We start from the raw sequence: 72,089 nt of genomic DNA, 5'->3' as shown, positions 1-72,089 counted from the left end.
TGAGGGCTACCATCACACCATCGATGTTGCTGCAGGCTACAAGATCACCGTCCATGACGATGAATGGGACAGGATCCTTTTGACAGTCACGGAACATGGAAACTCTAGCATCATCTTCCTGGAAATTGCACTGCTGTAGTCTGTAGCTCAAAACGTATGCCTTATTCTTGGATAGTTCCAACTCCCCGACAATGTTAAATAGTTCACCTCGTGTTATGAGTTATGTTCAGATGATAAGGATGGGAGAAAATATGGTTCATGTGACATTGTTGGTTCATGACTAGAAGTTCATCTTCTTCATCTTCCTCGTCCGACTCAAGTGAGAATTATTCAGTGCATCAGGAACCGGTAGTGGTTCTACATGGGGTACCGGGCGTATAAAAGGATGATTTGTTTAGATAAAACACAGTCCACTTCTTCTTCTTTGACACAACATTCCCAACTGGAGGCACCATACAGAAGTAACAGCTGCTGAAATGATATGTTGGTTCTCCCCACTTCATTGACACTGCAAAATGTATAGATTTCCTTTTCCTATTCCACCACTGGAGAATATGTGTTGCACATATATGTGGTGCTCGTCTCTTGCCTGATCTCCAATTTTACAGCCAAAATGAATGTAATAGCCTTTCTTAACCATAGTTATTATACTGTGCTTTTGTGATGCAAACGTCACTTCACCACAGGCATAACAGAAGTTGTCTGCATTGTTCACACAAGTACGAGGCATCTCTGCTCACTTTGGCTAAATATAAATGCGTCCCTTTGCAAAATCAAATACTGTCATGTAAGCAAGCACGACACTGTATGATTTCTAGAGCTGATATAGAGCAATTTGTTCAGTAGAGTGATGTAAGCTTAGTTCTGAATAACATGATGCAACTAATATCATGTATGACACATTACCAGATTCAGATTGCACCATTCACTGTGTTGCCTAAAAAGTAAGTACTGCCCAAGCCCAGTCATAGATTTACTCATAGATCCAGTCTAAGATGTATTTTAGTCATTTCTGGTTAAAATTGAGATCCCTTCCCTTTGTAACTCATTTATCATCCGCCATTCCCAAGCAAAGCGCATATATATTGACCCAGTAAAATAACTTCAAAACTAGAACAAATCAACAATTTTAAGCATCATTTTCGCTCTCAGTTACGCAGAATTAGCAACATTTGACTACATTTATTTTGGAAGCATTTTGACTGTTGACCAGTATTAGAAGCTTATATGTTTCTTTTGATTTATATGTAAATGTTACAACATTCACATGCGAAAATTGGACGGTTTTCAGACATTTCCAAGACGAATGTCATCCTTGCAGCGATTTATTTAGACTTGAAAGTGACACTGATGATTTAACCCTTGTACAAATTCACGTTGTTTTATAAAACTCAATGTAATATGTTTAAAACAAAACTAAAGAAGATATCTTATGAGTGTAGAGATAAATAGAGTATTACCGTTTAGTTTAAAATATCGACCACATGACAAAGAAATCCATACAACCCAGTTCAAGAAAGATATTGTTCCTGTGTCCTTATTTGAATGTCTAAGAGAGAATAATTTTTATTAAACTGAAGCGTCCTCAGCAACAGTAAAACGCATACAAAAATGACAATAAGTCATTATAACTGCTGGTAAGTGCGCCAAACATACTATATATTTGTGTTAAGGCATGATGGAATGGGGAGTGGAAGGTATATTATGTGTTTTAATTTTATATTAGTGTTTTGTCGGTATAAGTGTTTTATATTGTTTGATTGGTAAGAACAATGCGCTATAATGTTGATCCCCACATTTCAGTTTCTAATCACTCTCGCGATAAATTCCTTAATGCTTGAGGACACTGTCAGTTGCACATCATATGAAAGTCCGATACTAATTACCTATGAGGCATTCAAGATTCTTTAAGTAGTAGTCAGGTTTGAAATAAAATCTGACCTTTTAGAATGTCATTTGCATCCCATTTGTACATTTGTATTGCAAATTCACACAGATGTAATTACCACTGACTGGAGCACACGTCTGTTGAACGTAGGAAAATATGTGCTGCTGCTTCGGACAGCGGAGTACACAATCCCAAAGATATTGTTTGTAGAACTTTTTGATATTTTGATAGGGACTGGTTTATTTTAATGAAAATATGAAGACTACGAAAAGTCGACAACATGAGATGTTTAATGACATCAAGAAACAACTCGACAACGGTCTCTATACTCGATATGAAAGCGTTATTGCTACTCGTGTGAATGATTGAATGTGTCTGAGCTGCACTGACATAACAACAAAGATAAAGAGGGGCCCCGAGTGGCCGAGTGGTCTAAAGCGCTCTCCGTTACGGATCACTGCCATGTAACCACTGTCTGCCTGGGTTCGAGTCTCTGATTTGGCCAATGTGGGTATGTGAGAAAGCTTGCCAGTAGTTTCTCGAAGGTAGGTGGTTCTCTCCGGGGATTTCCCGGGTTCTTCCTCCACCATTTATACTGGCCGCCATGTATAGCCTATCGTGTGGTGAAAAATGGCGTTAAACCCAAAAATAACAACAACAACAACACATATTAAGAAATTGCAGACGACGATTTCAGCAATTAAATTTTTAGTCGAAGCTGGAAAAGGTTGAAACTGCTTTCGAATTGCAATGCGGTCACTGATTATTAGATAAAGCAACCAACTTACCTCATCGGGCTCGAGCTGAAATGTGTTAGTGACGATGGCAACGACGACAAGGACACATAATAATTTGTAACTGATTTACAGTACTTTTGTGACAAGTCGTTTACTGCGATGATATATTTCGGTTATCTTGATCTGATTTTTTGTATAGCATTAAAGTTCTCGATTTCGGTAACCAAGAGACATCATTCGTCCGTAGTGATGGGACTGTCATACAAACACGTCCAAATATAATTTAGTTGTCCTTAACAAACTGTTTTCCACGGCTGTGAAAGTTTTATGTTCGTTACTCCTTGTGTGGGTTCGCCTAGACAATAACTTACTACTAGCAATAATAGAACCGGCAACGTTCGAGACAGTACTGATAGATTTTATGACGCTGGTACTCATGTACGATATTGTTGCAGAAGTATTAATTTTAAAGGTAATCCATTTAAAAGCATTCCCCGCCAACAGGTTATGGCAAGATCTCTAAAGTCGCGGATAGCAGCAACGTGGCATTATCGGCAAGTTTAGGACAGGCAAAAATGGAATTTGCAAACCAATCAACTGTGACTTTGTCAATTACAGTTATTACTCAGATTGATTAAACGTGTTACGTGATGGTCATATTCAGTTCTGAGTGAAACAATTTGTACTTCCTTGCCCGTCGATGTATCTGTTCCCGGCTGTCATCATCACTGGTGAGGACACGTACTAGCACACTTATGTGGTTATTCGTGATCAGTCGATCCATCATTGCGTCGCAAGATATTACAATGAAACCTTTCAGTATATAATCCTGAAATCCCAATCGGGAGACACCTCAAAAACTATGAGTGTTCCACCCTTTTCAAGTTCCACAAGATTGTCCACATTAAAACACAACAACCATCCACTCAGGACCAAGCGTTTGACCAGATCTGTCCCTTTTATGTTGCCGGGTTTAGTTGGCAAAACTGATTCTCAAATCTTACAAGTTCATTTTGATTGAATCATGTGAGATCCATCAGTGAGATTATCAGATAGGTTAATCACTTAAGCACTTTAATGCCTCTTATCACGCATATAATAAAGGTGTTTGTTCCGCATTCAATATACGGTGTTGCAACAGCAACATACTTGAAAAATTCTCTCAGTGTAGGAAGCAAAATAAATGTTTCAGCTCCGTATTATCACGTATGCGACCACGTGGCACGTCAGATCGATCTAAGTAGTTGGTTCTGCGTATGGTTTTATGGCGATTAATTGAACGCGCATGACACCCGGCAGAAGTGCTTAATTTTTGTGCTTTTTTCTTAACGTTATCAAATTAAAGTTGGACAACAGCAACATAGTCTGCGTCCCGCTCACCTCCTGAGGATTAATCAAAACCCCGATTGTTTGTGCCATTTTGTGTCTGTCAACCTTGAGAAATATTGGTATCCCTGCGAATATTATTATCAATGGAATAATAAAATCGCCCTGCGGTATAAGTAACTTCGGCAGCCACTTGCCTTTTTCAGTGCCATTCCTGCGGCAGTTCCGACGGCACGCAACGCGACAGCTTTGTCAAGGCGGGTTATTTAGCCATCGTAGTAATTTCAACCCCTGATAACGCTATTGTGAGGCAACTTTTAACTTTCCATGGCAAAAGGAACAGGGGTATTTCTGCGGCCATCGACGGCAGTTTATGTGTCCCGCCCACGACTGAAACTCTGGACAAAGATACCAGTGTTTTGTTTTGAGGCGGATCTGAATTTTCCAAATTGAATATGAAACAGTATTAATTCGATGTCTGTATATAATTGTTGTTGAGTTTAATTATAGCGGCGTGCGCACAATTGTGCACGTGCCACGTTTATATATAACACGTTTTATTCGTCTACGGATGTGAATAACAAGTTATACGTGATCTGTTTCCTGTTTATCACGTAGCGTCAATGACCTTCACTGGTCCAATGACCCCCACGTTTATTAGTGTTTTGTCTCGGCAATACACGCCGAAAGAAACTCATGTTGGCTCAAAAACGAATAACCACAACTGGTTGTCTGAATAAATCTTGTGTTCCAAGGAAACGTGTATAGTGCTGCAAAGTATTGCTGAGAAATCTGTCTCCCCGTTTCAATAGTTTGATCTCATCGGTGTGTGATACGCCCGTACCACGTGTATTACCTGAAAATCGACGAAATCTTTTACGGATGGTTATTGAAGCTTGTTCAGTCGCAGTGTTTCTTCAGAGACATTTAAAGCAGTCAAAAGCCATTTGATTTCCTATCTGATTCTTCAACCGACAGTAAAAGGAACATTACTCCTAAGTGGACACTGATCTGCCATGTAAATAACCCTATCGCTACGCCATGAATCATGTAGGTTGTGACTGTAAGCCAAGTCAGTGTCGAGTGACCGACCGATGACATGAATGTTAGTAATCGTTTCTTCTTCAGATAGCGACGATATCAGAGTGGGTACCAACACCCACATCTACGTCAAGAAAGACAGCTGCGTTTTCAACTGAATTTAATCCTTCAGCATGCCAAATTGCTTCGTCGCAAGTGTCAATTCTAGTCAGAACAACTGCCGAAAATGAACTTTCTAATGACCCTGCATAATCCAAAGATATGAAACCGTGGACGTGGGGCAAAATCCAGGATGTAATTCGGACAAAATATCTCATAACCGAACTACGAGTGGCGTCTATAAGCCGGTCGTGATAGAAAACACTGGCAGAATTTCACATGTACATCTCGATATCATATTGACGATTGGTAGCATTATTTGTGGTATCCATTGCAAACTCCAATGACGGACATGCACTACGAGAATAATAATCGCTGTATTGTGCTATTCCGAGTAATGTTTTGGCCACACCAACCTTGTCCAGGCAGGCATCGACTTCTTTCCTATAGATGATATGTCTAGAGCTGTTGAAAGGGGCCCTTGATTATTCCGTTGTTGGTAAAGCCGTCTTTGACGATAGTCCCTTTGAACTTCAATACACGTATCTGCTTATGTCTGCAGTTCTATTCTCGCACGCTTGTTTGAAACGCAAGTTTAATACACGGGCTCATCCATGTCAAATGCAGGATAAAATTCGCTTTGCACATTTTTTTATTTACATTCGTGTACGCTTTCGTCTAATTCAGGAATGTCCGCTGCCGCAATCAGATTTGCAGTTATGTTATCGTACCGACATGTTAGAGTTGTCTGGATCATTTTTGCAATCTGCATATATTATGTAAATGACATCGGTGTTATTATCACGAGAAAGAACATTCGGGATGTATATTTCTTATTGTATGGTATCACATCGTCGTACAACACTTAGTTGTTCACGGATGTGTCTATGACATCAATGGTGGATTTGTCATTGATGCCACTGGTGAACTTTAGCGGGTGGGTGGTCTCTAGTGGCTGTTCATAGCCTTATTGAAGTCTTTCAACAAATTTTAACATTTATGATATTCTGCTGACAGTGTTATCAAATTATCAGACATTCTCTGTCGTGCAGCTGACACTTGAATTAGGTGCGATAAAGGATATCATCGGCTGAGAACGAATTGCTAGATTGATCATCGCCATGAAAGGCATAATTTTGGCTGGATTGTTGTTGCTGTTGAGTTTAATTAAAGTGGCGTGCGCACAATTGTGCATGTGCCACTTTTTCTGACTGCACCGCAGCCTGCTAGTTGTTCTTGGGGAAGGGGATGGTGCCACCTCCCCCAGGCTTTTATGGGTTCAAGGAGCCCTGCTAGTGTGACCTCAATCTGTGGGTTCATAAAGGTCCCTTACAGTTAAATGGTTGGCTGTCATTAGTGGGAAGGAGAGCTCGGGAACGGTCCTGGTTGCTTCACATCGATGGTTTCTTGTTGCATTTGCCTGGTGTTTCTTGCTTTTTTTTTTTTTTTTTTGCTGTTTTCATTTGTTGTTGTTGCTTTCTTCAAAATGTTCTAAAAAGGTGTGTGTGTTCTATGCTGCTTATAGAGGTTGTTAGTAGAAATCGTATATGAAGAGAGATTTTCAAGGTTATTATGGTAATACTAGTCGAGGGTGTGCTTCCTACGTTAAGGTATTTGTAAGTTTTTAGATATTGCCTCTTTAAGTTATTTATTTATTAATGTTTAAGAAACTGAATGTTATTTATACTTTATTTAGCATGAGACCGGGGTCCTAGCCGATTACACGGTTCGTTAAGGACATCTAGGACAGGAGTCCTAGCTGATTACTCGGTTCGTTAAGGACATCTATGACATCCGATTTTGCGGTTTCCTTAGTTTTTTATAGGGGCTTCGTAAGTGAATTATTTAGTAATATTTTTAGAAAGTTGAATGATATGTTATGGGTTTTTATGTGGGGGCTTCTAAATTTATTTAGCTAGTTACTGGGTCTTTTGGTTTTGTGGGGATAGTAATTATATTTTGTTCCTAAGTCCTGCTGAGTCTATGAATTTATTTATATTTTTATATGCTGATTGTATATTTTTATTAGAGTCCATAAGTAACTCTGGGTATGTGTGTGGTGATCCAATCTCTTTTTGGTTTTTGATAAATATTTTCCTAGCGGGCTAATATTTTGGGCATATATTGAATACGTGGTGTAGATCTTCGGTGGTGTGGCAGTTAAAGCAGTTAATGGTTGCTGGTTTGGGTCCTATAAACCTTCCAAAACTGCTTGCTAGTTTAGTTTTTCCATTTATTATCCTGTTTATGGTTTTCTGTTCTAAATAGGTACCCTTAGGTGGCTGCACGTTCCTATCTACGTTTTTTTGGGTTTCATGGTGATTTTTACCTTTTGTGGAGGAGTTCCAAAAATCTTGCCAGTTTTGGTCTATATATGTTTGTGCGAAGCTTAGTGCTTCTGTAGAGCTATAGTTAAGCTTGATAGAGTTTTGATCTCCTAGTTTGGTTTGTGCAACTTTGTCTGCTGTTTCGTTGCCAGAGATTCCTATCTGCGACGGTATTCACATGAGCTCGACTAATTGATGTGCTGTAGTAATATCGTCGATTAATTGGCATGCTCTGTCGAGGAATTGTTCCCTAGAGTGTGTATTGCGATTATGGATCGATTTGATAACGCTTAGGGAATCGCTTATAATGACTGCTTTAGGGATTTGGTTGTCTTTGATCCATTGTAGTGATTCGAGTATAGCCCAGAATTAAGTGGTGTAAATGGAGCAATAGTCAGGTAATCTGGATCCCGTTTGTATATTGAATTCACGGATGACTATTGCTGCTGCTCTTCTTGGTGGGTTGTTGTATTTTGATCCGTCGGTATATATTTTAACATAGTCAGGGTATTTTTGGTTGATTTCGTTTACCAGTACAGGTTTTAGTAAGTTTTCTTGTCCTTATTTATTGCCTAATTTGGTAGCTTCAGTGTTAATCCTTGCTGGTTTTTGTAACCATGGTGATTTGTTCTGGTCTTTATTGTTTGTTACCTGTTTTTTAGTAGAGGTTTCTTTTCTCTTAGTTCAAGGATTACTTTGCCACTTGGTGCGGTGGGTATGATTTAGAGTTTGAAGACAACTTTACACTTGTTTATAGCTATTTTAGTGGGATGGCTGTCTGGGTGGGTATCTAATCGAATGGAGTATCGGAGGAGCAGTTCTTGCCTACGTAATTTTAAGGGTAGTTCTCCTGTTTGTGTTTGTAGTTCTTCTAATGATGTTGAGGGGAGTGTTCCTGTGCATAATAGTAAGGCTTTTCTCTGGATAGTGTCAAGTTTTTGTAGTACAGGTTGCTTAGCCGAGTTATATGCTTGGCATCCGTAATCCAGTTTTGAACTAATTAGGCTTTTATATATCGTGAGAAGGGTTTCCTGGCTGGATCCCCAGTTAGTCTCTGTGATGTTCCTGAGTAAATTGAGAGCCTTGTTACAATTCTGGGTGAGTTGTTCAATGTGCTGTTTCCATGTGAGGTGGTTGTCAAAGAAGATTCCAAGAAATTTTACTACTGTTACGTATTTGATTAATTGATTTTGTATATAGAAGTTTGGATAGACTAGGTTGTTATTTCGTTTGGGGGTGAATATGATTGCTACAGTTTTTTCATGAGATATTTTGAAACCCCATTTGTCCGCCCATCTCCCTATGTTGTCTAGGCTCTGCTGGATTTCTTTAACTACTGTGTTATTGGCAGGATTTCCATTCCTCCATATGCCACTATCATCTGCAAATTGTGACAAGTTTATTTTTGTGGAGGCTGCATTGAGGTCAAGGTCGTTTACCTATAGGTTAAATAGTAGGGGACTTATTACACGCCTTGCGGTGTTCCATTTTCAAGTGAAAATTCTTCCGAATGGGTGTTGCCTATTCTTGTGGTAATTTTCCGGTATGTGAGAAAATCGCCAATCCAGTTGAAAAAGCGTCCATTTATTCCAAATTGGTTTAATTTGGCCATTAGTCCATTGGTCCATACTAGGTCGAACGCTTTTTCTAGATATAGAAAAAACGCTCTGAGGTTGCGATCGGTTTTCCTATGTGCGTTAAAAGCGAGTTTGATGTTTGTTTCCAATCTGAGAAGATGGTCAGTGGTGGACTGTTTGTTCCGTTTGGCTGCAGATTAATTGAAAAGAGCATGGTTATAAAACAACATGGAATATGTTTATTACAGCACAAATGGTTATTAGAACTAAGCGCAGCGATCAGGAAATTATCGAATGTGGCTCACGTCTAGAAATAAGTTGCTCGTAAGTGGCTAGAAGGACAAGTAGTATTGCAAATGTATTCGCTGGCACTAAATATAATCACACGATGATGGTTTAACGTTAGAATGCCAACAAAGTTCGTCAGGCTGAGAATTTATTTTCATCCAACGACATAGTCGATGCAATGAAGCAGAGCCGTGGACGCCCAGAGATTCAGCCAGTGATGTAGAAATCATTTGCGTGTATCTACGTTCGAGGACCTCTAAAGTGGTCACGGTTGTTGCAAGTGACTAGTTGCAGCAGCTCACCAAGGATTTGTAACCAAGCAACAGGAACCCAAACGTGTTTTCCCCCGTGACGAATTGCAGGTGAAAGAGGTAGAGGGTATAATCACGTTAAAACTGCAGCATCCCTGTCGCGATTGCATTCATGGCATGTTGACACGATGTTGCCGGGTTCATAGCCTGGTTGAACTGTCAATATTATCCAAGTTGAACTATTTAGACCTTTTTGTCACTTACTGGGCAACGATGGTGCAAGTACGTCCTAGGAGTCTACCAAAACCATCCTGCAAAGTCTGTATTCAACATGACAAGATGTGCCAAATAAGATGATCGATGATCTAAACGTGTTTTTGATACGAAATCGTTAGTCCTTGTGAACTGTGAACCGTTATGTCGTGACCGTGACAAAAGACGGCAGATTACAACGCCATTTCAGCTGCACTGTCGTTGATGTTCACCATGTTCCTTAACACGAGAATGTGGTTCACTGGTGACCCAGTCGTGTCACCGTCAGGTATTATTTACATGTACATTTTGCCGATCTCTATTGAGTTTATGATGCATCCAATAAAAGAACACGTTGCTCAATTTTACATGATGTAGTATGAACGATTCCTGCTCGAATATAAAACAAACCCATGAAAAACCGCGAATACACGCACTATCAAACACTGAAAATTGCACGCACAAATACATACGAGTGACCATATCTACTCTGGCTAAGAAAGACGGAGTCGACATAACTCATGATACCTATCTATCGGGGCCCCAAGTGAATTGTGGTCTAAAGCGCTCTCCGTTACGGATCGCTACCATCTCACCTCTGTCTGCGTGGGTTCAAGTCTCGGATTCCGCCAATGTGGGTATGTGAGAAAGCTTACCAGTAGCTTCTCAAGGGCTGGTGGTTCCTGGTTCCTTCCTGATCTATCTATGTATGTATGTATGTATATATATATATATATATATATATATATATATATATATATATATATATATATATATATATATATATATATATATATTGAGTACAACCAGGCTATGAAGAATTTCGCTAATAATGCATTAGAACCTTTTACGAAAAACATGTGATACGTTTTTAGGTTTTAGTTGAATTTGTTTATCCTGTTTCAAACCAGTATGATAGGTTTAGAACTGTTTCAGCAAGTCAGACGACACATGTTCTGCTTCGCTTGTATATTAATAGCTATTGTTAGCAGGTCAATCTTATTCGCAATCTTCTGTAATTTGATTGAGAAATGGGTGAAGTAAGGATCCATCATCTGCTAAAAGGATGCCAAATAGTCTTGAGGCTAAAGTGTTATGCAGTAGTAAAAACTAATTACAAAATATCCTCTAATAAAAGTGCACGCTTATCGTCATCTCGTTAGCATCTGTGGCAGAGTTTATGCTCGTAACAACTGTGTCCGTGATTGAAAGTTATGGAATGTAAGTTGTAAGCAAGATGTTTACCAGAATTTGAGTTCAGGGGCTAACCTTGTTATTGGAAATTTTGATTAGTTTTCCAGCACATTTTATTGCATCCAACGTCAAGCTTTAATGAATATAGACTGAACTTTAGCAAAACATAATTCATTCCTATATTAATATCAATTTCTAGAATCACTTTCTTATCAGAGATTGATGATGTATGCAGACATAGATCGAGAGGAATTATTTATTTAATCATCTATTGGAATTGCAAAGTATTCATTGTCCTGTAGATACACACACACACAATTTTGAAATTAGTGTGAATTCTTTCAAAGACATTCTTTGTAAAATCAGTTTGGTACATCAGGGCATTCAAAACTATTGGTACATAAGGTCAATCAAAACTATTGAACATTAAAGCCTTGGAACGTATTCGGAACATTCTAAACTTTTAAACTTGTGACGGAACATTTAAGACATTTTATCATTTAATTTAGAATGTTGTGTCTCTCAAATGTTTCCTTTGCAAACTTAGAGAAATAAATTCGTTTGTTGATCTTATTATATTTGTTGGTTTTTATTCATTCACTATAATGCACTTGCTTCTTAAATTTCCTTGTAACTTAGAGAAATAAATTATTTGTTGATTTTACTAAACATTTTGTTTCAGTTCTCTCTGTTGATTAATTTAAGACCTAGTGTCGTACCATATGATTTTGCTTAAATTAATAAGTTAAAGAAATAACATTTTAAGCGTAGTGGGTTATGGCCCGTGGCTTGCGAAGATGACGTATATGAAATAGTTTAATTGCACAAGAAAGGAAGGTTAATTAATTTCTTTAAAAACATTCTCATCATCCGCACGATCGATAAATCTTCCCGTCGTTTTCCATTATTTTACCTTGACTCAGAGCTGTGTTGATTTGTGTTACATTCTTTATTCACCTCTACGTTTTCTGAAATAAGTAATCACATTTCTTTCACGTGTGAAGTAATTATTATTTTTTTCATTTCTAATAAACAAAATGTTTTTCATTTTAAATATCAGTCTCTCGGCTTTTTATTATAAGATAGCTTATTTGTAAGTGGTTTAGACTGGTTTATCTCTTGCTCAGCTCATTTTGTTTAACTCTATTGGCATCTCATTGCATTTCGATGTACATAAACAATTATATTCCATCTCATTACCTATCTACATTTTGCTTGTAAAAGGTGCAGTTCACGTTCGTGGCACTTCGCATAATCAGAGAATATTTAAATTGCTCTTCGAGTACATTTCACTTCATAATATTTTAATAGGCATCTATTACAATTGTCGTTTCTGTGACACATTTTCGGGACACAGAACTTTCACGTATCTACAGAAATACATGAATCGTCATCTCATATTGATGGATCATGGAGAAATGATAGTTGGATGTAGCTCCTGCCATGCGAGAGTCAGGCTTCCTACGACATTCATCTTTCTGTCGCTGTCTAGCTCCAACATTTTAAACACATCATTGTTCGGAACAAAAACATTAATCTTGGCAGACAAACATAGTCGTCGTTACTCCTTTACAGACGACATTTCGAGATAGTTCTTAATGTATGCACTGTTACCCTTAAATGGCAAATGTATGTGTGCATGTGTGTGTGTGTGTGTGATTTGGATTTTTAACTTAGATTGTAAATTTGTTTAAGCATAAATGGTAGATAAGGTTAAACTAGCTAGGAACTAGTAATTATTTGACTGTTGCACACCTTCGAACAAGCAGGAGAACGGCAGAGGAAATAAGACGGGGAAAGATGAAGATGGCAGAAAATAGAATACATTTTGACAGGACAGGGTATGGATGCTAGCTAGGATTGCAAATGTTAAGTGGCGGAAAAACGAGGGAGCATGCTTTATTGTTATAAAATAAATTATACTCGTAAATGAAAGCGTTAGCCGTAAATGAAAGCGTGAGCCGTTTACATACGTATCGCAATAGAGAGACGATACATAGAAATATATATCAGTGGAATCTGCTATTTCAAGATCCAGCACAAGAATGCCTGACAATATAAAGGGACGTTATCTTACAAGGTTGAACATCTCTTTAACTTGTCCCCATTTAAGAATCGAAATTGTCCTGATGCTATTGCTGTTACTCCTAATACAGTTATACCTGGATTGGATGAGGTCTAGTTACTACTACCAACGCATAGTTTGAGGCTATACTTTCTCTTCTTTTAATTTATTTTAGTACATTTTTGATGCTTCAGGATTCATATTTAAAGAATACGCTCTTTTCGTTGATGTTGAAAAGTTCTTAAATGTTGAACGTGTTTAATTTCTATGTCTATATTTCTATACACAGTATCCAGCCAGATGCTCGTCTGCCAATAAATTACTAATTTGCTAAGTATCATATCGATTCATTCCGAGTGTGCTTCAGAGAAAATAATATTTTCGACTCGCAAGGGTACAAGACAAGGATGGTATGAATGGAATTAATTCATGTCCCTATTTTATGATTATTCTAAACACATTTGTTTTAAATCATGTAATATATAGAACTGTATATATGTGCTAATTTCCAATGAGATATATATGAATTGATGCGTCCACTATTTCAACGACAGCAAAAATGTTATTTGAAACAATAACAATCGTAATATTTTCTATTAAGTTCTTCGTTGACATCATATGAATAGAGCTGAATTTTATCAGCTGGATACATCTACACGTTAAACAATGGAAGAGCATGTAGACAGACTCCCTTTATATGTTTCGATGAATTCCTTTCTATTATAATTTCTTTCGTTAATTTTTCAATATCCGTCACAGCTCATTGAAATAAAACTCTTCTTTCATGTTTATTTAATAAAATACCACAGTGAAATACTCATTATCTGTTTTTGTTTGAGTATTTGTAGTCACTTGCAATTTTATAATATAATAAGAGGTATTGAAACTTCTTGCTTTAAAAAGAGCTTTAATATTGTTTCATACTGTTCATATACAAATGAAAAAGAAATCGAATGTAAGAAAAGACAAATTGATAGCCACGTCAGTTCTTTATAAAATATATATGGTCGACAGATTATATAATCCGGCGCTTTGTATAAATATATATATATATATATATATATATATATATATATATATATATATATATATATATATATATATATATATATATATATATGCCACTCCGAATTAAAGATAACCTTTGCTCTGCACCAAAAAACATCAAACAAAAATTGTAGATTTCAGTTAATACCATTGTTTATAGTCAACGCTTAACATCACTCATCGAAACAATAAATGACTAAATTTACCAATATTCTACGACAAAAAATTATACGAATTTTAGAAGAAAATATCATTATTAAAAACATAGTGATACGATATTTTATGTAGCAATGGTAACATTATAAAGATAGTGATACGATATTTTAAGTAGCAGTGTTAACATTATTAAACATAGTGATACGATATTTTATGTAGCAATGTTAACTTTCATCATAATGGTGTTTGAAAATAATGGATAAATATGAAGTTGATTAGTGTTGATTCCAAACTGAAATTAAGTGACAATCGGAAATTCTTTAAGAACTCAGAACTTAGGACGAAATGTCTTTTACATTTTGATAGTAATCACACGATGGGGACAAAACCATACTGCACGAAAAGCAGACCGAGAGAAAGCTTATACAACCTATGAATGAAACACTTTTCTACCCAAAATATTGAATAATAAATGTAATGGTGAATCCCTTTACATTGAAATTATGCAAATAGCCTAAAGTAATTCCAGAACAGAAAACGACTTTAAAAACTCTCTATAAGAGTTAAGAATATAAAATCTATTTTAAGCAACATTACCACTACTACTACTGCTACTACTACTACTACTACTACTACTACTACTAATAATAATAATAATAATAATAATAATAATAATGATAATAATAATAATGTCTGATGCAAAATATTTGATCAAAGAACAAGATACCTGAACCTTAGTGGTCATCTCTCTTAAGAGGACACGTAGGTCATTTCCATGTGGTGACCTTCTTAGGACTGGGTTGACTCTATATAATAATGAATGACATAAATTAAAAGCTGATACACTGAACCAATTTGGAACGTATGTATGATCAAATCCTCCTGTAAGTTACCAAAAATGGCGTTCAAGCTATTTTTCTGCCGAGCTCAGTTAAGCTAGAAAATATGTCACGTTTGCGCAGAAATGATTGAATTCAGATCGCTGAAAGATCTTGATATTGTTTGGGAAAAGTTTGCTTTAGGAAGGATAACATTTAGTTTTATCATTCTTGTTTTTGTATCCATCTCGTCTAATATTTGCGCTTTAAAATGTAAAGGATTACTTCAGAACACAGTTACTCCCAAGAAAATTTAATACCAGAGGGTTTTATATTGTATACTATATTAAGACGGTATTTAATAGTTTTGTTTATTAATCCGCATTTGTTTCTTACTTCAGGCACAATGACAACCTATATTGCTAACAGCGCAATGTATTAGCGTTAGTACCAATGGTGTAAAAAGAAGTAATGCTGTTTGTTTTTAAATATTCTTTACTAGTTGTAGTGATCTTTTCCTTTATAGCGATCGTATGTGTTGATATAGTTTTTTAGTCTTTAGTTACAACTTTAATTGTAATACACCAGATCCCCTTATCGCTCTCCACCCATGGCAAGATGACAGCAATTATAAGTACAGATCAGAAATTTGAGAGCTAACGAGGAAAGCATTTTGAAATATGTAGATGGTCATGGAACCTAATGAGTCTATCATTACATAGATTAAAATGTATTCCTGCTTACATGAAGAAACAATTTTGGTTGAACCAGACAGGTGTAAAAGTTTCAGATTATTATTTCTTTCTGAATTTCATTTTATTTCACTTTCCGCCTTCGAGACTTATGGTTTATATTGTTAGATTTAATTTTGGCTGCTTGCAATTGTGTTTGTATCTAGTAGGGGGTATACCTACCCATCATTTCCCCACGTTTTCATAACAGAAGGCAAGGCTTCAATTTGGTCGGAATAATGACATCAAAACACTACGAAAAACTCGTCAAAATGGCTGATTCGAGTGATCAAAGTTAAACATATTCATGATTAAACCATATCCACAGCACAGTCCAATTTGGAAAAGATACAATGTTTTAAAATGGTTGTCATCTTGGAGCATTGTTGTATATGTCAAAAACAACAAAGATGAGATAGTTCGTCATCTTGGGTCTAGACTGAGATTGTTTGATAACATTTAAATACAGTAGCTTTGAGACAAATAAAATAAAATATATCATAAATATAAACATAAGTAGAATAACATGCACTTCTGGATGACTTCAAGTCTTCTTATCAGCAAATGAATAAAACTAGCATTATGTTCCTATGTCAATTTGCCATTCCATCCTAATCATTTTGAGACATTATAATTCGGTGTCGGAAAAATTTTAAGATGTTTTGTTACTTTATGATGTCCAGTTATGCCTGTAATTGATAATATTTTCCAACTGTCACAAAATGGTATTTAATACATTCTTGTGAAGACATTCAAAACTGAGATTTTGGAATACATTACAAATAAAATCCTTCTTTCCGAAATCAATTCATTTATCGCGGCTAATGGAACTACTAGGGGCAAGTAGGTTAGTAAACTTGTAAACAGTACACAAGAGTACGTGCAATGTAACTGATACAGATTCCGTTTTCTGACTGCGTTTTCAGATTCAGTATGTATTGCAAGCAACCTGACCTTATTAAACGTAATTGTTTTGAACTACATAACCTTTTTTTTACAAGCTATCGCAATGTGATCACAGATAATTTACACCAAGAACATGCTCAGACATTTCCATCGCGTACTACAACACATTCTCTAATGTAAATATTGGCAAGTATAAACTGCACTCATTGTAGTTATTATTAATAAAACCTAATAAAACTCGTCGACGTCACAACGTTTCGATGTGTACTTGCAACGAGCAAAGCAAGCAATAGTCTGAGGCTGAAGAAAACAAAGACTTTTTAAGTTTTGTCTTTTTAAATGTTTCATGAATTACATTGAAAGTTAAATATGTGGGTCCTTCATTGATTTTGGAACGTCGTGAAATGACCATTAGATTATGAGGATATACTCCAGGTATAAGGACGGATGTTCGTCCGCCATAAACGTCCCAGTCTATGACTGCAACTGAGTCTCTTGTGGAGAGTATAATCTATTCAAAACATCGGAACCACAGAATGCTGTTTTACTTTTACAGTGAAGACATTTCATTGCATTACTTTGAATTGAGTCTTTTTTTTTTTAGTCTTTTAAATCATATGACATTTGTGACCCACAATGTTTAGGAGATGGACGTCGTTTTTATATATCTACTAAGATATGTTTAATTACGTCAGACTAACTGTCATTAGGATGTGTCTTTCTCGGTGTGTCTTGATAATATATGAAATGATAATCGCAAACTAGGTATGTTAAATGGCATCAGAGCAATGCTTTGTACATCTCCTTTTCTAAAATCTGTTTCTGTTCGCTGCGTGCTGTTGAAGTTGAATGTCTCGTGGATTGGCTAAGGGCCTCAAGGATGTAAATATGTTCGCTATCATGGACCGCACGGTTCTGCTACTGAATAGATATATAACGAAATCAAACGATGATGTGAGTCTAAAAAGGAAGATAGCAATTGCAACAAGATTCTTTCTCATTGTACGATTGTCTGTATTCACCATGAAAAAGATCCCAGGCAGAACCCCGGTCACTAAATGGTTGAGCGAAATTAAAGCCGTCATAATACTTAATGCACTGGATTTTTGATGGTTTTCTGGCGCGGTGCGTCCCTGTGGCAATACACGCATTTGTGCATTCCTAACGAATACCGCGATCTTTATATGCATTGCAGTGGGAATAATAGACATCGGAGCGTATATAAAGATCGAAAGAAATGTCTGCAGATGAGCACCTTCAAATACGCATATCGTATATTCCCGAGAAAAAGACACTTTCTTCCCTAATGCACAAATCATTAAAATGGTTTCAACCCAAACACATAGGCAGAAAACAGCAACAACCCTTGGTTTTTTTATTTTCATGTAGAGATTATTGTAACATACATGAATACAACGGTAAACTGAAACTAGCATGACCAGAACGCGTGAGGTGCAAGGAAGTATGTAGGTCATGTACACTATCATAGTACAGAGGGCGCTGCTTGGTGTCCAAAAGGTATGGAAGAAGGAATAAATATTGATAGGCACAACAAGGGTCTGGAAAAGTACATGGAGTGTGGCGACCTGCAGCAGCAATGAGTAAACCGGTTTACGAAACAATTTTGTCTTCAAAATGGTGGCTGCTACCAGAATGTTCCCCAGGGAACCAACAACCACGGCTACGATTAGCAGCCCTGCGATGATTCTATATATGGACAGAGGCGAGAAGAAATTCGATTCCATGTTCTGATCAGTGACGTTTACTGCACTACTTACATTATACGCCATGATGTTAACCTGGAAAAGAAAGATAAGCATTCTCTAAGAAAAGCTAGAAAAGCTTCCTCATATACTTTTGCTTATTAAATTCCTTCTTATAGCATATAAAATGTTAAAATAATATTAACCAACTTTCAGCCTGAATGAAGGTTAAGGTTATGCCAACCATTTATTTGACTTCCTTCAAGCATATGAAATGACGTTTTAGTAACTTTCCCGAACACAGTCCATTAATATATTATCAGTTTAACATTAATATGTGCGCTCGTGTGCTACATATAGAAAGTATAACGTGTTTATTGCAGACAAAATGACGATTCTCTTATTTACGTAAACATATGATAAAGTCATCTGGTTATCACAACCTATATTCTCTCACTGTTGCATGGTACCTTATGATAAGTCATCATTTATGCATCACACAATATACAAATAAAATCTTTGACAGTTCAGTATAAAATATTATCATCATACGAAGAGGATATAACAATAAATCTTTTTTCATATCTTATGGTCAGGGCACAGGTTTGTTAGATAAAATCTTGTTCCATATAGAATGCAGCAGAGGGGGAAAATATAATAGGAAGTAAAATGTAAGTTTTAATATCAACATCAGCATCATGTTAATGTCATCGATGCGATGCTTGACATAGTTTGCTATGTAACTGAATGAAAGCATGAAAAGTCGATTGGGTAAGACTCTTTCAAACTGGATTTAAAGGTTGACCAACGTAAATTGCTCTTTAACTTAAAAGATGGGTCACAAGATGGGTCGCTTTTGTATCCAGAACGGAAACCAATATCAGTCAGCAACACCAAGAACTTCGTTTAGCAAAACAAACACCGCTTTCACATTCAATCTACAGCATAGAATGTTTTATCGTCTTCTGTACAATTTGACTGTTGATGATTCAGTTTATGGAACGGTGACAGTAGCCAAATAAAGAAGAGAAAAATAATCTTCCCTAATTAACCGTAAATTTGTGTTTTATATAGTTTTGCATCTTCTTATAAGATTCATTTTCTAAATGGATTCAAGGTAACATCAGAAGCAGAGTATCATGAATATTCTTGGGAAATAATTATACATGTGATTCTTATATTGTCCATACAGGAATACTGTAAGCTCAAGTTAATAAATGCATGTTAATTATGAGAAAGAATTATATGTGTATAGTTGGGATCATTGCTACAGAATAAACAGTTTAATGAGCAGTTTACGCATTTATTGTTAATTTCTGTTAATAAGTGACGGATCGTCCTCATTATTATTGTCAATTTCTGTTAATAAGTGACGGATCGTCCTCATTATGATAAAACTATCTTAAAAAATCAATAATTTCATTCGGCAAAATCTTGCACTAAACGTGCAAAGTACAAAGAAATGTCGTTTTTATACTGAATATTTCACGCACAGTGGATGATATATTTGTGTTCTGGCGTTTTGGATTGTATATGCTCTATCGTGGTAGTCTTCAAGGTTCAGGTGCTATTTTGACAAACTATCTGTCTTGTTGCTATGGCAATATGATTTGCTAGCAGGCATTGTTATCTGCAATCTATTGATGTTTCACTGAGAGGTTGGTGACGTCACCTATTCATCAATTGGTACGAGGATTCAGAATAGTATGGGGGCGGAAATGATATGCATTAGTCCTTATCAAATATCTCCTAATATATAAATATATGTATAAGCCTTATTGTTCAATTTTTAGTATAGTTATGATAAATGATACACGTACCGAGTGTGTACGAGAGTAGGGACACCGCTCCAGTGGCCTAGTGGTTACAGCGTCCGCCTCGGATGTGGATTCGATCCCCAGCCGAGTTATACCAAAGACATAAAAATGGTACTAACATCTGCCTCGTTTGGCGCTCAGCATTAAGAGGTTAGTGTTAGGACTGGTCGGCCTGGTGTCAGGATTATGTGACTGGGTGGGACATAATGTTACATGTCTGCTGCATGATGCCCCAGTGCTAGACATCACTATAAACTGCCACACTGCGGACATCATAGCGACATGACTGAAATGTTTATAAAGGTGAATTGGGATTTTGTGGATTTTCTTACCTCGCAAGAATTTGTTCCGGAACTTTAGCCACCTTCTCCTTCATTACCGTACGTGGAGAATTTTAGACAGAGACAGAAAGAAGAATTGGAGAAATGTATACAACGGCAAGAGGAAGCGGAACAAGCTTTTCTCCTACAGCAACAGCAGCAAGAAGAAGAGGTAAGAAAGAAACAACAACAAGAAGAAGTAGCAGTAGCAAAGAAACAAGGGTGTGAAAATCAAACGGTCACGGTACTGTTAGACATTTTAGCGGAGTTAAGAAGTCTGAAACAAATGTATCAGACTTCTTTATCACGACCGAAGAGAATACGACCTTCCCGAGCTAAACACTCCAACCCAGTGACTAAGCCTACCGTGCCACCCTTAGTGATTTCAACCAAATCATCATCAACAGTACGCAGTCCAGAAGTAAGCCTTGGCCGTGGCAAAGGCTTAAGACAGTTAAAGTTGATTGCTTAAACTCACCCTTACACGAAAAAAGGCCCTTTTCAGGGCCACTCCTATATCTCGAAAAGAGATAGACTTTCAATTGCCAATAACTCAAAAGAACCATTTTACCCAATAGTACGTGTATGTGTATCAGTGTGCGTGAGTGTAGGTTCTTATTTTAAAATCAAAACCCAAAGACACTTACGTTTTATAGACCTTCTATTCTGGTACAAGTTTTACAATTCAATTCACAATTCACAACATAACACTTTAAAAACTTCATACACTTCTTCTGTCTCATTGTTTAGTCTCTCTGTTTTTTAAATTTCTTCACTGTCACAGTCTTTTCCTCCTCTTCCTCCTCACTTTCTTCCCTTCTTCTTTTTTTCTCCTGTTTCTTTTTCTTTACCTGGCCGCTTTCTTCCTCCTCTTCTTCCTCTTCTTCTTCCTCTGAAGAATTCCTCTCTTCTTCTGACTCCTCTTGTTTCTTTTTTGGGCAATCTGGAGACCAATGTCCTTTTTCTTGACAATGATAACAGGTATCTTGACTTTTGTCTCTTCTAACCCCTTTCTTTCTTTTTTGACGGTCTGGACACTCTGAAGACCAATGCCCTTTCTTCTGACAGATATAGCAAGTATCATGACTTTTGTCTCGAAAGGAAGGTGAGTAGTCCGACGACTGGTCTGAAGAAAATTTTCTAATGACCCCTCGCAAAGCTCTGATGAAATGTTCGATTTGTGTAGTCTCTTCCATCGTTGTGCTCGGTTTGAGAGTGAAATGAATAGTGAAAGGACAAGACACATACCCTTTATATACGCTGGTCTGCTATGACTATAAATTAGTCCGTGGTGTTTAAACTTTAGTCATTTGACTTTTTGCTACAACATGAAACGATCCAATTCATTTGAGAAGAAAGAAGAAGAAAGTAAGAGACAGAAACGTGATCTATCGCCTCGTACCAGAGCTGAAGTCTTGGCACAAATTCATGCCAGTGATTTTGAAGAGGACATGAGTGAACCAGAATTCACGCCCAGAGAGTCTTCCTCTAAACAAAGTTCACCACCCTTAGTCAACCCTGAAAAGTACTATTCCACTCGAGAGACAGAAAAGCGCTCCTCTAGAAAATTTAGAACTACGGCTTACACGTACAGGGTGAAGTTTAAAAATTTCAAGTCCGACGTACCGTTAGAGAAAGCAGAAGGGTTCATCACCGAGATGTGGGACTCTTTGCTCACCACACTCGAGCGACAATGTCAAGCCAAAGAAGACGATCGCTTGAGACTTTCCATACAACACGACGATTTGAAATCCCCTGTTTGGATCGAGTTTAGTAGCCCTGCAGAATTGACCCCTTCCAAAGTTATGGACAAAATTCAACACGTACAACAATCCAATGACCAGTTTGACATCACCGACGGAAAAGCCACACTGTTTATGACCCACGTCTCTCCTCCTCAAGGGACCGGACAACGCAAAAAGATGTTATTGGTGAACGACCTTCGGAGCATTAAGCGTAGCCTCGTCCAAATTCACAATTCTCAAGACCAGATGTGTTTAGCCAGGGCTATTGTGGTGGGACGAACCTATGCCAGCAAGAACGACACGGTAGAATGGAAAAGAGACTGGGAGAACATTCGACAATCGGACCGAGCCAAACAACTAAGTGAAGCAGAAATCCTGTTACAACAAGCCGACCTGTCCACAGACACACCCTGTGGCATTCCTGAGATGCAAAAATTGCAAGATATCCTAGCTCCAAGCTACACCTTGAAAGTACACCCTCAAGAAGTGCGTGGGCCTCTGTTGTTTCGAGGCCAAGACTTTAAAGATGGAAAATACATTCACCTTTATCATCACGATGACCATTTCGATACCATTACCAGTATCACCGCATTCCTGGGATACGGTTATTACTGTGAGAAATGTGACTATGGTTATAATAATCGAGAGCAACACAAACATTGTGGATCGAAATGCTCAGGATGTTTTGCCTCTCCACCATGTCTGAACGAAGGACAAGAACGAGTGCATTGTCCTGCTTGTATGCGCACTTTTGTCAGCCCTACCTGTTACCAACAACATTTGAAGACGCAAGGTTCACAGAAGAAATGTGCTTGTCAACTGCTTAGATTGTGCCCAACGTGTGGACAAGGCATACTTACCAATAGTGCCAAGTATCACGTATGTCGAGGAAAGAAAAAATGTCATATTTGTCACCACATCGTGGACTTGGAACACGAATGCTACGTGCAAAAATACCAACCCCAACCAGAGAAAGAGGATGGACAAAAGAAGAAAGGCAATTTCATCTTTTACGATTTCGAATGCATGCAAGAGACTGGCATTCACATTCCTAATTTCTGAGTGGCTCATCGAGCGTGCGAGAAGTGCATTCAAGAATCTTCAGTCATTGCCCTCACTGCAGCAAGATTCCTGGAAGGCGTGAAAAAATCTTTCGGGGACCGAACACGCTAGTCGATTTCGCCCGATGGGTCTTAGACCCATTGACAAGACGTGGAGCCAAGAGGACATCGAACGTTACGGAGTTTGTCATCGTGATGGCTCACAATTTCTCCGGATACGATGGACAGTTTCTTCTCAGATACTATACGGAACATGGCACCGAACGTCCTAAAGTCACTTTGAACGGAGCCAAAATCACTTCCATGCAAGTGGGACAAATGCAGTTTAAAGATTCAATGAGCTATTTGGCCATGCCTTTGAGTCGAATGCCTAAAACGTTTGGAATGACAGAAATGGCTAAAGGGTACTTTCCAAACTTTTTCAATACGGAAGCCAATCAACACGCCGTTCTACCTCATTTGCCTGAGGCTCACTATTACGACCCCGACAACATGCGTACCGAACAACGAGAAGCTTTCTACGCTTGGTACCAGGCTCATGCCTCCGACTCTTTCGACTTTGACGAAGAAATGCTAAAGTACTGTCGTTCCGACGTGGACATTTTACGGCGATGCTGTGGAAAATTTCGAGAACTGTTCATGGAACACGGAGGGGTCGATCCTTTGAAAGAAGCTTGCACCATTGCCAAAGCGTGTTCCTTAGTGTACCGGCAACGATTCATGCCTGAAAACACCGTGGCTGTCATCAGTCCTCAAACGAACAACTATGTCAAACGTCAATACTCGGTCAAAGCCCTACGCTGGTTACATTACTTGTGCGACAAGGAAGACAAGTGGATTCAGCATGCCCGCAACGGAGGGGGGCGAAAAGACCATCGGAACGCATTCGGTCGATGGTTGGGACTTAGAAAACCCCAAGATCGTGTACGAGTTTAACGGTTGCTTATTTCACGGATGTCCCGTCTGTTACCCTGACCGTGGCACTAAAAATCAGTTTTTACAACGAACCATGGAAGACTTGTACCAGGACACTTGTCAGCGATTCCTAAAGTTAGCACAGGAAGGATACCAAGTGGTGGAAATGTGGGAACACGAATACGATCACCGTATGAAAACCGATCCCGAGTTTAAACGCCTCGTGGAAAGTTACCAGTTCATGGACCCCCTGAACCCGAGGGATAGTTTGTATGGAGGAAGGACCAATGCCACCTGTTTGCTGTACCAAGCTGACGAAGAGAAAGGAGAAGAAATCAAATACTTGGACGTGTGTTCGGTGTATCCCTATGTGTGCAAATATTGTCGCTTTCCTGCAGGGCACCCACAACTGTTCACCGAACACATCGACCTGAAAAACATTCGACAATACGAAGGCTTTATCAAGTGCAAAGTTTTGCCTCCCACGAACCTATACCATCCCGTCCTACCTCACCATTGTCAAGGCAAACTGATGTTTCCTTTGTGCCGTACTTGTGGCGAAACGTGCAACCAAGATCACCCTTGTCAGCACACCCAGGAAGTAGGGCCTTGACGGGGACGTGGGTCAGCGTAGAATTGTTCAAAGCTCTGGACATGGGATACCAACTGTTAGAAGTGTACGAAATTTGCCATTTTCCCAAGACACAACAATACCACAAGGGTGACCCCACGCAGAAAGGTATTTTCGCAGACAACGTGGATGCCTTTTTGAAACTGAAGCAAGAAGCCAGTGGCTATCCGTCCTGGTGTCACACTCCCGAAGACCAAAAGACATTCAAAGAGAAATACCGGGCACAAGAAGGCATTACTTTAGATCACATCGAGAAAAACGAAGGCAGGCGATCGTTTGCCAAAGTGATGTTAAATTGCTTGTGGGGTAAAATGGCACAACCACCGTGTTTACCCAAGACGGATGATTCACGACAGAACCAAATTCATGAAACACGTGGGCGTCGTTAGAGAGAATTTGATCTTGGTCAATTACGAAGAAGATCTGGACTTTGTACAAGACGACACCTTTGGAAATGTCATCATTGCGGCTTACGTGACAGCTCATGCTCGCTTAAAATTATACGAAGCTTTAGAACTGTTAGGGGAACGTGTCCTGTACTTTGACACGGACAGTTGCATTTACATCGATCACCCGAGTCAACAGCACCCTGACATCGAAGGAGACCGTTTAGGAGCCTGGACAGACGAGCACCCCGACGACAAGATTCTAAGTTTCGTCAGTAGTGGACCAAAAAATTACGGCTACGAATACCGGGACAAACAAGGAGAAATGCACACGAAGTGTAAAGTGAAAGGATTGACTCTGAATTATCGTACCAGTCGAGTGGTGAACTTTGACGTATAGAAAGAAGCCTTGCAGTCTAGAGAAGATAAACACTTTAAAGTGACCACCTATCAGCCCAACAAAATTGTACATTTACCCACCCACCACATCGTCAGTCGACCCTTAGAAAAAGTCTATCAAATCGTGTACCAGAAGCGAGTGCGACTTCCCAACCACTTTACATTGCCGTATGGACATGTTGGTATAAAACATTGGTTGTAAGAGGATAGCCACCCACCAGAAGTATGACTTCGCCACAGCAAGAATCAAGTGAGAAATCCAGTGAGAACTCCAAGTTCAAACCCTACCATTTTCCGGTCTTCTTACCTGACTATTGTGATTGTGCCCGTCGATTGGACACGTTTCAAAAATGGCCTACGGATAGGAAAGGATTACCTTCTTCGCATGTTTTAGCTAGAACAGGATTTGTCTACTTGGGACCTGAGACTGGAATGGGATACGAAGTACAGTGTTTCAGTTGTGGCCTGAAGTTACGAATGGATCTATGTATCTTTAAAGATTCAGCTATTCTGGAACATACTCGATAGTCTCCGCACTGCCCTTACCTTTCTATGGCCTTTCCATCCATTACACTACGGTACAATTATGACGGCACCTTAGAGACGGTACCTTCCAAAACAAGACATAAAAAGGAACGATGTACAAGCTTGAGACTTCATTGCGACTAGTATAAAAAGGGGGGCTGTGGTCAAGATCGATAGTTCATTGTGACTACCAAGACCAAGCGAACAAGATGAATACTTTCAGAGAAACACAAAACAAGTTCAGACAGGCACAATTCAAGTTTGGGGCCTCTGAAGTGGAATACGATTGTGAGCCTTGCCATGGGAACGATGGTGTACGCTGTGACCTTAGCGATGCCGTAAAGCATCATGGAAACTTTGTTCTCACTGCCCCTATCATGGAAAGTGATGCTGTGCGTGTCAAACCTGAGGGATGCGAAAGCGATGCCGCTCGTCCTCTTGGACACTTTACTGGTTTCGTTTTAAAGGTGGATGTCCACCTTCATGTTTACCTCCCTACGGATGTCATCCAGCCCTGAGCAAACTCCTGTCCATGTCACCCAGCCCTCATCGAAACGAACCTGTGAAAGACGAATATTCGTTCCCTGTGCATTTGTCGGAATACTGCAACTTTGAAAATCGTTTTCAATCGTTCAAAGGAAAATGGCCTAAGTATCTGGGAGGACCGACCCCCGAAGAATTAGCCAGAGCCGGATTTTGCTACTTGGGCGAAGGGGATAAAGTCAAGTGCTTCAGTTGCGGTGTGTCACTTCACCACTGGGAACCGCAAGATTCAGCCTACCTGGAATATGCTCGATGGTCTCCCAGTTGTCATTACTTACCCTTAGTAGGACAATATATTAAAATGGATACTTTACAAGAGAACATTCGTGCTTTGCCTGTGGAGTTGAGAGAACGCATTTACCGAGAGCTGGTCAAAATACAAGTCAAAAGTAAAGAACAATTGCATCCGTTACGTCACCGGTGTTTGAACCACTGGTACCTGAATGCTATACAAGGACTGATTCAGTTCAAAGTGTTCCATTGGACAAACATTGATCAACGACCCCCTAGTTTTAAAAAGGATTGGTTTGCTATTGATGATTCTATCTACTACATTGTAAACATTGTACATTGTAAACTTACTGCATCGAATTCCAGAGGAAGAGTTAACGAATTACCAATATCTTTTACACAATGTCAACTTAGTGAAAGAGGAAACTTCTGAACGAATTGTAATGTGTAAATTAGTGATTAAACGATTTACATTCGACACTGAAGTAAAACCATGTATGTGTAAACGGTACATTTCTTGTGTCAGAAAGAGGATTTAGTATGACCTATTCATGGATACTTTACAAGAGAACATTCGTGCTTTGCCTGTGGAGTTGAGAGAACGCATTTACCGAGAGCTGGTCAAAATACAAGTCAAACGTAAAGAACAATTGCATCCGTTACGTCACCGGTGTTTGAACCACTGGTACCTGAATGGTATAAGAGAACTGATTCGTCAGAAATTGTTTCAGTGGTCAGATCTTGTTCAACACTTTGAGTTAGTGAATGATCGAAATGTTCATCATTTTGTTTACTTCGAGATTCACCTAGTGCAACGCATTGAGGAAGACGAGTTAAAGGATTACAAAGGTCTATTACGTGGAATCTGCTTAGCGGAAGAGGAAACTTCTAAACGAAGTTTGAACTGAAGGTTACAGTTTGGAGCATTTAAATTTCCCAATGGAGAACAAGATCTCTGGCTAGAAAGTACGTGTATTGCTTCCGAAACAAAGAGACTATAAAAACAGGAATCCATGCCACGACTTTTATCACATGTGATTGAATAGATTCCGTGGAAGGAACTCAATGACCATATTCAAACCGTGGATCATTACCATCAATTATTACAAGAACTGTATCCATTCAATTTGGGACGACGCATGGTGTGTGTCTTAGTGACTTGTTTTCTGGGATTTCGTTTACCAGCCGATTCCTTGTGGACTCTTTACGAACAGTACTTACCACCCAAATGGCCTTAAATGGTCACGAAAGACTCCTTTTGCTCAAAGCCTTGCGTTTTCATCTGGATACTTCTCGACCTCTACGGGAAAAAAAGATTCGTCAACTTTAATCAACCAAAGACGTGTATAACGATGTGTGTGTAGCTTGTGACTTACACCCCCAATGGACAGATGTCCGTGCCTGGAAAAAAGGGGGTTTTGAGGCTTGGACGCAAGAAGTGGTCCAGTATGCACGAGAGTTGTTAAAGGAAAAAAGTCACTTTTCAAACAGTGTTAGTCACAGTGCCAGAAGAAGAAGAACCCGTCACCCAGGACAGGACTCGTGGACATGCCTGAAAGACCCTTTCGGGAGGACACTTGTATGACCTTACCCCCTATAGAACTGGTCAGAACATTATCCAAAACATGTTGTACAGACACTTGTTTTTATTCCACGTTAATGGTTTTCATGTGCCTTTTATCGTTCTACTTAAGCCTTTGGCTTTTTATGTATTTTTGTCTTTCGTATTCACGTTTTAAACATTCAATAAACGTGTTCTGAAAAAAGTATATAAACTCTTGTCTTGTTTGTTTTCGTGTCACAAGTGACATTCCTGACACTATGGCTACCTCTGCTGTCTCTGCTCCCTCTTCCTCCACTGTCAAAGTCATCGACGAACACTTAGATCGTGCCAGTTGGGAGGCTTTGTATCTTCGCCATCCCTTTAACATGCTCATTGCTGGACCTAGTGGTTCAGGCAAAACCGAATTCGTCAAACGTTTGATCGAACATAAACATCATTTGATCGATCGTCCACCTCAACGCATCGTGTGGTGTTACAAAGAGTGGCAATCGGCGTACAGCCTCTTGCGAGAAAGTCAAGGCGATTCCATCGTGTTTGTGGAAGGCATTCCTAAAGAAGAAGACGGAATCGTCTCTGACTCCCGTCAAACCCATTTGGTCATTTTCGACGACATGTTAGGAGAAGACGAAGAAGAAATTAAACTGTAGTTCACGCGCAGAGGGCATCATCGTAATGCCAGTGTCGTTTACGTCACCCAAAATTTGTTTCAACAAAGTAAAGCCCATCGCACCATCAGTCTCAATGCGCATTACGTGGTCTTGTTTAAAAGCCCTCGAGATAAATCGCAAGTGCAAGTCTTAGCCAAACAGTTAGGAACGCCTTGGCTGACTCAGGCGTACGACGATGCCACTCAAACTCCACACGCTTATTTACTCGTCGATTTGAAACCTATTACCCCCGATGATTTGCGATTTCATAACCAATTGTTTCACCACTGGGACCAAGACGGAGGGCCTGTCCTGTACACGTCTCCGTCCTCGACTTAACCGCACCAAAAAAAAATCAATAAAAACCTCAAACACTTTTCGTCTGTCTCACACAGCGTCAACATGATGTCCCTTCAATCACATCTCCCCGTCAAATTGATTCGTGTCTTGTATGGCATCAGTCGAGAAAAAAAATCCACAAATACGGGATCGTGTTTTAGAAGCTAGTCTCAAAGAAGTCTTACGATGGTTCACTGTGACAGCACGTCAATTACTGCAAGGGATCATTCAGATTCCTCATCAAACCAAACGCTTTTTTGATCGAAACAAAGTCGCTTTGACCCAACTGGCCAATCTCCGCATCGACACTCAAACCAAAAAACAAATCATTTTGAAACCTGGAGGGAGCGGTACTCTAGGAGGGGTCATCATTCGCTCTCTCTTAAGATGGGATCCTAATGCCCCCAAAGTTCTCCCCAAGAAAAAGGTCAAACGAAGCTCCAAGAAGAAGAAGAAAGAGTCACGGTGTCAAGACCAGGTCCCCAAGAACTTCTCCAGTGGCGGGACCCTCCTCTTACCAGACACCACCCCGGAAAAAGAAGCAGAGAAAAAGTCCCCAGAAAAAAAAACCCCACAGAAAACTAGTCGCAAGAGAGGCACTTCGGCCAGGACGCAACTTTACACTCGCAAACCATGACCTGCAACGACGGTGACCGCGTCTCCGGTAGCCTCAGGTTCATTCACTTCCCCGTTGAATACACCAAGAACTGAAAAGTACTTGGAGACGTTGATCACACCAAGAACTTCTCCGTTGATAACCCCAAGAACTTCCCCAGTGGCAGGACCCTCCAATTTAGTGGCAGTGGCCGCTGCCCACAAAGTACCTTCTCCCAAAATCAAAGTCCTAGAAAGATCGGGCATGTTACAAAGTTTACTGGATTTATCCAAGCAAGAACTGGCTCGATTTAGTCCGTTACATCGCCCTGCACGACGTGTCATGCCTGTCCTGAAGTTGATACGACGTAAAGACAATCAGTGGCGACGCGTTCCAATATAAAAAAGGCCTGCGACCAAGTCGGGGTATCAGTGAACTTGCAAAAGATGTCACCTCCAAGAAGTTAAAAAAGAAAGAGACAAAGGCAGACTCGTCATCCGACAAAGCGCTTAGCCAAGCATCGACGTTACCCTAAGAAAAGATACAGTCGGTCAAAGAAAAAGAGGCGTCAACAAAGGGGAGGATTCCTTGGCGATTTTCGGAAAACATTGTTACCTTTATGACAAAGCGATAGTCCCCCCAAAAAAAAGATAAAATGGTGTGTGTTAAGTCATCGACGTTAGTGTCTGTTTGGTGAATGTCCCGGAACCCACAAGCAAAGATGTCACCCTCCAGTAAACATGCCTCTTCTAAACCCCAAGGAAAGAAAAGGAAAGGACTGCCTCCACGTTTAGTCAAACATGGGGACATGTTATCTGTCCTGTCCAAAGCCTCTCCACCCCTACCAAAAAAACTCATTCAAACGGCCTCCAAAGAAGTCATCGATACCGTGTGCGAATGTTGTTTGAGCGTCTTGAAAGGCACGATCCCTTTGTCCAAACACCAGAAACAATGCTTAGGCAAACATCGTCACGTTCTTCGCCAAATGGTTCAAAAGAAAATCCCCATTCGTCAAAAGAAGATGTTGGTCCAACGTGGAGGAATTTTACCCCTCTTGTTAGGTCCCTTACTGAAAGGAGTCTTGGGAACCGTGTTGGGAGGACGGATGGGAGCAAGATAAAAAGGACCTCTGAAGTCCCAAGATCTCAGAATCGACCCCAGACATCCCATGGAAGGACGAAAACTAGCTTTAGTGCCTTACAAACGATGGATAGAATACCATCGTTGGCATGAACAACGCACCCAGCATTTACCTCCCAATCCCAATTTGAGCGAGATGTCCCAGTTACAACACGAATTGCAGTCCTTGATGGATCGCCAAAATTTGTCCGAAACAGAAAAATCGCAAAAGTACGGTCAGCTCTTGCAGCGACTGCAACTCTTTCACCAGAAAGCTTTAGACGAAACAGCTCTTCCCACTCTGAAAGATTTTAAGACCTTGATGAAAAGTTCAGCACCATGACCACCACCACCACCACTACCAGCCCCAGGGGTTACCAGAGACGCTAGCCCACGAAGGCCTGAGGAAGAAGAGATACAAGAAGTGTTTCAAACACCGTCAGCAGCTCCCATGTCTAGTAAGATTGCAGCATCCGTGTTGACCCCGTCCCCCACACCCCAAAGAGAAGAAATGAAAGCTTGGGTTAAAATCATGATGTCCACTCCTCCTTCGACAGAAGTGAAAAAGAAAGAAGGAAAACCAGAACTGAAAAAAGAAAAGAAGACCAAAACCATTCCATTGCCACCTCTACTACCACTACCTTTGACTTCTACTCCCGTAGCCCATCGGACACGCAAATCCGTTTCCAAACCACCCTTTCGTCCCACCCAAAGTAGCATCACCGAAGAGCGGGTGACTTATTAACACACAAAAAATGGAGAAGGTGTTAGCCAGCATTTACTACGATCCCTCCCATCCTGCAGGTTACGCAGGAGTTCAAAAATTGTATCGTGCTGCCAAAACGCGACTGAAAAGTCTCCGTTTACCGCAAGTGCAACGATGGTTACAAGAACAAGCTACCTACACTTTACACAAACACATTCGCCGCAAGTTTTCCAGAAGTCGCACCCTAGTGGAAGGCATCGAACATCAATGGCAAGCCGATTTAGCCCATGTCTCTCATTTGGCCACCTACAATCGTGGCTTCAAATATTTGTTTTGTGTCATCGACGTCTTTTCCAAATTTGCTTGGGTGGTACCCTTGACTTCCAAATCGAGCAGTGAGTTAGTGCGGGCCCTGCAACGAGTGTTGAAACAAAGCGGTTGTCACCCTCTTCGATGGCAAACGGACAAAGGCACCGAATTTCTGAACCAAGCTTTCCAAAAAGAATTAAAGAAACCTGACATTCATTTTTTTACCACCGAGAATCCTGAAACCAAAGCCAGCATCGTGGAACGTTTTCCACGCACTTTGAAAGAACGCATGTGGAAATATGTTACGCATCACCACACTCTGAAGTACATCGACATCTTACCGCACCTGGTGCAAGCGTACAACCAATCTTACCATCGAAGCATCGGACGTGCCCCGCAAGAAGTGACTCACGAGAACGAAGTGTTGGTGTTTGAGCACTTGTTTGGTACGTCCCCGACGAGGGCTGTCCCCAAGAAAAGTGGAGTGTTAACCGTAGGAGATTGGGTGCGCATTGGCAAAACCAAACGCACTTTCGACAAAGGTTACTTACCTAACTGGACTACCGAATTGTTTCGTGTCACTGGACGAGTGCATGGCCGTCATCCTGCCGTCTATAAATTGGAAGACATGAACGGAGAAGTGCTCAAAGGAACGTTTTATTTGCCCGAGTTACAACGTGTCACCAAAAACGAAGACGACGTGTACGACATCGAAAGCATTCTCGAACGCAGAACCCGTAAAGTGGGTAAACGGCGTGTCAAAGAAGTCAAAGTACGTTGGAAAGGATATCCACCCAGTTTTGATTCTTGGATCGACGCTTCGCAAGTCATCGACTATAAAAAGAAGTGACCATCATGCCCTTTCACACAGACGCAGCTACGTCGACCACTCCATCACCCACTTCTTCTCTGCAAGATTTACAGAAACAACCTTTGTGGGTGTGGTGTGGAGAACGTGTACCTAAAACGCAAATCGTTTTTTTCTGCCAAATCTTCGTGGTGTATTGTGTCATCGGTGCAGCCATCGCCAATTTGAGTTTGCAACAAGGAGACAAACAATTGTGGACCATTTTATTGAGCAGTTGCATCGGTTACCTGCTTCCCAATCCCTCCCTGAAATTCTCTTCCAACGGGAACAACGGGAACTTTGTGTCCAGTACTAGTGCCAGTCACCACTCCAATAACAATAACAACCCCATTTTGGGCGGAGACACTCCTCTGACTTCCAGTAACCCCTCGGACAGCCACAGAACTCTGGAATTATGAACAATAACAACCAATTTTACTTAACCTTACCCAGTGACAGTTCTATGAGGTGTTTCCCCATAACACGTTGTGCTGTTACACGGCCAAATTACCTCAGGCCATTCAATTAGATCACGAAGCCCATTGGGAAGTGGCTTTATTAGAAATCATTCACGCGACCCAAGTCCTTAATGTCCTTCCTAGTCAAAATATTTTTACGGTAGAAGTTCATGACGAGACATTGCAAAAGTACTTGGATACCCACGTCAAATATAACATAAAAGCCCCTAACACAAAAAATCAAAAGTGGACCAACTATCACTTGTCCATTCCCCCAGGCTATTATTTTAGTGGTCAACATTTGGTGAGCACCATAGCCTCCAGGTTTAATGCCGTGTTTGGGAAAGCTTTGGAGAATGCCAAAAATAGTGTCACCCTGGAGTACCATAAAGTAGCTCGTCGCTTCCTCATGAAATTTCCTGAGGGGGGTAAAATCATGTCCATTTTATTTTGTCTTGAATTGTTTGCCATGTTGGGCGGGGACATGGAGATGAAGAAGATAGTAGAACAAGAAAAAGGCGAATTAGTAGTCATTTCCGACAACGATTCTTTTGCCAAGTATTTTCGTACCCCGGTAGAATTGAACCAAGGACTGAATTTGATCCTTGTGTACTCCGATGTGGTGGAGTATAACGTGGTGGGACACACCTCCGTACCGTTACTGCGTGTCATTCCTTTCAAAGTGGATTCTGTCACGGTCGCTGACGAGGAAGGTGGAAACATTTATCACGTACACAGCGAATTTGTACATCCTCACTATTTGCCGGTCAGCAAGTCGTATTTGGACACGGTCAACATTGCTATAAAAGGAGATCTGGGACAAAATATTCCATTCACCAAAGGAAAAGTCACGGTGAAACTCCATTTTCGAAAACGGTTCTCTCACGACTAATAAGTCATGTATCCAGTGTACCGAGGGGTTGCTCGACAGCGAGGACACGGTTTAGGAGATATGTTGAAATCGGCTTTTCGTTCTGTGGCTTCGGTGTTGAAACCGATGGTGACACGCGGATTGCACGCCTTGAAAGATGCGGCACTGACGCAAGGCAAAGAATTTCTCCAAAATGTCATCATCGACAAACAAACTCCCAAAGAAGCTTTCTTGAGAGCTGGCAAAAATGTCTTGCTGCAAACGGGTAAAGACCTTTTGGGTCGACGAGAAACACCTATAAATGCCCTGCACGCTACCGAGTCAGGCATTCCTACTTCCTTGAAGCCAAAGCAAGGACAAGGTAGAAAGAGACGACGAAGAAAACACCCTTTCACCAGACTTCACACTTCTAAAGCTAGAGAGGCAAAGAAAAGAAGAACCGTTCGAGACTTAGACGTTTTCGATTATTGAGACACAGAAAAAATGATGCACCGAGAATCTTGTGCTTGTTCCAAGTCGGAACTAGATCTGTTTGACATGCCATCCACTATGATGACGATGCAAGAATCTCAGTGGGTGGAATTTCATCCCGTCTCCTCTTTGACGGATTCCGCTCCTATCGAGTTTGAAATCAAAGGTCAGCCCGAAGATTACATCGATCTGAATAGCAGTTACCTGTATTTGAAAGTCAAAGTGATCAAAGCGGCGGACAACACCAATCCAGCAGACACTGCTAGAGTAACTCCTGTCAACAATTTCATGCATTCCTTGTTCAGCTCAGTGGACTTGTACTTGAATAACAAACTGGTCAGCAGCAGCATGGATACTTACCCTTATCGTGCCTACCTGGAAAATCTCTTGACGTACGGAAAAGAAGCCAAGAATACTCATCTGGATGTTTGCGTGGTATGGAAACCTGACACGGCAGGTTTAGCCACGTTTAACGACACAGCTCTGGCAGTAGATGACGATCCTCACAATGTGGGATTTAATGACCGTCGTAAGAAAATTCTGCAAGGGCGAAGTTTAGAACTGATGGATCGTTTGCATTTGGACATGTGGTTACAAGAAAAGTATTTGCTGAACGGCGTGGATATCCGCCTGAGACTGAATCGTAGTACTGCTGCTTTCCATTTGATGGCTAATGCTAACGAATACAAAACTATCATCCAAGAAGCCAGGCTCTACGTGCGTCGTGTGGAAGTGTTACCTAAAGTGGGAAACGACGTCAGTCACACGTTGAGCAGAACGACCGCCAAGAATCCGATACGACGCGTAGAAGTGAAAACGTTCACCATTCCTGCTGGACAGCGATCTATGATCGAAGATCATCTGTTAGGCCAGTTACCCAAACGTTTGATCATTGGTATCGTCAGGAATTCAGCCTTCAACGGAACCCACGATCAAAATCCTTTTGAGTTTCAACATTACAATGTAACCAAGACCGAAGTCAGTCGCGATGGCAAGATCTTGTGTACCCGACCCTTTGAGCCTAAGTTTGGTGACAGGAATTACTTGAGATCGTACTTGTCCCTGTACGAAGCCACCGGTCAGTTAGGAACCAACGCCAGTCACGGGATTTCGTACGACGATTATGCAGGAGGCTATGGTTTGTGGGGTTTTGATTTCACTCCAGACCAAGGCAGCGACGAGGGACATCTCCACCCTATAAAATCCGGCCAGATTCGAGTGGAAATTCAGTTTGCAAATCCACCTCCAGATCACACAGTGAACGTCCTCCTGTATGCAGAATTTGATAATACGATAGGAATCAACAGTTTGATAGAAGTCATTCTAGTTTATTAGAAACCATGGAAGACTGTTATCCCTCTTTATCTACTGCAGAAACTTTGTAGATGAAATGTGAAGAGACTGTGGAAGAAGACGAATCCCAAGACAAAGACGAAGAAGTTATCATGATGAAGTCAAGATGGCCAGAACAAGAAGCCCATTTAGTCTCCTGTTTTGCTACCTTCCTGGCAGATATAATGAAAGAATTGATCAAGGAAGAGTGCTATGGATGTCGCAACAATCATCCCAGTCAAATTCAACACGACAAATGTCTGATGTTGAGTCAAGAAGAAAAATTGGACGAATATGTGGACAAAGCTTGGGGTCACATCGAGATAGAATTCGTGTTGAACGAGTGGTATAAAGGCTTGGATAAACATTCTTCTCCTTCATTAACGTCTTTGGAGTGCCGTCGCATCGAATCTCTCTTAGACCAGAATAAGAAGTCGGAGCTAAACGCCGTTTACTTGTCAGACATTTTCAAGCAAAAAGTCAGGATCGAATTGATCATTACCTGTGAAGAAGAAGAAGAAGAAGAAGAAGAAGAAGAAGAAGAAGAAGAAGAAGAAGAAGAAGAAGAAGAAGAAAACCACACAAAACATGGATACCTGGGAACGTTATTACCTTCTGAACCACAGTTTTTATACGGCTTCTTGGAATCCTGTCGTCTGTGCTAAAGATGAACTCCCTCATCGCACACCTCAAGACCATCAAGCTTATGTGATCAACACGGACGACAGTCATCTCCCAGGAACCCACTGGGTAGTCGTCTACTTTCCTCAAGAAGGATGTGTGGAATATTTCGATTCCTCTGGATTGCCTCCTTTGGAAGACGATATCATTGACTTTATGAGAAGAAATGCTCAGACCACACGATTCAATAATGAGAAATTGCAAGGCACAGATTCCTTGGTGTGTGGACAATATTGTGTGTATTTTCTACATCATCACAGTCAGGCTATTCCTTAGAACATTTAGTGACTCATTTTGATCCTCGTTCTTCGTCTAGAAACGATGTGAAAGTAGATCAATGGTTTTGTGACCATTATGCTTATCTTTTGTCTCAAGCTAGGAAACGTAGTGTCCATCAATGGCCTAATGACTTCCAACAGTGGAAATCACAATTTCATTCACAACGTTGTCAACCCTGTTTAAAGTAGAGTGTTAGTTGAAAAAAAAATGTTTGTCATTTGAAAAAATGTTTGATGTTATATTGTTTGATTATTGTTAAAAATGTTAGAGTTGTTTGTTAGTGTTAAGTGATTTTGAATAAAAAATGTTGTGTTTTGAAAAAAATGCCTTTGTGGTTTGTTTTACTATAGGAATCTTGAATCATGCTCTTTGACTTCTCTTTATCCCTCTGATGACACTCATTGAACGGTCCGACTCGAAAACCGTGTAGGGATGTTTTCCTTCACGTCCGCGATTTGACTTTAAAACCTGGGGAGTTTCCAGTCTAACCATCCATTGTCGACTCATCCTCCTACGAAGATGTGCTAAAAAACTAGCTAAGCTAAACGAAGCCTACGTGATTTTGCATAGGGTCAGACACAGTCTGATACCGAAGCCAGAAGAGATAGAGAATGTGAGAATGTTAAAAGTCACTGAAGACCTGATAGAAGAGCTCTTCAGAGAAGAAGTGAACAGGGAGAAAGAAGAATGGACAGAGAAGTACAGACTTCAGACACAGCAGAGAGAGCAGCAAAAGCAACAACAACAGCAGCAGCAGCAACCTGAACCTGACAGAGGCTTTGTCGACTGTCGTATCGACACCAAAGAGTTCTTCTTCTCTTTCCGAAGAAGCAGACCTATCGTCAGAAAGCCTATCGTCAGAGGATGTCGCAGTCTTAGAATATAAAAGATCATCATAGCAAACAAAAAACAGCCCTTTTCAGGGCTACCCATACCTCTAGAAAAGAAATAACAATCGATTTGCCAATGTGTGTATGTAGAGTAGTGTGAATATAAACACTCGCTCTTTTCTGGTGTGATTGTATGTGTTTTTGATTGTAAGCGATCAAGTACGTTTGTGTGGATAGTAGATAATGATAATTTTTTTTTTGCTGTTTGACGTGTGTGGAGAGTAGATTTTGGTTTTGATTTGATTGTTTTGCGTATGTGGATAGTATATTTAAGTGATTAATGAAAATTTTTAGAACAGTGATGGGTAGTATAAAAAAGTGAGTAAGTGTTTCTTTTAGGTCCGCGGATTGTTTGGTCATGATCTAAGTAATATAAGTTTTGTCTTAGTGGGATGTTTTCCTTCACGTCTGCGCGTTTTAAGTGATGATCTAGGTACTATAAGTTTTGGGTCTTAGGGGGATGTTTTCCTTCACGTCCGCGCTTTAACTATAAATTGAAAATCGCTCGGCAGTCTAGCTACCCTTGTTGATTGATCAACACTAGAGAATGAGCAGAAGGCTAGCGAAACTGTTAGAACTTCATGTGCACCTGGAATATGCCAGGCTCATACTGAATGAGCTGGCCGCAGAGGCTATAGTGGAAGAAGGAAGGATGAAAGAGGAGGAGAGAAGAAGAAAAGAAGAGGAGCAGAGAAGAAAAAAAGAAGAGGAGGAAAAGGAGAGAGGAATGGCTGTACCACAGACACAACAAGGAAATTTCAGAATCCCAGAGACAGAAGTTTGGGATTCTGAAGCCACTCATTCCGCCTCTGCACTCCCAGCAAAAAAAAAAAAAAATACTCCTAACCGTCTCCTTGTCTCTTAAACAACATCTGGCTGAACTTTTAAATCAAGCTTCCACAGCTATTTCTACTAACATACTCAGCCAAATCCAGGCAATGTTGGCAGACGACACTGAAGAATTTGAAACTTCCACGCTGGCAGCGGCCCTGGAAGTATCATCATCCAGCGGCGATGAAGCTGATGAACCTGCACCACCTAAACAGAGTGGAAAAAAGGAAGGCTCTGTCTACCGGAATATCGGACTGAGAAAGGCAATTGATGATATCAAAAAAGCGGGCCACTTCGTCAATGCCACAAGACCGGGTGTCCTAATGTGACGTCATCGCTGCCGACCAATCGTGGCGGGAGTCACATACTGCTTGGTTTGACACCTGGGGCATTTCAATCCAACTAAGAAACACGAGTGTGTGGTGTGACTATTCCCACTCATGTCTATTAGCCTTTCAGTCAGGTTGTTAAGGACTAGTTAGTCCTACACCTGAGTGGCTAAATTAAAAAGTACTCTTTGAGTACATAAAAGCCTGGGGGATGAGGCTCCTTTTCCTTCCCCCAGGAGTAATTAAAAATCACGCAGTGCGTGAATAAAAAAGTGGTACATGTTCAAAAGAACGAAAACCACTATAATCCAACTAACTAACTAACTAACTCCCAGCAAAAAGAGTGAAAGGAGATTGGAGTCGGAGATGCGTTTGCGGTGCCAGGCCGGGGAGGTGCAACCATTAACCAAGTGCCCTGGAGTTCAAAACAAACAGCCCTTTTCAGGGCTACCCAATACTCTAGAAAAGATATAGCAATCCATTTGCCAATGTGTGTATGTAGAGTAGTGTGAATATAAACACTGACTCGTTTTTACTAGTGTGAGTGTATGTGTTTATGTATATGATTGTGTGTTTATAAACGCTAGCATACGTTAGTGTGGATAGTAGATTATTGGAATTTGATTTTAATGCTTTGCCTGTGTGAATGGTAGATTTTGGGTTTGTTTATTGCTGCTTCGCGTATGTGAATAGTAGATAATATGAGAAGAGAAAAGTAGGGGATGTTTTCCTTCACGTCCGCGCGTTGTTTGGTCATGATCTAGGTAATATAAGTTTTGTCTTAGGGGATGTTTTCCTTCACGTCCGCTCGTTTTAAGTGATGCTCTAGGTAATAAAAGATTCGGGTCTACTCAATTTGTCGCCTATTCTCTTAAACAGTCTCTAAGAACCATACTAGAACCGACTGGATTGAACCCACATATGATAAAAGCACCAAATATCATTGTGTGATTTTCAATCACAGAGAATAAATACGATAAATTACACAACTAACCACTACCTTTTTCTCATAATAACAACTCTAGCTGTTAGCACTGTTCCCGAAAACAGGCACTAGGAAACATACTGGTACCACGCCTGGTCAGAATCTCACAAGTTACAAGCACAAGCTAACCGCTGTGAGATTTTTCGATTCACGGAACGTAACAGAATCTCATCTCTCATTGTTTCTTCCTAACCACAACCACTATTAACAACAATAACTAACCTAAACCTTATTCAAAACCAAAGTAGGAATGTTTCAATCAATCACAAACAACCTTAACTTTAACACTAGAAAACAAATTCTGAGAAACAATAGGCTTGAAAAGGAAATGAAATAACATAAACCCCCCACCCCTAAGCAGCAGGGAAGTTCTACAGACCAGACGTTTCGACCAAAATAAAGCTTCCTACGAGAACTTTCTACGTAGAAGCCTCAGAAAGCAGAAATAACGCTTCCTACGAAAATTAATTTGCGTAAATTCGTCACCGAGTGCAATTTATGTGTGCAAAAACAAATGATTCTGGACAAAGATTTTCGGGGGGGGGGGTCGGGGATATTTTTGTGATTTTTGCAACGCGGGGTTGCTTTTTCATGAATAAATTTGATCGAGACCGATTCGATATCTACTACGCGGATCATGAAGATTGATCGTGATAAAACCATGCGGCGTTGCCTGAGCGCGGCTGAATAAATTTTTGAATTTGTTTATGTCCATGTCGTCGTTACACCAGGTCTGATGGATATTTCTCAGCGTGTGAGTATCAACGCCGTTGAACACTACAAAATATTACAATTGTCCCTGATCACTTTTGGAATCTGCGTGTATCGCTGTGTCACGTAAATCACATCGGTGTTCTTGTGTCTGCCACGCGAAAATATCCTAGCCGGGTTGGTTTGCTTGTCCAGCATAACATCATCGAATACGACGAGATTATTAACATCGCCATCTAAATTTTCCACGGATGGAGCTTCATTGATGTCTGTGATAAATTCGATCGTGCCCTCATCGGTATTGTCGCTAAATTCCTTTAGCACTTGATAACAACGCTGATCATCAACTGACGGTGCAACCAAATACAATTTGTCCCATTTCAGCCATCGCATTATCAAATTTAGCAACAACTGCGTCTTTCCAGAACCAGATGGGCCAATAATTATCATCCTTATCGAATTTGGTAATATCGCGTTATGTTTTACTTGCTCGCGTCGCTTCGTGGCGGAAAAATCAATTACATTCATGTTACTAGAATACATGGATCTATATTGTGTTAAGTGTCGCACTCACACAGCTACGCTAAATCCAATCGAAATCGTCACACGCAACAACAGAAACGCAATCAAGGGCGAATGCGAAGTTTGCAAGACACGCAAGTTTAAATTTGTAAAAAAAAAAATAGAACCGGAGGAGACATTGCCGCCTGAATGAAAAATCTACCTGGGCTGCCCTGGGCGAAATATCCCGGAGAGAAGCATCTGCCAGGATACAATTACTGCGGACCTGGAACAAGACTCGATATAAGACTCGACGATAATAACCAACCAAATCCGGGTGAAGATCCAGTAAACGCCATCGATAACGCGTGCTACTATCACGATCTTGCGTATCGTAGCGGCGATTTACAACAACGGCATCTCGCTGATGTCAGGCTAATTCACGCAATAGACGCGATTCCCAACAAAAGTTTCAAAGAAAAATTGGCAACTTGGCTGGTAAAAGGCGCAATGAAAGGTAAATTAGTATTCGGTGCTGGTAAATAATAATGGAGCAGATATATTATTCTCCGCGAGGATTTTGGCGAGGAAAATCAGCAATAGCCAAACTCGCCAAAGCCGCAAAAGTAAAACAATCCGTTGCTGAATCGTGGTTATCGAAACAGGCAATTTGGCAAATATATCTTCCTCCGCCTAAGAAAATACCATATGCAAGTTTCACCGTCAGTGTCCCTAATGAGGTCCATCAGGCTGATCTTATGTTTCTTCCTTACGATACCGTCGACGGAGTCACATACAAATATGTTCTGACAGTCGTTGATATCGCTAGCAGGTATAAAGAAGCCGAGCCATTATCGAATAAAACAGCAACGGAGATCGCTAAGGCGTTTAGCGAAATTTATTCACGATCCCCGTTGACATGGCCGAAGCTTCTCCAGGTTGATCCGGGTCGAGAATTTCTTGGTGCGGTTACTTCACTGATGAAAAAGAATAATGTTAAAATCCGTCGCGGTATTGTAGGTGTTCATCACAATCAAGCTATCGTCGAAAGATTCAACAAAACACTCGCGGAAAGATTATTCGGATATCAGTACGCGCGTGAATTCATTCAAGATAATCGATCTCATGATTGGGTATCAAGATTGCCTCACGTGATTAACGCGCTAAATAACGAAGTAACTCGAACAATAGCAATGAAACCCGCAATTGCAATTACAAAATCGAATATACCCCTAAAGCGAGATTCCACGATTCCGCCTGTGCTAGGTAGCGTCACGGTCAGGTATTTGTATAAGCAAGGCGAGGCTGAGGGAGGAAGAAAAAGAGCAACCGATCCAAACTGGAGCGTAACAACACATAAAATATCAGCCGTAACAAGATCATCGGGAAGACCAGCAATTTATATCCTAGATTCGTTAGCGCCTCAACGCGGATTTACCAAAGAAGAATTACAAATAATGTCAAAAGATACTCAACTACCGCCAGCGTCACTGATGTGATTAACTCGAATTATACCTAACTGAGATAATTTTCTTACTCTCGACACGGCCAAATACACTAAATTTGACCAGGAACTTCTATCATCGACGATCCAAACCTGGCCACATACAGTCAATCCTTGTGACGAGTGTATCGTTGTTGCGTATCCTAGTTTCCATGGCGATTTTTCTGCGTTTATCGCGTCATTGACAAGATTAATATCAACGAGAATAATATCATTCAGGACTAAAATCTTCTCCTCTCCGCAGGGCAAAATAACACTGATATTTTGTTTCCTGGTATCAGCGGGCCTGTAACATAACGGCACCTGCAGCGTTGGAAATTTCTCACAGTGCAACTTAAATAACATTTCCTGGATAGCATCACGAACAATTTTCCTACTAGCAACAATCAGATGATCGGGACGCCATAAATTTAGAAAATTATCCATCGGAGTCTCGTCGATTATTCTTCTCATCACATCACATTGAATCTTATTCGGTTGTAATCGAATTAATTTTTTGAATTCGGTCAGTAAAATATCATCGGATCTATAATCGGCGTCGATTTCCTCGTAATAATCAACGAAGCTTTTTAGCCATTCATGAGGCGATTCGCCATCAATCGGATCAGGCTGACCGTGATCTCCGCACATTACCACGGCGGTATTTTTCCCTTCCAGCCAAGTCAGTATCGATTTTAGCGTATCTAGATTCACCGTGCAAATTTCATCAAATATTATGATCTTGTTGATATATTTATTTCCCATGCGAGCCGAATCCCATGATCCACCGCTGTACTTGAAATAACTATGGTACGTGCAAGAACCAACCCCGCGCTGCTTTATTTCTCGCGCTAATCTGTGAGTCGGAGTCAACACGATCATATCGGAATTTGCAAATAAATTTATCGCTCGCGTTGTTTTACCGCTACCACCAGGACCATTCATGTAGACGAATTTACTGCGTGAAATCGGGTCAAATGCAGATGCAGCCGTCGATATTTCCTCAAATTTATCCCGATGAAATTTATCACAATCTTCGACATCAGCGTCTTCACAATAATCTAGGATATCTTCGTTTTTATCCTCCAAGTTCCCCAGGAGCTACCATCGGTGATTAAATTTTCTAGCCTGTATTGGTATTTTTTATCGATATAAAACGAATCCGTCGCGACCCTTACCGCGATATCAGAAAATTTATTTATCATCGACAGTAAATTTATGCTAACATAAGCGAGCATCGACGACCTCAAATGCGTATACTGCGCTGATTCTCCGTCAAGGTAGCTAATCACGGTACCTAACTTTACTCCATCAATGATAATATTCTCTCTGTTACAGAATATTCCTCGCGATACCGTATCGGCGATAATAAAATCCATCTCGGCGTCATTGATAAACAACCTAGCGTGTCGATGTTTATGATCAACGGATCCTCCTTGAGTAAATTTGCCAATTATTTTTCTTCCGATATCTTTCGCGTTGTCGCAATCCGTCGGCAACCACACCTCGGTTTGTTTCCTGTATGATATAATTGCCTCGCTCACTGTCAACGATACTAACATCGACGAATCCAGCATATATCTCAACAACACCGTAGGAACCCAACGACGCTGGGATAAATGCCTACCGAACCAAATATAGCAAATTTTATGCAAATTTTCAGCAAACTCGAACGAAGTAACACAAGCGAATCCGGTCATGACAAAATCAGGCAACGGTCCATTAATCGCTACTCTCGTCATCTCGCTGGTAGGATGGCCAAATTTAGCAAAATAATCCGCACAATCGCCATATCAGAGGAAACTTCCAGGATAACACGCGCTCATGTCAACGGAGATCATATCTTCGAAATAATACTTGGTATTCCACAATCCGCCATGGCCGTATTCGATGCAGCTAAGTTGAATATCAGCGAGATATTCATTCCTCGTAGGTTTCCACGAGTTTCTCTCTCTCTGGCAGCGTGAGCAGCAACAGATGGAACCGTAAAGCAATTCGTTAGTAGCTGATCGGGATTCGACGAATATTTCACCGCGAGATTTTTCATCAATTCGTGTAATATTTCATCACGGTAAATATCGCCGCATGGCAATATAAACTGATCGTATTTTTCTTCGCTCGAGAATAACCAAATTGATATTGGATCAGACGAGCTCAATTTTTTGATAAATCTAAACATGGCATCGGAATTGTCCTTCGCAGAAAATTCCGCAGATTTAGTATCTGTGGGATAAAATTTAACCACACGATCTCGTGGAAATATCATCACCGACTGCGACCACGCGTGGGAATTATGATCGACAATCTCGATTGGTGCTCCTCGGGATCTATACGGCGACGAGTATAATATTTCTCCCGATAGCGCTTTCACGGTAATTGGAAATTTAAGTTTTTTACTCAACGCAGCCACATCATCCACCGATGCACCATCAGTCCTCGCCCACGCGTTAATTTTATTCAACCTCAACTGGGTCAGACCAGATCCGCGCCGGGCGTTTTTCATGTGCTCGATGACACGCTCAGCCACGCAGTTTATCTTCGGCGATTCTTTCATCGCGGGTAGATTTTTCGCGTCAGGATTATTATTCAGCCGATAAATACCGTAAACAACAGCGCTAGATGGATACGCCCTAGCGTAATAGGGGCCATCGATTCCCAGTAACAATCCATGCTTAGAGTTTTTATCAAGAATGACGTTTTTCTTACCGCCGCGCACGGGATCTCGTTTATCGCGAATAATCCAAGTATCGTCAGGCATTTGTGCGATAAATTTTATTCCGAAAATAAATCTTTCTTCTTTGTGTTCGGTTTTTATATGCTCGATTATTTTCTTGGCCCGTTCCAGATTCATCGTAGCATCAACAGAGTTCGTTTTCCAAGTCGACCAAGTGTGAATCGCTCCATCATCGAAGAATTCTTTCTTGGCCCGATCAACTTCAGGTATAATATATTCTGCCTCATCAAGATCAAATACATCCATGATTATATTTTAGACAAATGTTTAAATTATAATATGCATTGCAAATGGATAACAATCGGATCAACAAAATCATGCGACAAATCCTGCAGAGGCGATTATTGCGGCGCTCACATATATGCAATTCGACGTGGCAGTAAAGGACCACAGCGGTGTTTAGTTTGTCAAGTTGGCACTCGAGGAAAGACTCGATTGTGTTTGGCTTGTGGAGGGAAAAATTATCGAGAATTGCGTCGGTATTACGAAAAAAGATCCTCGTCGGTTATAACATGTGAAGAAGATTATATTAATCGATTCAAAGCAAATAACGATTTAGACATATAATTATTATATAATGAACTTGAAATCAACGATTCCTACAACAATAATCACATACGAGTTCAGATCTCATCCAATCATCGAGGGATACGAGGCGTCATCGGATGGTATCGTTAGAAATATTAGAACAAAGAATCGGGTCGGTAAGGTTTGTAATTCAGGTTATCTTGTTTTTACCATCAACAAAAACAAAAAACGAAGATGCGCAAGTTATTTTTGTCATAAGTTTGTATTCGAATGTTTCAACGGACCAATAGAAATCGGTCTTGTTATTGACCACATCGATGGAAATAAACTTAACAACAAGATATCCAATCTCCGAGCGGTCACTCCGAGTCAAAATTCAAGATCCGGCAATGCCGGTGGCGTACGGCGACCATCTAAGGCGGTTAAATCGGTAAATCGAGAAACAGGCGAGGAGCTTGCATTTACATCGATAAACGCCGCTGCAAAATATTTTAGTATTAATCCAGCAACGGTGCAACGTGCAACAGAAAAAATAATCAACGCGACATTCTCATATCTATTTGGCGAGTGGATCGAATTTTACTATATTCCGATAATATCTGATTAAAAATCTCAATATTTTCTAAAAATTAATTGAATATTACAAATTTGTATAATGGACGAAGAAAATATAAATAACATCATCGAAGCCATCGATGACCTGAGAAAGAAAAAAATAAATATTTCCTCGGATTTGGACACAGATAAAATCCGATCCGAGTTTGAAACAATCGTCCAAGGAAAGCTCGAATACAAATACACGCTACCGTCAGAATATAAATTAATAAAAAAGATCCAAATTGCCATGTACCAATCACTTGCGACAGTCAGCGATGATCAAATCGAGGATTTCGTTAAATTATCAACGCTGGTAGAAAAAGCTAGATTGATTTTATCAGACGCATATGAGTCGAGAAAAATTACCAGTTCACGTGTCAGGCAGTTGAAAAAGCTGGTCGATGAAAGCAGAGTTAGGGAATCCTCGATTCCTGAATCCTCAATTCCTGAATCCTCGATTCCTCGATTCTTGAAGATTTTATCACAAAAAAACAAAAATTAAAAAAATATATTAATTTTGAAAAAATCCTTGGGTTTTATTTATTTTTTTGGCCTGTTTTTTTCCGTGGACAGATTAAGAATCTTCGATTCCAAATCTACGATCTCACCAGCAAGTTGATACTCAATGTTTCTCCGCGTATATCAAGCAAATGTCCATTTTGATCTGTTAGTTTGAAATTTATCCTCGACAATAATCGATTGTGACATCGCAGATAAAACGGATTTACTGGCTCTTTTATTATCAAATAACCCGGAGATGCGCTAGGTGAGAACGAATACAAGATAAATCCCTGCTGTGCCTGCTCTGACACAGACGAATCAACGTTGTAGCTGCCCTCGACAACATCCGCGTGAAGATAAATCGCGATAACCTCCGTTATGTTAACGATACCCGGCGAGATATGCCGCCCTTGCCGGGCAGGATCATTATTATGTTTGAGAATCGATTCTGATTGTATTTTTTTAGTCCACGCGGCATGTAATTTCGGAAATAAATCATCGATGGTATCAGTGACGGATTTTCTCATTTCATCAACATCATAATCGGGAAATTTGAAATTTGGTAGCGTTTCCTCGGTTAATTCAAATACTCTCATGAATTTTTGTTTTTCTCCTGAATTTTTGATCAACTCGAATTTGCTAATAGGAAGAACATAATCGGCAATTGATATATCGTCGACTATCGCCCGAATGAACATACCATAATTTATGTTCTTGAATAAATTCGTCGAGGGTTCTTCTTATCAAGATACCGTCTATGGGGGCTATTATCCTGTTAATGTTGGTAGCGTCGAAGATTTTCACACCGGGGGGAAGTTTAGGAAGAGGCAACCACGAGAGAATTCTTTCGTTAATAAAAGTAAAAGCGAACATTACCAGGTTAAATTTGTGGTTATTCATGAGGTTGATGGCGCTGTGGATCAGAGGCTTGTGTTTGATATCTCCGTACCATCCTTCGTCGGTGGTAAAATCTGATTTTTTTGGTTCCGGTAGTTCTGGAGGAGCTTCCTCGTGCCAACCTGGAATAATAAAATCTGGTTTTTCTGGTTTTGCTAGAGGTGCGATTTCGGGCCAACCTAGAACTGTCCTAATCGATGACTGGTAAATATCGAAGACATATGGCGATTTTACTTCGATTATCGACGACAACGTTGGATCGTGCGAGGATATTTTTATTCCTTTAGTAGCATCGCCGGTTATATTTGATATTCTACTGGTAAGTTCCTTACCTAGTTGCTCAATTTCGTAACTGCCTGTTGGTATGCCAACGACGATCCAATCGGGAGTTCCATCGGGACGGTTTTTATTGGCAAAAACGAGCGAATTATTCGACGATAATTTACCGAACGATTTCGATCTGATATTGGGCCAGCTGTTATAGACGCGTAACTGTGACAGCGCAATTTCCTTGACGCTAATTGGTAGTGGAAAATCGATACTAAATTCTGGCCTGGTTGAGCTTGCCGATATCAGCGTTGTTGTCAGCGGAGTCGTGTTTGTCACGATTTGGGCTAGTTCGGACATTACTATTAATATTTATTTGTTCAATCTCGGAGTAAATACTTATCATCGAAGAAAATTCTAGGTCGGATATAACGCCATCGTTGAGACTCTCAGAAAGCAGCGACGATAATTTTGAATACGGGCCGTTGACCTGGGATAATTTACTCGTGTACAGGGATAATTTCTCATTCGTGCATGATGATATTTTTTTCGCGATGATATTGAGAACACCGGCGATTGTCGTTGTCGATGAGATTATTATCGTTGCTACGATTGGCGCGATTGTTGTTACCGCGGATAAGATTATTCCCGCACCGGCGATTATTGCACTTACCGCGTACACGGCGACATCGATGGCAATTAATCTGCGTTGATATTTTTTTATTTTTACCTGATACTCGTCGAGAAGTTTTTTTAGCGAATTCTGCCATGAACGCGCCTGATTGTAACGGTAATCCGATGCGGTCATTTATTAATCTACGATAACAATTACGGAATTACCAATTGTGTTTATCCCGGAATACCAACTGTGGCCCATCCCGATAAATATTCGAAAATTACAAAATAGGGAATTGGTCCTGTGGTGGTTCTATCTGGTGGTTCTAGTTCGAATAATGTATCGCTGTCTTCACTTAATGAAATAATAAAAAATCCAGGGTAGAATTCATGGATTTTACGATTCTGTCCTACATCTACCTTAAATTTTATCTCGGAGATAATATATACTCGATATACGCCAGTAATTGGCGCGATGAAAACAAATCCGAAACCTTGGGGTTCCCAAGTAAAATTTAGTGTCTTTACCACAAATGGTACATGGCAGGGAAGATTTTTTGTTTCTACCTCCGCTGGTATCGAAATACGCGCTAATCTTCCAAGATTCATTGACGATATTTTTGTGTTAATATCGCTAATTTTTGTAGTTGCGTCGAGAAGTTTCGTGTTTAAATCTCGAATTTCTCCGCCGTACACTGATGTATCGAATTTTTGACGCGCTAATTCACGTACCACGTTAATTTCATCGTTAATTTTTTTTATTTTCTCGCTAAGATCGTCGTGTAATGTTTTATCGACCTTTTGACGCGCCAATTCACGTACTACGTTAATATCATCGTTAATTTTAGTAATATCATCGTCGATTTTTTTCGTTTTCTCGCTGATATCATCGCATGATGTTTTATCGCTTTTCTGACTCATTACGATATTTATTTCGGTAACATCGGCGAGAATATTAGTAATATCCTCGTTGATTTTTCTTACTTTATCGCTAAGATCGTCATGCGATGCTTGATCGGCTTTTTTCTTTGCTAGTTCGTTTGCGGCGGAGGAAGTATCGCTGGATGTTTTTATATCATCCTCGATTTTTTTGCTAAATTTAGCTAAGGCATCGTCAAGTTTTTTAAGATCGTTATTTAGCCTGTTAAATCTTTTTGTCATTCTGTCCTGAAGATCGTCGTGTAATGTTTTATCGGCCTTCAGAAGCAACGTTGCTGATAACTCGTTGTCCTTTTTTTCCACATCCGCGATATTGGCCGTCAAGGGTAACTTCGCTATAATATCGGCGATGGATTTTGATACCGAATCTGACAGGCTAGTAAATTGATTAATGCGATCGTTATATTCGTCTCGCTTGATTATATCAGTTATTTTCACGTTGCTGGTTTGTAATCTTCCCTCGGTATTTTGAAAAACAGCAACTTCGCCAGGATCCACTTCTGACAGCGATAGAAGATTGTTAATATCATCCCTTGTGGCGAACTTTGATAGATCGATGTCGCCTATTTCTGTTTTTCCTTCCTGTAGAGGGATCTACCGTAAATGTCAACCATGATATTTATCTATGGCGTATTTAAATACGATCTTATGATACGGACCGGATGATTTTGAAATCGCATCGAGAACGTTAATTGATTCAGGACCGCATATCGGTGGATCCATTAACGTCTGCGTCGGAAGTGTCGAATACCAAATTGGAATATTTAACTTTGACACGTAATCGATAAATTCTTTTGGTGGAGCTAGTCCGTACGAGTCAAAGTAAACAACTTCGCGAGGATTAATCGCGTAGGCGACCCAGTGTGTTCCAGGGCCAGTATTTGAATCGAGATTTATTATTCCTGTCTCGGTAGGGTTTGGTTTTTCTGGTAGTTGATCCCGCATAAATACGCCTCTGAAAAATTTTATTTTTTTATTTTTTGCTTCGTTGAATAAATCTAAATTTGAATAGGCCGTGCTAATCTTAGGCCGGATCCGTACGGGGGGCGTCTTAGATAAAGGCCGCTTCCCTTTTTTTTACCGTATCGCCCTCCCATCACTTTTTGTGCTAATTTGGAACCTACACCTCCAAGCGCGCCTAATCCTACCGCTTTTGCAATTGCCGGAAGAGCCCCAGCTAGCAGCCCTGGAAGAGCGGCAAATAGAGGGAAAATGCCGCCCGTTTTGACCATGTCTCTGATGGCGCCTATACTAAGACTCACATGAACACCATAATTTGCTGATTTGGCCCTGGTAAAGCGTTCATGTTGATTCTTAGTTAGCGATAGTTTGTTAGGCCCACCCTGAATTTGATCATTTTTCAGGGTTAATTTCAAACCGCATCGCTTTGCTGTTGCTGTTTGGAGCTTTTTTATCTGACCCGGGGTCAGAGTTACACTGACGTGTTCGTAAGTCATATTAATAATCGCTTAATCTAAATTTAGAAATATTCGATTTTGTCACATTTTCTCGACAGGAGCGTCGATGATTCTCATTCTGCCGCTGATTCCCTCCAGTATCATTGTTCTATCGCTGAGGATCACCGCAACTGCTCTATATAAATTATTTCCTGTGCGAATTCTGGCTTTGAAGTGAATATCAACAACGGATTGTTTTATCAGATCGAGATGTTCCAGGGAAAAGTAGTATATAGGATAGCGAGTATTAAAATCCAGCTGTGATATTTGTAATCCGGTATCGATATTTTGATCACGACCCATGAAACTTAGCAAGCGATGATACGCGCGAGCTGTCGAATAATTTTCAAAATTAATTGATATTTCCTCTGATGGTTCTTGTTGGCCATTTACTCTCAGTGACACGTTTGTTGCGTGGATACTATCGAATATCATATGGCTGCATAATTGATGATATCTTCGTGTATGCAAAAAAGCGATAAAGATGTGCCTAGGTGCAGGGGTACCTTGCTGCGATGCAATACGCCAAGTAAAATCACCATCAATATCGGTAGTTATGGAATCTGTTGTTGTTGTTAGCCATGACATGACAGATTTACCACCTTGGTTCATAAATGACAATAATTTTTCTTCTTCGATTATTGATGGAGTTATCGCTGGCATCCACAATGTAAATTTGAGTAAATTTACCTTACCAGCATTTGGGGGATCGAGATTGGCATCTATCACGTTAGTATTGTAATTGATAGCACCTTCTCGCCAGATAGCATCATCACTATTTCCTTTTCTGATAAATGTTACGGTATGTTTCGCTCCGTAGATAATTTTTCTGAAATGCCTACAAAATCCGAATATATGGGATAACGGAATAGCACAAGAGAATCTTCTGCGAATTCCTTGTAGCATAAGTTTTCGTGTGGAAAATCCGAGATTATAATCATTATTAGTGCCAACAGGGAGATCTTGGATACCTGCAACGGCGGCTGGATTGGGGAGGGTGCGATCGACGGGTTGTCTGATGTCAAGCGGCCTACTATCGGGACGATCAGAATTATCTTTGGCAAACATCATACCGGGACCAGCTGATCTAGTAAAATCATCCGAGTATCTAGCTAGGCCTATTATCGTCGTTGCTAAGTCAACATCATTGGTAATTGACTCAATCTCTCTTCCGTCGATCATGTAAGTGGCGCTCTTGAATAATGCCATAATACCGTTGTTAACAAATCCGACTCTAAAATCTGCTCCATAGGTGGTATTATCCATTTTAAGAATTTCTCCGGTAACTTCGATATACGCCTCAGATGGAAGAAAATATCTTGTTGTGTCGTGGACTTGAATTTCCAAGCGATTATCAGTATTTGGCGTCACTGCGTCGTATGAAAAATACTGGAAATCTCGCACGGATCCGTCTCTACCTACAGGCTCATCCATGTCGAACACTTCGTTTGACACTTGTGCGAACATTATTATTAAGAATATCATCTAAAACGAAGACCGCTGCCTGAAATGAAGCTTGTATTTGTAACTTCATTTGCTAGATTTGCGTTGGCAACTTCCTTTGCGAGATCATTTATTTTTTTATTTGCTGCGTCGTTTATGGCTTTGCTGATCTCGGGTGGCATTTCACTGGTGCTAGGTAATTTGACGGGTTGTTTTTTACGTGTTAAATTTAATATTTTACTTTTGACAGCATTGAAGCCTTTGCTGGCCAAATTGCCAATACCAGAGATGACAGTCTCGCCGATCTTTCCTATTGCTTTTGATGCGAATTGCTTGACCGTTGGTCCGATTTTAGGTATTACTCGCGTAACGAGACTTCCAATGATATCGCCGAATCCATTGCCGTGGATATATTTGTATACAGGCAATCGAGAGTTTACTATGCGGACCTGTTTAGGTCTGCGCTGATGCTTGTGAACAATCATGTTATTTCAATTATGTTGTTTTAATCGATGAGTTCATCAACGAACTCCTTATAAATGTTAGAGTTGATGATGCCACCGCGGAATAATCGCTGACAAATATCTGAGGCTTCGTTGATTATTTCATGAGAATTATTTCCGGCTCGTTTTCCTCCGATTAATACTTCGAGGCGAGATACGTCGTTGACAACACTGTCAGGGCAAATGGTATATCCGCTCCCTGTCTTTGGTTCTGATGACGATGACGATGGCGGCGACGATGACGATGTCGGTGGTGAATATATTTCTGGTGGTGTGGAGGGTTCTCCACCAAGTGGCCAAGCCTCACCTTTCACGATACCCCACCTTCCCTTAGGTGAAAGTACGGGACCTTTCCAGTTTGTCGGGCTATACGGTAATGAAAGGGGACGGCGGAATATAAGACTCTCCTCAGGTGATAGGCTTTGTACCTCTTTTTTTCTTTTGTATTTATTAACTTCACTTAAAAAATTTATAAATTTTTCATCATTATAAACTATCGGTTTTCCTAAACTACCAAAATAAATTATCGCCGGCCAATCAATCCCTCTGACTTTATCAACAATTTGTTTTTTCAAAAATAATTTCATATTGTCCGGAGAATCATCCGCAGCGGCTATTAATCTTCCAGTATCGTCATCGATTAATTTTATGCTGTCTTCTCTCAAATAAACATCAGCAGGTAAATTAGGATCAAATAGTATTGAACGAGATACAATTTTTTTCTCACCATTGTCCGAAGGTGGTTTATATTCACTTGGTTGAATTATCGATTCCTGGTCACTCTGATCTTGTTTCTTTTTTGATTTTCTCTCCTTTTTCTGAGGTGGAATTCTTTCTTTTGGTCTAGCTTCTAATTCCTGTGGTTGAAATTCTTCCTCCTGTGGTTGAAATTCTTCCTCCTGTGGTTGAAATTCTTCCTCCTGTGGTATTACTTTTCTCTTCCGTGTTTTAGCTTTTTCTTCCTTCTCCTGCTGTCTTCTTTCTTTTGCTTGCTGTTTTTCTTCCTTTGCTCGCTGCTTTTCTTCTTCCGCTTGTTGCTTATTATAGTTATATGTATCTTTTGCTGCTGATAAAAATCTCCTGTAATATGGATCCGTTACCTTACTCACATGTGTTTTTCCCGCGTAAACTTTATATAACATGCTATACCAACTGTCACGAGTTGCATATCTTTTTTTTCCTATTCCAGTCAGATACTCATTTCGACCGCTAAAATAATCTTTCGCAAATTGACCAAATCGATCTATGTTATACAGTGTCGAGAGCGGTCGTGATATCATATCCCATCCCTCATCGGTGAAATTTTCTCTTAAATTATCGATATTAAACTTCCCTTTTATTACTCCAGGTTTTCCTACTCCGGGTTTTCCTTTACTTGCTCCAGAATCAATTGCAGGTTGTTGCCCTTGTTGTTGTGCTCGTATTGCTAATCGATCCGGTAATGTTCGTGATTGTTCCTCGATACCTTTCAACATAGGGAAAATTCCCTTTTTCCTGGTATCTGGATCTTTTTCGTCACCAAATACAACTTGCTCGATTGTTCCAGTGACTGGCTTTAGCCATTTCGACGATACCTCGGCAATTCCATGTTGCACATCTTCGTAACCACGAACATTTCTCTTAAATAATTGTTTTGCCGGGATAAGTTTCTTTAGTGCCGCTAATTGCTCTCGCGCTAATCTAGCAGAATGAGGCTCTCCAACTGTGCTAGTTTTCTGACTCATATTATTTTCAAGTATATTATTTTAATGTGACGTAAAATTGGGAATTGCAGCCCTTCGATGCAAAATCAAAATTAACACAAAAAAATATCCCAGACCCCCCCCCCAGAAAATCTTTGTCCAGAATCATTTGTTTTTGCACACATAAATTGCACTCGGTGACGAATTTACGCAAATGCATTTTCGTAGGAAGCGTTATTTCTGCTTTCTGAGGCTTCTACGTAGAAAGTTCTCGTAGGAAGCTTTATTTTGGTCGAAACGTCTGGTCTGTAGAACTTCCCTGCTGCTCCCCTATGACACCAAACCCGCAAATAATCACGGGGAAATTGGATCTTAGTGCAAACTCCAAGTACCTTGAACTTTGCGAGAAGAAACTCAACTTCTCATCCACTCCTGAAAGGAATGATTTAACAACACCGCATCTAACCACCCCTGAGAGAAATGAACTAATTCAAATATCAGCAGCCGACTTAAGTATCAACTCAACTGTAAGTTTCAAAAACTTACTAGATCCATCGGCAAACAATGAACTGGACGATACAATACCTATAGAAACACCAATATCGCCACTCCAAAAACAAGACCAGCCACCCACCCCCAAATACATGGTCATTGCACAATCCCCGAAAGAAAAAAAACATATAGTTATGATAATAGGAAACCCACTGAAAATAGGGCCCAACTCATGTAACAAAGGAAAAACTACACCCAAAATGGCGCCCATGGTAACGATAACTCCACCCATTCATATCAGTAACAACAAACCGAAATATCATAACAGTCAGACCCCTGGACCATCAAAACCCTTAACTGAAGAACAATTACTCAGCAGCCGAAACAAAACACAAGCTAACCCAACCAGTAAATGAAAACCTAACGTGTGGGATGGCAAGGGTAAAGGGAAGGGACCCATGTTTACCAAGAACAAACCTGCCCCCCAAAATAATTCAAATTCACACACCCCCAAAGAACCAAAGAAACAGGCCAAATTTTCATACCACCCCATAGAACACACACTTTATATCAGTAGCAACTCCATTAAACTGATAAACTTAACTGTTAACAGTCTCACACAGGCCCTCCTTAGGGTTCATCAAGGACACTTCAAAATATTTAGGCCAAACACAAGATACATAATAGTACACTGCAGCACTCGCAGTCAAATGGCCAAATTCCTAGAAATTGAAATTATTAACAACATTAGGGTTAACGTCGAAAGACACAAACAAATAGGGACAAAGAACATAATAACCAAAACACACAATAGCAACCAGACCCTCATGGCAATAAACAATAACACACGAACAAATGACTTAGCCACACACTCCCGCACGAACAACCCCACATTTAAAGCAGTTCTAAAACTCACAGGACAAAATAAAGGGATAAACAATGAAACCCTCACTGCCAAACTCAAAGACAGTGGTACCCCCATAAATAGGGCGTATAAACTCAAAAATCATGTAGGACAGGAAACCAATACAGCGATACTAGAATCAAATTCTCCACTCTCAACCATGATAAGACTAGATCAATCTGTGGCACGCCACCGCCTTGAGACCTACATAAACAAACCCAGGTTCTGCAGCAACTGCCAACACTGGGGACATTTCTCTAACAGATGTAGATATACCCAACTATGCTACAAATGCGGGGGAAACCACAAAGGTGTATGTCGTAGAACCCCACCCAAATGTACCAACTGCAGGGGCCCCCACCTACCTAAATCCCACGAATGCCCCAACACTATCAAGGAATATCAAACCACAGATATTATGAACAACAAGCAAATCCCGTATTATGCGGCGAAAAAACTAACCCCCTGTAATAAAAATCACCACATCATGACCCCAAACAAACCAGCAAGTGAAGCAACCACAGCCCAAACACCCAACCAACCAAGGTCAAACAAGGTCAAACAAGATCAAACAAGATTAAATAAACAAGATACATTCTTAATCAAATCCCACAAAGACTCACAACTCCACCCCGAAGAACAGATAACACTAACACCAAAAACAAATCACTGTCAAACCCGACAATAGAAAAGTTACTCATAGAGATCAAAGCCGAACTTATCAACAACCACCACTCCATCGTGGATAAAATAACACAGATAATAAGCATAATAAGCAAAATCGAATCAAATTTGAAGTTAACATCATAACCCTCAACACAAAACAATCAATAAATGACCACCCCAGTAATGGATTATACAACAAACCGGAACATTATAAAATGGCAATGGAATGCTAGAGGGTTAATAAGTAATATCAGTGAACTCAAAGCCAAATTACAAAGTTTAGAACACAAACCAGATCTTATATGCATTCAAGAAACAAAAATAACAAGTAGAACCAAACAAATACCCAAACTCCCAGGATACGCCCCAGGTCACTTCAAAAATCGAACCACGGGACAAGGAGGTGGGGGTTTAGCCATCTATATAGTAGATAACATCCCGAATGTAACAAAAATAACCATAACACCAACCCCAGGTAGCAACGAAGCATTCGAAATTCAGCCCCTAATAATTCATACAGGTAAGGGTCAAATACAAATATTCAATATTTATGACCCAGGGGGAACATCAGGCACAGCTAACTTAATTACTTACAAACAAATAAATGATCACAAACGAGTAAATCAGATCGTCATCTGTGGAGATTTCAATGCCCATAACGATCTATGGGAGGGCGGTGTAACGGACAAAAGAGGCAAATTGATTGAAGAATGGACCGCAGAATCTAACTTAGCCATTTTAAATGACGGTACAAAAACACGCCTTAACCCAGAAAACGGTCTCATGTCCGCCATCGACCTCACCATTTGCTCGCCATCAATAACCCAGGTGGCGGACTGGAGAGTGGATCAAACTGACCCCTTGGGCAGTGACCACTTTCCAGCAATAGTCACCCTGCAGATGACGGTCCAATACAACTCGCTAAAAAGAACCCCTAGATGGATATATTCAAAAGCAGATGGGACCACATTTAATGAAACACTAAACAAAATAGAAACCTAAAACCTAGAAAATGATAATATTAATAAATATTACGAAGACCTGATTGATACCATACTAAAGGCAACCACCACTAACATACCCAAAACTAGTGGTAACCCAAATAAACAAGCAGTCCCATGGTGGAATGATGAATGTAAACAAGCCATCACTGAGAAGATAAAAGCCCTCAATAAATTCAAACATTTTTGAATTCAAAATTGTTGTGTTGTGTTGTGTCTCCAGTCTGTCCATCCATTGTCGACTCATCTTCCTACGAAGATGTGCTCAAGATAAGCCAAGTTGAACGAAGCCTATGTGAATTTGCATAGGGTCATGACAAGTCTGATACCGAGACCTGAAGAGATAGACAATATCATAATGTTGAAAGTCACTGAAGACCTGAAAGAAGAGCTCTTCAAGGAGGAATTCAAGAAGGAGAAAGAAGAATGGACGGAGAAGTACAGACTTCATAAACAGCAGAGAGAGCAGCAACAGCAGCAGCAGCATGAACCTGGCAGAGGCTTTGTTAACAGTTTTATCGACACCAAAGAGTTCTTCTTCTCTTTCCGAAGAAGCAGACCTTATCCTGTGAGAAAGCCTGTCGTCACAGGAGGCCGTCATCTTATAACCTAAGCGATCGCCATAGCTTCAACTTCCCAAAAAAAAATTTCAGGGCTACCCCATACTCTCGAAAAGAAATCACATTCCATTGCCTATGATACGTTAGTCAGTTAGAAGAAAAAATACAGAAGTGAGTCTATCAGCACATGATTTCTTTATCTTGGTTAGAAAGTGTGACTCTAAGTTGTTCGTTTCCGTCGCTTATCAAAATTTTAAAAATAGTAATGTTCTGTAAAAAGTGAATGAGTGTTTCTTTTAGGTCTGTGCGTTTTGTTTTCTTTTGTTGGTGATAATATGGATAATGTAAGTTCGGGTACAACGAAATTTAAAGAATTAGGTCCAGAACTCGGTGTGGAGGGAAGAAATATACGCAACAGCAGCGGGAGCAAGAAATGCAGACCTAGCCAGTTAGCACTCCACCCACCTCGAGAACACAAATAACAGCTAGTCAACAGCCGACTATACCTAACAAACAACCCGTCCCGGAAAGAGTGGTGGCAAAACAAAGGTCCAATTATGTTACACAAACGGTATGGCAAACTCAAATGTAATTATCGGAGGCACTACGTTCTTTTCTCACTCCGATACTACAGGCAATCTCAGCTGAAAGAACAACCACAACAACAATAACAGCGACAGACACCATAGCAGCGGATTTGAAACTATCTACCTCAACTGAAGAATTAGTATCAGAACCAGAAGAGGAAACTGAGGCGGTTAAGGAGGAGGGGGACGCTGACCCTCGTTGAGAAGTACACCGAAATGGGGCTAGATCAAGCATTGTATGACGTCAACATAGCAGGGCAGTTTATTACAGCCATACAATACGTTGCCTACAAATCTCTAGACACCTTTAAACCAAGACCTTCTCAATGGGGATTAGGGGTCAGAGTTCTTCCCCAATTCTACAGACAAGCCTACACTGGATACCCCCTCAGTCAACTGGTAGAAACCGCTGCTTACATTACCGCCCATCATGGTTACGCATTTCCTGATATCAAGAATCATGAGACTAGGAGTGCGGGAAAGAACGTGAAAGCAAAAGAGAGACGTGTTACCTTCTAACAGAAAAAACAAACTTTTTTTAGGGCTCCAAAAGATTGCTTTTTATTAAATAGGGAACCATATTTGGCTTGGTATCCCTCCTTGACTAAACTATTCTCGAAACAAACTTGACCCATTGGAACACCACAACAAACTTAATTTTTTAAACCTAACAGTGACCAAATTGGTATATGTCGCTTAGACATAATAATTTAAAATAAAATCAGTATGGCTATTTTTATGTACACTAAGTACTAATATTAGACAGATATGTTAGGAAGTAGGAAATTTAACAGACTCGTTAGATTTGAACTAATTGCACAGGTGGTTAACACATTATTGGTACCTTTTATTGTCCATTAGCAAAAACGGGACTTGATTTGAAATAAGTACGGGCTAGCGTTTTGGTGAGTACTTAACATCCATGGCTGTCTTGCTGAGCACCTTTTTCCTCCTTTACCACGCTCGGACAGAAAAATGAGTGTGTGGTGAGACAATTCCCACTCATGTTTAAAGTCTTTCAGTCAGGTTGTTAAGGACTAGTTAGTCCTACACCTGAGTGGCTAAATTTAAAAATAGTCTGTGAGTACATAAAAGCCTGGGGGATGAGGCTCTCTTTCCTTCCCCAGGAGTAATTAAAAATCATGCGGTGCGTTATTAAACCAGTGATACATGCTCCATTAGAGCGAAAATCACTTTAATTCAAGTAAGCAGGCAAGCAAGTTCGGGTACCGTCTCTAGCACTCTTGATGACACCAACTGTCTGGGTTATTTTCTTTCTTGCAAGCCCCTATGTTCCACTTCTGTTTGTGATAATAACTTGTGATACTTCACATTTTCTAAAGTAGAAATCTTTACAAGCCGTACAAAATACAAAACTTATATGACTTTGGCTTTTGACACTTGCACAGACTCTTCACTTTATAAGTGTCACGAGAAAATTGTATATCCAATTTTTACCATTTTCAAAAACACGCACACACTTGCAGCTTGACCAGAAATATGTATATCTTGTTTTGTGGATAAGTCACAGACAAGTCCAAGCATATATAGGTGGTTATGAACGTTAGGAATATCCCCTCCTTTTTTCAGAAATATCAAAGCTTGTATGTGCATTTTCCCTTTTCCACTCTATATTAGTGCTTAGATTTGTTCCAAAAAAAAAAAAAAAAAAAAAAGAAACGAAATAATTTTGAAGAAAAAGAAACAACTGAATTTTGAATTCAGGTTTCTCTCTGTTTATAATTTTTTTCAAGTTGACGGTGCATGACAGAGTACATTCGCCTACCTTTCCAAAGTGAGAGGCATTTCTTCACATGTTATTGCCTTTGTTAAATTCGGTTTCATTGGTTAGTTATCGTTAATCTTTAATTGTTTTCATGCATTTCTTTTTGATAGAAGATTTAAGGCTTTCTATTGTTGTAACGGTATTTATGTTGTTTGGTCTGTTGATGAAATTATCTATAGCAAAGTGCTTAAGATTTTTCAGTTTTTTTATTATTTCAAGCCCTACAAAAGGAGACCAAGTTTGTCTTCAAAGACGATTGAAACTCTAAATTACACGGGCGTGAAGGAAAACATCGTTGTGTTTAATCTGATCATGCTTGCCGTATCTCTTTGTGTTTTAGAGGTCATATTTCTTCTTAAGTAAATACACGCATCAATAGACAGACAGATTGGGTCATCATCCTTGAGTTTCACTGTACTTTTGGTTCTTTACTTCATACAAACCCCAAATGTATTAGTTTGAAAAAGAAAAGATAACATGCCCCTCAATACTGTAACACGTCTGTTCTGACTCTACCGATGTGAGTGTTTATGTCGAAATGTTTAAGTGAGATATAAAAAAATGGTCAGCTTGAAAACGCGAACCAATACTGTGACGCTCAGTATTTTGATGTGGTAAGAGGAAATGGTACAACACACACAAAGAGGGCTTGTAAGTTCACATTTCAGTCTGTCTGCACTGTAATGGTAACAACGCAAGAACATAGGGATTATTATGCCACACAGCCCTAGAACAAAACAATGCATCACCCGTTGTAAGCCATTTCATTGGCTATACTTATTTTCTTACCGCGTTCGCTTCGAATTGACTTAAGTAGCTATTCAGACAGTGACGAGAATGGCCATGCTTTACTGGGTCTATCCTATAGCGATTTATATAAAAAAATATTTTTAAAAATTAAATTAATGCACGAACAATCGTACCATGGGCGATCCCATGGAAATTGTGTCCGTCTTATTGCAAAATACATCAACATTTAATTTAACCGTGCAGATCGCTAGAACAAACCTCTGATAATATACATTTTGAAAAGTGTTGTGTGACACGGATCGCCATTGTCGCTTGGTGTCTGCTTTCTTGTTCGAAAAGAGATCGTTTCGTCTTGACTATAAAAATCTAATTTGACTAAGTTTTACGCACTACTTGAACTCACACATTTACGTTGTAGGTGTAAGCCGTCGTTCTCAGTTTTCTGGAAGTTCGTTTTTGCGTTTCTCAGATGTGATACTATTTTTTATGGACCGAACGAAATTTTTTTTGGCGTGAATCAGGACTCGTGGTTTTGTGTCATAATTGGAGAGCATTGATTAAAGCTCAGTTATGTCGTCTTCGAAATCGCTGACACGGATTTGAACTAAAACTTCAGGTTTTGTGTGAGGCGATACGGTACATCATTGCTTTTTACTTCCTCAATGAAATCGTTTCATCTTATTGCAAAATTACATTTGACTAGGTTTCATACGCAGCAGGTCCATGTATATAAGGAGAGTGTCTTAGCGTCAGAGTATTCATTCCGCTCTCAAACGATCAAGAAGATGGAAGAGTCAGCACAGATCGACCTGTTGGTCAAATATTTGCTAAAAGTCATACGAAAGCATAATTCACATGCGAAAGTGGCAACAAAACTTACTCTTTTGGTCGTTGATTTGATGAGAGTCATACGAAAGTGTGTAAGTGCTAATGAAGTTTGCTATATCTGCAAAGGTAAATGGGTATTTGTCTCCAGAATACCTGCTTCGTCTAAGAAAGAGAGACAAAAGTCAAGATACCTAATATCGTTGTCAGGAGAAAGGACACTGGAATTCAGAGTGCCCTACGAGAAAAGAGAAGAAACAAAAACAAGACGAAACAGAGAAGAGGGATTCAGAAGAAGAAGAAATTGAAGATGATGAAGAACTTGTGCCAGTAAAAACATGGAAATGGAAAAATTGACAATGTGAGCCGATGCGTTGGCCCTGATGTGAAATTTCATACTACCTTCTAAAAGAGAATAGACCAGAAAGAAAACGTAAGTGTCTCTTGGTCTTGACATTGTATAATAAGGATGGCGTGTTTTGTTTTTTACTCACACTTTATGAAATTGTGCTCTTTCACCTCTCTCTATCCCTCTGGATCATGTTTTAATTAGAATTGAAATGGAAGGATGTTTTCCTTCACGCACGCTCTTTAGGCATGCAAGTCCGTAAACAATAGTCAGTCTATTCGTCCATCATTTTGTGTCTTGATGTTTCCTAAATCACACACTGATGCCATAAAATAACGGGTTAAATGGGTTTTGTAGTGTTGGGAGTGGGGGTGGGTGGGGTGTAGGTGTTTGGCAGAGTTGGTCATTGCAGGTGAGGGCTTAGGTGCTTTCAAAAAACTTTTTCTTCTTCACTCTGTGTTGATGGAATATAATGGGTTATTTTCTTCACTCTCTGTTGATAGTATATATAAAGGGTTATTTCTTCACTGCGTGTGGATAGTGTATAATGGTTTTCTTCTTCTTCCCTCTGTGGTGTGCGTGTGTGTGTGTGTGTGTGTGTGTGTGTGTGTCTGCGCGCGTATGTTGTGTGTGTGTGTGAGTCTGCGCGCGTATGTTGTGTGTGTGTGTGTGTGTGTGTGTGTGTGTGTGTGTTTGTTCGCGTACGTTGTGTAGATCGTATATTTGGTTGTTTTTTTTTTTCTTCCTCCCGAGTGTGGATAGTATATTTGGGTTTGTTTATTCCTCTTCCCTCTGTGTGTGTGTGTGTGTGTGAGTCTGCGCGCGTATGTTGTGTGTGTGTGTGTGTGTGTGTGTTTGTTCGCGTACGTTGTGTAGATCGTATATTTGGTTGTTTTTTTTTTCTTCCTCTCGAGTGTGGATAGTATATTTTGGGGTTTGTTTTTTCCTCTTCCCTCTGTGTGTGTGTGTGTGTGTGTGTGTGTGTGTGTGTGTGAGTCTGCGCGCGTATGTTGTGTGTGTGTGTGTGTGTGTGTGTGTGTGTGTGTGTGTGTGTATTGGTCTCTGTTTGTCCCTATAAAACTCACTTTATCCCTAGCAGATACACTCTACCTACCTACCTACAGTAGCGCGTATTCAGGTCAGCCACTTGCAACACTGTTGACATTTATCCCCTAGTGTTCAGTACAGTGACGTCACTGACGCTGGAAATTTTGAGACTATAAATATCGACTTGGGGATTTCCACATTTTGTAGCTATACATATATACTAGAATTCATAAACAGGAACGTCACTCAAGCTGAGGCTATAAAAAGATAGTGGGATTTTCCAAAGGAAAAACCCACAAGTTGGAGCTATAAATAGATAGTGGGATTTCATAGGAATTTCAGCTGATTATAGATACATACGTATTTATCCACGATCGTCACAGAAGTCGATATTGTAAGTAGTTACTAATTTTATCCATTTTAGTCTAAACCATTGTAACTTAATTTTCGGGGATATGTTTATTTTCCTTTAAATTCTGGGACAATTTCGTCATTTTAGCGTTACTTTTAGTCACATCCATTTTGTCGTTGAGCATTTCCTTGATTATAGCTATTTATAGCATCATTACAATTATGCAAATTTTTGAACACCCCAGCAAGATTTCAGGTCTTGGTAATGCTTTATATATAAATCCCACGCTCGTACTAGTGTATGTATGTTTCTGTCTCTGTTGTGTTTGACCCTCTACCATCATTGTCCCTAGATAGTCCCACCATGTTCAATTCCCCTTGACGCTATACAGATCCACCATGTTCAATTTCCATTGTTAAATTCCCTTGAGGCTATATCCCCCAGGGGTTTCCGTAATGTTAAATTTCCCATTGTCCCTAGACAGTCCCACGATCTATTCCCCATGTTAAATTCCCATTGTCCCCAGACAGACCCACACTATAGTCCCCTGTTCCATTCCCCTTGTCCCTAGACAAGCCCAAACTCTATGTTAAATTCCCATTGTCCCTAAAGTGTTACAGCGTTATTCTCCATGTTAAATTTCCATTATCCCTAGAGTTGCCCAGGGGTGTTTTTAATGCTAAGTCCCATTGTCCCTATGGTGGCCCACTTAACTACTTACATAGACCCTATGTCGTCCCAGGGGTGTTTTTAATGCTAATTCCCATAGACCCTATATCGTCCCATATTACTACTATCACCCACTACTCAGGAGAAGATCGCGCTTTGGTTCCTACAATTGTCTAGAGCTTTCCATATCTTTTTACTTCTACAGTTCCATGCACTCTGACACCATTCTCTCATACACGCGGTAAATAATAATAATAATAATAATAATAATAATAATAAATATCATCACCATGGTCATCAACATTATCATCATCCGAGGAAGTGATTTATTCTGTAGGATATTAAGCTGAACTTTCAACATTTTCCTAACTGTGCAAAAACGCAGATGAAAGAATTTCCTTAAGAATATTTCCACACTGCCAAGATTTGGGGTACATACTTTGATTTCGACCTAATGTAGCAGTCATTTTGACACATTCCAGACCAACTCAAAGTCCCATACAAGATTTTGCTTCACTGATTGTGATTTAGAATTTAATATATTTTATGGCGATTAAAATTTCAATGCAACTTTCGCCAAACACAAGATTGTTTGCTGTCAACAGACAAAAAGAGATCCTATCAATTGATTCACAGTGATGTCCTCACCTTAAGTTTGCACTGCTATTAAAGGACCTCAGCCAATAATAAGCAAGATTTAAAAGCTTTGAATTTAGTCTAATACCTGAATAATCAAGAAATATAAATACTACTACTACTACAGCAATAATAATGATAATAATCGTAATCTCATCGTGTCCATTTGTTTATATAAAATATTTGTAAAAACATAATTTGTATCAATTTGCCTCACAATATAAGGCTCGATCACCCTTTTATGATAAATAACACCGTATTAATTGCAATTTGCTGTCTAGCTTTTATGTACATCAGTGTAACATAAATGTATCTTGCATGCTTAAAATGTACTATAAATATTGCTTGCATGCTTAAAATGTACCATGAATATCGCTTGCTTGCTTAAAATGTACCATGAATATCGCTGCTTGCTTAAAATGTACCGTGAATATTGCTTGCATGCTTAAAATGTACTATGAATATCGCTTGCTTGCTTAAAATGTACTATGAATATCGCTGCTTGCTTAAAATGTACTATGAATATTGCTTGCTTACTTAAAATGTACTATGAATATCGCTGCTTGCTTAAAATGTACTATGAATATCGCTGCTTGCTGAAAATAATTAAGGCTGCGATTATATATTATCTTTCCAAAATCGATACATCCGGTCCATGACTTGCGTAATATCTCTTTACGTAAGTAAGTGTATTTATATACATACTTTGTTGGTTTATACATATGATTAAATATTGTATTTCTAATACATGAGAACGTTTCTTCTTTTACATATGAGTAGATCTGCTTTTCATTATAAATTACTCTATTTTGACTGGTTTATATCTTGCACCGCTCCTTTTTTGTTTAGAATTCTGATTAGCTCAATGCATTTGGATTCACACCCAGTCAAGAGTAATGATTATCATTTACCTTTATTTTGTTTATTAACCAGTGCTGTTTACATTCATCGTACATTGCATTATCAGAGAATACATTTAATCAACATATTCCGAGTACTAATATTCTCGATGGCAACTTTTACAATTTTAGTTACTCTGAGGATCATATGATATATTTTCGGGGCATAGAACATCCACGTTTCTATTTAACTACATGACTCTTTATCTCAGATTGACGGGTCACGGAGACATGACAGAGATATATAGACCTACTGTAGATGAGTTGGGCGTTTTACATCTCATATTTTTACAAATCTGTTGTTCCAAACCATAACTATTAAACACATCGTTGATTCAAATTGAAACCAAACCTTTAATCTAGACAGGTCAAATTGTCATGGATACTCCTTTACACACGACATTTTTAGACTGTTATTAATATCAACATTGTTAACTTTACATTGCCGCTAAGATGAATTGAAGAATAACCAACATATATTGATTCCTTGAATTGTTCACACTTTCAAAAGAAGCAAGAGAACGATAGACAAATTAGAACAGTTAAAGCTAAAGATGGTAGAAAAACGAGGCCTGCAGAATACATTTGACGAGCGATCAGTAGTGGATAGGGTGGATTTAAATTAGTCATTGTCCTCTCTGCACTCGGCACTCCATACGCCCCTTACAGAGAAGCAACACAGAGGCCACTAGTTATGGCACCCATGGACTTGTCGGCACTCAACGATCCCAACACTCACTGAGTAGAGGTAGAAACAAAGGTTCTATCCTGTAGGATACTATTATACCTCCTTAATTAATATCTCTTCAAAGTTGTTGAAAGGGTATAATGGTTGGTGTGTGCAGGCAATTCGATAGGTGCCGTAAACAACAGAACCGGATTCAAATCGCAGGAGGAGACGAGCAAAATAAACTCTCTACATGTATTATGATATTCAAAGAAATTATTTCCTTGAAGGAAAGGTCCATGTAAATGGTGTTCAGTGACATCGATGAGCACAAGCTAAATTATGGTGAGACACCTGGCTAGGCAATGAGGCATTAATCAGTATTAAAAAAAAGGTACTCACCGATTGTTAATTTCAGCGATCCTTGGTACCCTTCAACAAGAATTTTCAAATACCAGTGAAGGTTTAGCCATCTAGTTCAGTATATGTCCGCTATTACTACATTTTTGATATTAATTTATACTGTATATTTTCAAAAGGCCCACAGGCTAATATGCAATAAAGATTATTCGTCATTACTAACAACTCTGCGATCAAGCTGGGTTCACTTGTTTGAATCATCAACATTACCTTTCTTTGAAGCCAACGAGGTTTTATATTTGATTTATACACCCTCTAGCGAATGAAAACCGCTTAAGCAATCACTTTTGTATCTTTCTACAGCAATTACTGCTTTTTACGTCTTTACTAATTTTGATTTTACTATCTCCATGTAATATAACCGCCTTCAGAAAGTGAAGCAAACTTGAAGCTTCACTGTTAAATTTCACCCAAGAACATATTCATACGTCTAGGACATATCGGGCATGGGAATGATTATTATTGCTGAAGGTAAAATTCAACTAAATTTACTATCTGCAATTTTAGGTTATTTGCTAAAATTTCAGTAAACAGACCCAACCATTTTTACGAATTTGATGCCAAAATCCGTTGTAAATGACGTAGATCCTGGGAATTGTTTTGGTCATAGGTTAGGTGACAAGTCTGTATGTAGGTTTGAAGCAACCAAAAATATTTAATTCCTACTTTTAGTTCAGCTCGAATATTAGTTTTAGCTGTTAACAGTTATAATTTGAGATGAATCGTTTATTTAAAATGTATTTATTTGAATTATAAAGTGCTCATTCACATTTAAGACAAAATCTGTTTTGGGATTGTTGTAAATTCAGTCAAGCGCATTATGTATTATACCATTGTCATACATCAAGAATTTTAGCACATCGTTTCATTAAAGACTACTGGCATATCAGTATATTCAACACTGGCAATTAGAAAACTCTTTATTTTGGATCTGAGAAAGGACTTTTTTGGATTATTTTTAGATTTAATTCACAATACTCTATGTTCCTTTTGAATAATCACATAGTATTCCAGGGAAATAAGGTATTTGTTAAATTTTAATAAACATGTTGGTTTTACCTTTTTCTTACTTAGTTTAAGAACATAAGAGTCTAAAGAGTATGTCTCCATTGGAAACGTTTGTTAGTAAAAGCCTAAAATATGGTTTAGTACAAGTGTAGGAATCAAGACGTCGCAATTGCGTCAATGTTTGCATTAGTATTGCGTGAAATTTACTTCTGTAAATGTTTTATGCTCAACCAGTCAGAAATAACATTCTTCTTGCACACATATTAGATGTATGTGTGGTAACGTGATTTCGCACAGTTTCAAACATGGATTAAATACGCCCTCATTATAGCGAGATCTAGATAGCAAGCCGTTACACCTTGCTACTCCCACAGAAAAAAATTATCTCAAAACTGTTATATTACTTATTGTGTCGAGCAACTGTTGCTCGGGGTTGCCCATTTTAGGGTACTTCCACCATTTTTACCGACTTTGCGAATGAGAATATTATTATTATATAATTTTGTTTTGTGTCAATTTTTTTGAATGCGCCCCCTGATTTCTGAGAATCTTGCTGATGATGCTTTTGTTGCTAATCGTATACATGTTTATGTTAGGGATTTTAATGAAGACGGTCAAATCACGTAGATGTTGCATGCTGGTTTATTTTTTCGGTGTCAGGTTTTGTTGCTATTTTATTGTATGGCTTTTTTGTGTGAGTTATCGGAGAATGGCGATATGATTTTCTTCTGTTTCATGTGTTCCCTGGCTGTTGCCCCAGGTGGGCCGAGTTGTTTGGCTGTTTCTATTGGTTGGGTTACTATTACGGGATTCTGTGGTTTCAGAGCTTTACACTTGAGCATTTCATTTCCCCTTATCTACCATTACATCTTAAGTGGTTTGATTTGCCTGAGACTCCGATGCGTTGTTGAGTGAGTTCATGTAGATAATGCAGTTTTATGCTATCTTTTATCTCTTGTTGAAGTTTTCCTGAATATCTTTGTAATATTTTGGCATAAGTTCTGGAGTCTGGGCCGACCGTTTCCCATTCCTTATTTGGGATAATTGTTGCCACTACCAATTTAACATATATTTTGGTTGTTTTCACCGGCTGGGTTTCAATTAGGTCGATGAAGCTGACTAAATGAAATTCAACCTTGATCCTTGGATTTTGATGTATGGGTCGGGGTGTAAGTCGGGGTGGAATAACTTGGGGTGGAGGTACGCCATAGCAAGCGTTTCCTCCCAAATGTTTTGTTTTACTTCACTTTGTAGATTCATTTATGTGGAATTGAATCATTGGTGATTATGCTTCGTGTCTATCTGGAAACGGTAGGTTGGTATCAGATCTGACGGAGGTTTATCTAACATTTTATTTCTGAACTAATTAAATTGCGCCTATGTATGTATCCGTTGGGGTGGGTCATAGGCTGCAAGGAATAACAAAAGCAAAGTTTTGAAGCAAATGTTTGGCTGCGCTAGAGGATTGGGGAATATCGCGAAACCGTTGTTTGATAAGAAGTGAAATTATATCATAATTGGAATGTGAAGGTTCTGCCATGGTACAACTCTATTAGCGAAGCCCCAGTGCTCTAGGTGCCAACATATATTAGTGATCTCCACGGGCTCTAGGGTATGCAAGGATTGTGCCAAGGATTATGCTAGTATGATACCTAGTACATGTTTCCAAGCCAGGTAAAAGCACTCAGCTCCAAGTCACGAGACAAAGACTGACTGACTGATTTAAATATACGACATTTGTCAGCCATTCGGTCAGGTTCGACTATACTCTGAAATGCGTGCAAAAAACGCTGTTAGGTGTTTTATTGTGCGCACATCGCACCATTAAATTGCTCATGGACTAGTTAACATGTATACAGTTGACGCTTTGATGCATGCACCGCCTGCTACTTTATTGAGTTATCTGCTAGTGAAAATGGAGAAGTCCTGTCGGTGTCCCCAAACGTCAGCGGAATCTCATTGAAACGCCATATATGTGTTACTAATCAAATTCTAATGAGTTGTAATTAAATCGCATGATCCTGAAGAACCAATAATTTGTTAGGAACATATTACATTAAGACAATCAAACACGTTGCAAATTTCATTAATAATAAATATTTAAGTTTGATTTTTGGTACATATTGTATATCAATTTCCAAAAGATAACCCAGTCTGTGAATAAAAGATATTCCTTGAAATTTAGTATCATGCATATTTCTTAAAATATGTGGCTCTTCTTTAGACGTTAGCCCTAAAATTGCCAAATGTGTGATTCAAGAGAGGATAATGTACAAGGAGTTTTAAAAATCGAAATGAAAACCCAATACAGTCAGGCGAATTTGACCACTCTGCCACTGAAGAAGTCCATCTCAGTATCTTCTCGGGAAAGTTCCTTTTGCATGCTGGTCCAATTCCAGTCGTCATGTGTGCTTGTGCTGCAATCCCAAGAAACTTCATTTCACCTTTACATCGATCTTCTTTCACACACGCATTTGTTCTGTTTCTTGCAGGTTCAGGAACCTTCTCTTTACCATTTCTTTCATGGTCTGCTATGCTCGTAGACCGGTGTCCACTGAGTCCATGTACTTTCCGATGGTTCCCCCAGTAGTCTGGTAGGTCGGCATTCTTCTGTGACTAACGCAGCTACACCCGTGACTTACTGGTACTGAACTAGTGGGCTGGTAATTTACTTAACGTGGCAAGGCGTGTAACTATCACATGTCACCCACTTCTTTCCTCCTACCAAAGAAAACGCGGTACGATGTCGATGACTAGATGGATGGTGTCTGTCTGACTGACTGACTGACTTAATGAATGAAGGAAGGAAGGAAGGAAGGAAGGAAGGAAAGAAGGAAGGAAGAAAGGAACGAACGAAGGAACGAACGAATGAATGAATGAATGAATCAATCAATCAATTAATAAATATATGAATGGATGGATGGATGGATAAACGAATGAATGAATAAAAGAATGACTCAGATAAAGACTGTTTACATTTAGTTACGTTATGTAATTATAGTTGCTTGCACCCATAGCGACTTGTTTGTTCCCACATGGTGGGGTTTTTAATAGGTCAAATGGAAAGGAATAGACCCACTAGCTACTTGCATTTAAGTATGCTTGGTATACTACTCAGTTATGTCCGTCCGCTGCAAGGGAAGGAAGCACGACCCCACTGCAGGCGCCCCGGCACATCCAGGTTGCCACAATGTGATCTTACACCTAGTTAATTTGGAATTGGTTTCTGTGTTTTTTCCTTAGTACAGCAAGCATTTCGTCTCTTTATTGGGTTTTACTTTTTGCTTGCTGAAGCAGTAGTGTAGTGTGTTTTATTTGGGTTCCTATCAATGTATTGTTGTTTTAGATTCCGCTTTGTGCATGGGTTGGGGGGGGGGGGGC

The sequence above is a fragment of the Sinohyriopsis cumingii genome, unplaced genomic scaffold (assembly GCF_028554795.1).
Source record: "Sinohyriopsis cumingii isolate HCF-2022 unplaced genomic scaffold, ASM2855479v2 utg000663l, whole genome shotgun sequence".
In the NCBI taxonomy this organism is placed as follows: Eukaryota; Metazoa; Mollusca; class Bivalvia; order Unionida; family Unionidae; genus Sinohyriopsis; species Sinohyriopsis cumingii.
Note: the sequence above shows the minus strand (reverse complement) of the source record.